This window comes from Corylus avellana, chromosome 2 (assembly GCF_965113065.1).
Source record: "Corylus avellana chromosome 2, dhCorAvel1.hap1.2, whole genome shotgun sequence".
Taxonomy (NCBI): domain Eukaryota; kingdom Viridiplantae; phylum Streptophyta; class Magnoliopsida; order Fagales; family Betulaceae; genus Corylus; species Corylus avellana.
The window spans coordinates 7,947,026-8,003,598 of record NC_142491.1 but is presented as its reverse complement, the minus strand read 5'-3'; the positions used below and the strand labels follow the sequence as shown (position 1 = coordinate 8,003,598).

The 56,573-nt window shown below is 35.5% G+C and overlaps 4 protein-coding genes across 4 annotated transcripts; 1 reads left to right on the top strand and 3 right to left on the bottom strand.

The window, feature by feature from the left end:
• The first annotated feature begins 2,530 nt into the window (after nucleotides 1–2,530).
• Nucleotides 2,531–17,833, top strand: LOC132178785 (putative ABC transporter C family member 15). Its single transcript, XM_088513251.1, has 11 exons — nucleotides 2,531–2,616; nucleotides 4,566–6,889; nucleotides 7,074–7,160; nucleotides 7,468–8,118; nucleotides 9,324–9,488; nucleotides 9,772–10,066; nucleotides 15,911–16,125; nucleotides 16,380–16,685; nucleotides 16,958–17,021; nucleotides 17,130–17,369; nucleotides 17,466–17,833. Exons 1-11 carry the CDS (start codon nucleotides 2,571–2,573, stop codon nucleotides 17,591–17,593), a joined length of 4,521 nt encoding a protein of 1,506 aa, XP_088369377.1. The 5' UTR covers nucleotides 2,531–2,570; the 3' UTR covers nucleotides 17,594–17,833.
• A 16,570-nt stretch (nucleotides 17,834–34,403) lies between these two features.
• On the bottom strand, nucleotides 34,404–38,637 carry MSI1 (Transducin/WD40 repeat-like superfamily protein). Its single transcript, XM_059574328.2, has 6 exons — nucleotides 38,150–38,637; nucleotides 37,009–37,335; nucleotides 36,424–36,576; nucleotides 35,604–35,728; nucleotides 35,385–35,480; nucleotides 34,404–34,903 (listed from the first exon to the last, which is right to left on the bottom strand). The coding sequence occupies exons 1-6, from the start codon at nucleotides 38,492–38,494 to the stop codon at nucleotides 34,678–34,680; spliced, it is 1,272 nt and encodes a 423-aa protein (XP_059430311.1). The 5' UTR covers nucleotides 38,495–38,637; the 3' UTR covers nucleotides 34,404–34,677.
• Nucleotides 38,638–39,646: 1,009 nt separating this feature from the next.
• On the bottom strand, nucleotides 39,647–42,428 carry ENA (DnaJ/Hsp40 cysteine-rich domain superfamily protein). The gene is made up of 4 exons (XM_059576269.2): nucleotides 42,273–42,428; nucleotides 41,549–41,645; nucleotides 40,176–40,230; nucleotides 39,647–40,091 (listed from the first exon to the last, which is right to left on the bottom strand). Exons 1-4 carry the CDS (start codon nucleotides 42,408–42,410, stop codon nucleotides 39,902–39,904), a joined length of 480 nt encoding a protein of 159 aa, XP_059432252.2. The 5' UTR covers nucleotides 42,411–42,428; the 3' UTR covers nucleotides 39,647–39,901.
• Nucleotides 42,429–42,960: 532 nt separating this feature from the next.
• LOC132174925 (putative ABC transporter C family member 15) lies at nucleotides 42,961–50,050 on the bottom strand. Its single transcript, XM_088513966.1, has 11 exons — nucleotides 49,977–50,050; nucleotides 47,110–49,433; nucleotides 46,904–46,990; nucleotides 45,900–46,550; nucleotides 45,539–45,703; nucleotides 44,959–45,253; nucleotides 44,471–44,685; nucleotides 43,965–44,270; nucleotides 43,795–43,858; nucleotides 43,448–43,691; nucleotides 42,961–43,375 (listed from the first exon to the last, which is right to left on the bottom strand). Exons 1-11 carry the CDS (start codon nucleotides 50,008–50,010, stop codon nucleotides 43,252–43,254), a joined length of 4,509 nt encoding a protein of 1,502 aa, XP_088370092.1. The 5' UTR covers nucleotides 50,011–50,050; the 3' UTR covers nucleotides 42,961–43,251.
• Nucleotides 50,051–56,573: the final 6,523 nt, after the last annotated feature.

Sequence of the window (56,573 nt, the reverse complement as noted above, 5' to 3'; positions counted from 1 at the left end):
ACTCTCTTCTTATAGCTAGTTAGGTGTACATTATCTGACGTAGAAGTAAAAATCACAATTAGATTCAAAATTCAATAATAATTTATTCATAAATATTAAATGGTGATTTTTATTGTCACGTTAGATAGTACACTTGAGAATGTAAGTGTGAGAGTGTGTTATATATAGATTCTATGCTTAGCATAGAAAATATAAAAATGGCATAATTGAAAGTTGCTCCAAATTAATAGTAAAGTAATAGAAACAAAAATTAATAATTTTGGTTAAACCATTATTTATCTTAAAAGCTTAAACTGTTAAAAAGTGATAAATTTAATAATTTAATAAATATTATAATATTCTTTCACGTGTGAACTTAAATTCACCGTCACTAAGTGAAGTAAAATGAAAGGTAAATTACAATAATAAAATTCAAATTTAAAACCTTTATTGATAGTATATTAAGTCACTGTGTATCTTAAAATTTTAAATTAATAAAAATTAAATATAATTATTTAATTAATATTTTAACAATCTTTTAAATGGTTTACGTAAATAGTAGGTAAACTCATGCATCGAAGCGACATGACTTCAAAGGTTTTCTTAAATATTTGGAACGGATTGTATACAAATCTGACCTGCAACAGTTGATAGTGTGGTCCACTAATCGAGCGGTCCATATCGATGATTAGATGGCTGTCGAGAAGAATGTGGTTGATGATCAACGATTGTGATATATCAATTCTAAAACAAAACACCACATCAAATCAAATGGATCTGACTAAGACCAACTAGTCCACACGGAATACCCACCAGTCCACACCAGTACACGTAAGAATTTCTATTTTTGATCCTGGCCGGCCATTTTCATCATATGTGTAATGCAGCTTCAAGTGCATTATAGAAATTCCAAAATTTTCAACTTTGATCACCTTAATGGACCTTTTCAATAATTTGTCCATATAATGTGTGTTCAATATTCATTATATAATTGGAAATATGAAATGTCAAGCAATTTCATAGGTTACAAGAATAGGAGAGGCCTCTCTGGTTCAAATAAACGGGAGAGAAGTCAGTTCTTTAAATGAGCTGAAGATGATTCGGTTCACTTTTATATGGGTCCAAATATATAGTTTTTTTTTTTTTTTGACATGTCTGCATAAAGGAAGAAAAATGGGAGTGGTAAATTCAAACTAGTGACCTCTGTTTGAAGAGTCGTGATTTCCAATCGATTGAACTATTCCTTAGGGATTGTCCAAATATATAGCTAGGAAAAAGAGAAATCACTGCTTATGACTAACTAAAACCAACTACTTAATATAAGATAATTAGTATCATGAGAAATTGTCTTTTTATTTTCGGAGAAGTCACGAGTTGAATACACTTTGGCTAAATCAAAAAATTTTTATTGATGTTCAAGAGATGTGTTTGGTGTCATTCTACACATCTCTTGTCCATCTTTTATTATTATTATTATTATTATTATTATTATTTTATTTAAAAAAGGAAATAATATGTAATACCAACATGATGGATTTCCAATCTCTTTGTATTAAGATGGACAAAAGATTGGTAAAAGACAAAAACGAATAATTTCTCCCAAGGCATATGCTATATAGGACATATATGGTCTCAACTCAACTAATGAATGGAGCATTCAACAAAGAAAAAAAGAAGAAGAAATGTATAAACAAAAAAGGAAAGTGATAAATAATTCAAAGTATTTGGGTTTTTCCCAAATCTAATTACACTTGCAAGAAACTTTTCTGAAATAAAATCTTAAAAAAGACCAATTACCATATCCCTACAACATGTGACTTCTTATCTCAGCACAACATATATATATATAATCAAATATATAAGATTTTTTTTTTCTTGTTTTATGTTCTCCAAACAAAAATTAAACAAATAATTCTATAAACACACAAAGCACTCTTCAAAGGGAGAAATTATATATTTTCCTTACAAATTCCATTCAAGTTTTGTGCAAAATACAAACCCTAGCTTAGAAAACTCTAGTGATTCTCAAAGGATATTCTCCACCACTCAAAAGACTGATAAGACTCACACATGAGCCACCACTTTCCACACACTAGTGGAGTTAGCTTGATTTTAAGCCATTTATTAGTTCTCCCTCCAACTTTAGAATTTTGTAAAAGACCCATCATTTTGGTGCCCGAGAGAAGAAAAAGTAAGATCCCATCATTTAGCTTTTGATTGCTGCTCACATGCCCAAACACCACACTAGAAAACTCCAACATGAGTTAAAATAAGCAGCCAAAAAGGCCTTAAAAATGAGCTCTCATCACGTGATATCTCTCACTCCCTCTCAGAAAAACACCATAAAAAAACAAACTCCTACAATCAATACATATATACACTTGTGATATGTCCGAATCTTTATGTTAATTCCTCTCTCCCTCTCCCTCTCCCTCTCCACCTCTCCTCCTACTTCTTTGTCAGGGTCCCCATCAATCACAAAGCCTGCTCTCCAAACTTTCTGTATTAGTCTTTACACAACCTAATATATATTCTTAGGTTGTCTGATACAGAAATCTATCAGCAGCTAGCTACAAGGAAGAAAAGGAAGCATGCTTTGGGAGGACATGATCATGTTCAATTTACGTCGTGCAACACGTAAGTAGTATATGTTATAGCTATTTCACATACAAAGAGACACATATAAGTCCCGCGCGCATGCATGGGCAGCTCGAATGGAAGCCTCAATGGTGTTATGCCTCGAGGTCTTGAGTTTGAGTTCGGACTTAAGTGATATTTGTGGTTTGCAAGCAATTGCAGATACTCGGAGCTTACTCTGTAGAGATGGGTCTGATGGGCCCTCCGTTAGAGAGATTCCGTGTTATGAGACATGTAAAAACTTATGGGGTTGTAAAGGAAACTTAAACAACCCCATAATTATATTTAGTTGGTGTTATGGCTAAAGCGTGTTAGTTCTACAATTTGAAAATGCAACACAAAGTATGGTTTAATTTTGTCATTTTAGTTTGTAGTGTTGATGGATTATGCAAAGATAATAACTCTTTAAGCCCACAAACACACTTTTTTGTGTGTTTTTTGGGTAAGTTTCATGTATTTTTAGCTTGCTCAAAATACGACATATATATATTCCAACTTCATTCTTGAATCAAGACTATTTTAGTTTTTTGAAACTTCAAAAACACCTCAATACCCTTAACTTGTCGAGTCGTGCTATTGGATTTGTAAGAGTACGTTGAACGGGGGGAGAATTAGTGGGGAGGAAAAGAATTATTTCTCTAACTTATCATGCCATTGGTTTTTTTTTTTTTTTTTTTTTGCATTGATTTATTCGCTGAAATTTACAGTTGTGTGCATATATATATATATGGCGTTCTAAATTCTTGAGCCACTCTCCACCAAATCAAACTCTACTTTCAGCAAAAATGTTGTCGATGCAAACTATGCAAGTGCAACAAACTCACCTAGGGTAGGGCTCAGAAAATAAAATAAAAAAATAAAAAATCAGCTAGATCCCGACATTTTTGCTTACATGGATAAATCATATGGGCTTGGGTGGATATTGAAAATACTTATAAATTAAATGTTCATGCTTATCTAGCGCTGATATCTATAAGCCGTTTCTAGAAGTACTCGCCTCTAGTATATACTTTATTGGACATTTTTATTTTGTGATTAATTTGAATAAAAATGTTTGGAGTACTGGATTTTTGCAATTTTTATAGTTAAATTTAATATTTAGTAGCTAATATAGATATGGTAAGTGCCACGTATATTGCCATAATTTGTAATATTCTTTACATCTGCATGGACAAATATGTATTTTCACATGGACCTAATCAGCATACAAGATATTCCTTCCAATATTCCTTGTTTTAAATGAGTGCATAGAAAAACCAGATCAAGATTGTCCCTGTAAAGTGGAGAAGGGATCTCAAATTGAAACCTATGTACAAATGAAAATTGCTGAGTCAGAGTGTACTAAGTTTTTTTCTCTTAGATTTCTAACAAAGTGTCCATATTATGGGAGATTCCAGCAATCTCAAGTAGTTTATGAACAAAAACCAAAAGGAGAGCAGCAAAACAGAGAGATCAGAAATTCATAATTACTCAAATACTAAGGAAATTGGACAATTAAGCTGCAGAATACATATGAACTATTTCATTGTAACAAATATGTTGTAGAGTGTACCCAATTTATCATTCCTAAGCTCCTAGCACCAAACAACCATGTTTATCTGCCTAAGAGTTACATTCCCTAGCAAAAACAAAGGCAAGCAAATACTAGTCAGCCACCCTTTGATAGTAAGCTCCAGTAATATGTTCTGCATAGAACAAGATAAAGTTACAGTTGGATTTTTCGTCGATGAAATTATTCATCACAGGTAAATTTCACACATAATCTTTATCACTGTAATCAAGTTTGATATTGGTAGTTATACATGAATCAAATAAAAGAAGTTATAGATCAACTAGCTTGTCTGTCATGGCCATGGACTATAGCACAGAAGTGAAACAAATTTGTGTATGGCTTTTGAAACCTGTTTCACGATGTTTGACAGAACTTAAGATTCTTCAATTTTGGACAGGATGGCCGCAGCTGGAATCACCCTGTCTTTGGGAGCATGTCAGCATGGTTGTGCCACTGGGGTTCCTTGTAATTATCTTACTACATCTTGCAGGAAAACTTTTGGGCCTAATTTTCAAACAGAGAGCAAGGGTTACAGATAGAGGCATAGACAAGTACCCCATCAGAATAAAAGTCAGCATTGCCTATAAGGCTAGCATAATTTGTACCAGTTTACTACTGGGGACTCATTTCTTAATGCTACTGGTGCTGCTAAATGGTATGAGAACTCAGTGCAACTCTAAGGCTTGGGCCTTTTCATCAGAAACCATGCAAGTGCTATCATGGGCAATTACACTGGTTGCAGTATACATGGTACCAAATAGAAAGTACATCAAGTTCCCCTGGATCCTAAGAGGATGGTGGCTTTGCAGCTTCTTGTTGTCCATTATCTGCATAGCTCTTGACACCCATTTTATAATGATAAACCATGGCAAGCTTGGCGCAAGAGATTTTGCAGACTTCCTTGGTCTGCTTGCATCCACATGCCTCATGGGCATTTCAATCAGAGGGAAGACAGACATTGTCTTCATTGCCCCAAGTGGCACTGTTGAGCCCCTTCTGAATGGAAAAACTGATAAAAATTTGGAATGCATTAGGGAATCTCTATACGGGAAAGCTACTCTTGTCCAACTAGTTACCTTCTCTTGGCTCAATCCCTTATTTGCTCTTGGGTTTAAGAAACCCCTTGAACCGGATGAAATTCCAGACGTTGATATTAAGGACTCTGCAGGATTTCTTTCCCACTCATTTGAAGAGAGCCTTCAACAAGTTAAGGAGAGAGATGGAACTACAAACCCATCCATCTACAAGGCAATCTACTTGTTTATCAGGAAGAAAGCAGCAATCAATGCATTTTTTGCAGTGGTTAGTGCTGTAGCATCATATGTTGGCCCATACCTCATAGACGACTTTGTAAATTTCCTGTCCCAGAAGAGCACCCGGAGTTTAGAGAGTGGCTACCTTCTTGCACTAGGCTTTCTAGGTGCCAAAATGGTTGAGACAGTAGCACAGAGGCAATGGATTTTCGGGGCACGCCAACTAGGCCTTCGCCTTAGAGCTGCTATGATATCTCGCATTTATAAAAAGGGTTTAGTCCTGTCATGCCGATCTCGCCAAAGCCACACTAGTGGAGAGATCATCAACTATATGAGTGTAGATATCCAAAGAATCACAGACTTCATCTGGTACTTAAATATAGTTTGGATGTTACCCATACAAATTTCCTTAGCCATCTACATTCTACATACAACTCTAGGTTTAGGTTCAATGGGTGCATTAGCCGCAACTTCAGTAGTTATGGCTTGCAATATACCCCTTACAAGGCTCCAAAAGAGATACCAATCTAAGATCATGGAAGCTAAGGACAATAGGATGAAAGCCACTTCAGAAGTTCTTCGAAACATGAAGACTCTTAAACTTCAAGCATGGGACAGTCAATTCCTTAACAGTTTAGAGAGCTTGAGGAAAATAGAGTATAGTTGGTTATGGAAATCACTAAGATTATCAGCATTGTCAGCTTTTATCTTCTGGGGATCACCTACATTAATTTCTGTGGTAACTTTTGGGACATGCATGCTAATGGGGATTGAACTCACAGCTGGGAGAGTCTTATCTGCTTTGGCCACCTTCCGAATGCTACAAGACCCTATATTCAGTCTGCCTGACTTACTCTCTGCAATTGCACAAGGAAAAGTCTCAGCAGATAGAATTGCTTCCTTCCTACAAGAAGAGGAAATTCAAAGCGACGCCATCAAGTATCTTCCAAGAGATCAAACAGAGTTTGACATCCAGATTGACAGTGGGAAATTCAGCTGGGATCCTGAGTCTAGAAATCCAACTCTTGAAGGAATACATTTAAAAGTCAAGAGGGGAATGAAGGTGGCAGTATGCGGGACTGTGGGATCAGGTAAGTCTAGCATGCTTTCATGCATTCTTGGAGAAATACAAAAGCTATCAGGGACAGTGGAGATCAGTGGTACAAAGGCTTATGTACCTCAATCTCCATGGATACTAACAGGAAATGTAAGGGAGAATATTCTCTTCGGGAATCAATATGATGGTTCTAAGTACGACAAAACAGTAAAAGCATGTGCTTTGGAAAAAGATTTTGAACTTTTCTCCTCTGGTGACCTAACAGAAATTGGAGAAAGAGGGATAAATATGAGTGGAGGCCAAAAGCAAAGGATACAGATTGCTCGTGCAGTTTACCAGGATGCTGATATATATCTACTTGATGACCCTTTCAGTGCTGTTGATGCTCATACTGGCACCCAAATTTTTGAGGTTAGTAGACCATGTCAGAAATTAAAGTATAGGGATGTCTCTCACATTTAGGTCCTATAACTAAACAGCTCAGCCACTCCTAGTATGAGGCAACATTTCAATAGAAATTGACTTTTTTTTTTTTTTTTTTTTTGTGGGTCAATAGAGATTGACATTTGTGTATTGTTTCATTTACCCTTTGCAGGAATGCCTGATGGGGATTCTTAAAGACAAGACTATACTTTTTGTTACCCACCAAGTTGAGTTTCTTCCAGCAGCAGACCTTATTCTGGTAAGCAAGACATAACAACTTCTCTCTCCATTCTTTAATCATTTAAGAAGAAAAAAGAATAGGATATTATATAGTAGTGACGTATTGAAAAAATTTCTAGGATAGTTTTGTGTGATTGAAAAAGGAAATGCTAAGAAAAAGAAGCATATGTCCTTACAGAGAGGAACCTAATGAAGAATTAATTTTATTTTGCTGAAGTACATATAAATCACAAGAATGTTAACTTGGGAGTTCGAAAATTTACAGAATTTGCTACAAAGCTTAGGATTGTGATTCATTGGACTGCATCTGACATAAATTTCAACAGGTGATGCAAAATGGAAGAATTTCACAAGCTGGACGATTCGAGGAACTTTTAAAGCAAAATATAGGATTTGAAGTTTTAGTTGGGGCTCATAGTGAAGCTCTAGAGTCCATCCTCACAGTAGGAAACTCAAGTAGAACATCTCCAAGTCCAACAGCTGATGATGAATCCAACATAGATTCAACTTTAAATGCAGAGCTTTTACACACGCAACATGACTCAGAGCATAATCTTTCTCTAGAAATAACAGAAAAAGCAGGCAAATTGGTCCAAGATGAAGAAAGAGAGAAAGGAAGCATTGGTAAAGAAGTTTACTGGTCTTATTTGACCACTGTGAAAGGTGGACTCCTAGTTCCATTCATCATTTTGGCACAGTCATCATTCCAAGTATTACAGATAGCAAGTAACTACTGGATGGCATGGGCTACTCCTCCCACAAGTGAGACTCAACCGAAAGTGGCGATGAACTTCGTATTGCTTGTTTATGTATTACTTGCCATTGGAAGTTCACTTTGCGTGCTGGTGCGAGCCACGCTAGTAGCACTAGCAGGACTTTGGACATCACAAAAGCTTTTCACCAAAATGCTGCGTAGTGTGGTCCGGGCACCAATGGCATTTTTTGATTCAACCCCATTTGGAAGAATCTTAAACCGGGTAACTTATACTTTGACACAGTTTATGTTGATTTTAGTTGAATGTATGTATTATGCTGAGTCTATGCCATTAGTAAGTGTACTATCATTTTCTTACTAAAAACTAATAATAATAACAGTAGGATGTTAGAAGAAGAAGAAACAGCTTAAAACGATAAGGGGAATTAAAAGAAAAAAGAAGAGAAAGTTAGATGAAAATTGCAGCTACATTACTGTCAGTAAGTAATTACTTGATCGTGTATGCATTCATGTATTTCTAGTTACCTGAATGTTTATAAAATCAAGACAAAAACAAATTACATTATCAACTAACTAATAACTTGCAAGGGTTATATACTGTTAGAGTAATGATTAAAAGATTAAATTTATCTTTTTCTATCAGCTAAAGCTTTTGGGATAACTGATAATTTAACATGGTATCAGAGCCAAAGGTTATGGGATCAAACCTTGACTCCGTCAATTCATCTCCATTTAAATTAAAGATTCCACGTGCTGGGCCTCACCCATTAAAAAGGAGTTTGAGCCTACACATGAAAGAGAGTGTTAGAGTAATGATTAAATGACTAAATTTACCTCTTCCTATCAGTTTAAGCATTTGGGATAATTGGTAATTTAACATATACAACATCCAAATAAGGAAATTCAAACAAGTTCAAATCAATTAAAATTCAATATGCTGTTATCAAAATAAAATAAAATAAATAATATGTAAAATTTTAGAGGATAAGGAATCATGGAAATGAATGTGAAGGGAAGAACCTATTGACAATAAAGCAAAGACAACTCTCAGAATATGGAACTCCTTTCATAGCTATTATCCGCTGAACAAGAAATTTCAAACAGGCTATCAAATCAAAGAGGGGAAACCGTTCTTGTTGCAAAATGGTATGCTGTTTCTCGCCAAAAGCGTCCGACCGGCACATCCCAACATAACATAAGAAGGAAATTTCCAGAGAATCCTCCAACTCCAGTGAGACTACCCCATGAAAAAAATAAAAAAATAAAAAGATGTGAATTACGAGAAGCTCAAATAGTGTGATACCAAAATGACTTTCCTTTAGACAAAACATACAATCATAAGTCAAAGTTTTGACTTGTGGCTTCAAAACCAGATGTAAGAAAATAATAGCTTCCGATTAGTGATATAACTTCAATCTAGTGATATTTTTCAAGAAAACTAACAGCCTAAGGTTACATCACTTGCAGGCATCTACAGATCAAAGTGTGCTAGACTTGGAACTGGCAGGAAGAGTAGGTTGGTGTGCCTTCTCAATAATTCAGATTCTAGGGACTATTGCAGTGATGTCACAAGTGGCATGGGAAGTATTTGTCATTTTCATTCCAGTAACTGCAATCTGCATATGGTACCAAGTAAGAGACTTCTTTCATCTTCTATATATACTGGATATGATTACTTAATGTGTGGGGAGCATGACAAGGGCAATAACAATTTTGACTTCTAAAGCAATTGAATACTATCATATTAACAAGAACTGTGTTGCCAACAGAAAAACTAAAAATAAAATCACAAAATGGATTCACTTCTAACATTATGAAAAGCATAATTAGGTGAGATTATTATTAAGTAGCTTCAGAATGGCCCCTCTCTCTCTCTATCCCGGAGCTGATCAATTATTAATTGTGGTTATTCCAGCAATATTACATACCAACAGCAAGAGAACTGGCCCGCTTATCAGGTATTGAACGAGCACCAATCCTCCATCACTTTGCAGAATCACTAGCAGGAGCAGCAACAATCCGTGCTTTTGATCAAGGAGACCGTTTCATTGATGGGAACCTCGGTCTTGTTGACAACCACTCAAGGCCATGGTTTCATAATGTGTCAGCAATGGAATGGCTTTCTTTTAGACTCAATTTGCTATCCAACTTTGTGTTTGCCTTCTCATTGGTTTTACTAGTCACCCTCCCTGAAGGAGTTATCAATCCAAGTGAGTATCACTAGTCATTTCAGAAACAATGCACTATTATTTCCATGAATGTAACATTTGTTAAAAAATTATTTGCTACCTTTGAATTGGGGGGTTGAAAATCTCCGAGGAAAAATTAGGATTTGGTACTGTTAGAAGAATGTAGAAGAATGTGTTAGAAGAATGTAGAAGAATGTATTAGGGTATGAGGGCAATTTGGTCATTTATGTATTCTCAAAGCTTATATATAATATGTGTGAGGTAGGCTATGCATCTTTGAATAGCCTCCTCTTTTCTCTATACTTTAAAACCTCTCAACATGGTATCAGAGCCTAGGGTTTATACCTTTTCCTGATATCTTATTCTTCTCTCCCAAATCTTTTTTTTCTTTCTTTTATTTTAATCGTTTTTTTTTTCCCGGTTCTCTTCCTTTTTTTTCTCTCCCATTTATATTGCTACTGATTGAACTTAGTTGACGTGCTGGGCTTCACGCCCGTGGTGGAAGATGGCGCTAGGTTCCCCATCGCCGATGGTATGAACCGCCGTCATCTCCATGGGCCTTAAGTCGTCGTCGATGATCGGTTGGTGCTGTCTGTGGTGATTACCGCTCTCTGCGGTGGCCGGAGGTGTGTTTGTCGTCGTTGGTTGTTTTTCCGGCACGATCTGGGTGTCGCCGGCACGGTTTGGGTGTTGCCGGCACGGTTTGGTGTCGTTGGTTGTTTTCCGGCACGATCTGGGTGTCGCCGGCACGGTTTGGGTGTCGCCGGCACGGTTTGGTTGTCGTCGGCGAGATCTGGTTGTCTCCGGCGCAGTTCCGGCAAGGTCTGGCTGTCTCCAGCGACTTTCCGGCGATGTCTGGCAGTTTCCGGCGTGGTTCCAGCAGTTTTCACAGACGACGAGTGGGTGTTTGGCTCCGGGTTCCTGCTGTCGCTTATTCGGGATAAGGATATCCCAAACTTCAACCGGGATAAGGCTATCCGGGTTTCTGGTTCTCCACTGTCCAGACCGGTTCAGCCAATTTCCGGCCGGTTCAGCCCATTTTCCGGCCGGTTCAGTCCATTTTCCGGCCGGTTCAAGCCGGTTCAGGTCAGTTTTTGCTAATTTCTCTCGGTTTCTTCCGATTCACTATGGTTTAGACCTGTTTTTGCTCAACTTCAGTCCGGTTCAGGTCAGTTTTTGACGTATTTTATCGATTCTACCATGGTTTGAGTTGTTTTTTGGTTGGCATTCATCATTGTCAGCAAGCTTTGCTTTGAGTTGGGGCTGTTTTGTGTGGATTTTTTTTTGGTAGTTCGCTGGTTGGTGGACTTGTGTAGTTGTTTGCATTTGGTTAGTGCATTATCATGGCTCCTCCTTCCGATTTAATTAATTCTGCCTCTATGGGTCCGGCTACTATGACACTTGTGAAACTTAATGGCAAAAATTATAGTTATTGGTCACGATCTGTGGAAGTATACTTGAGAGGAAAAGGTCTGTATTCTCACTTCGAATATGAGCAATCTCCGGAAGATGACTCCAAAGGCCTTTGGGACCAGGCCGATAATCAGATTATATCTCTTATGTTGAATAGTATTGAACCTCACATTGGATCCTCATGTCTCTATCTTCCTGCTGCTAAAGCAATTTGGGATCATCTCCGACATATGTACTCTGGCGCTGGGAATATCACTCGAGTTTATGAGGTGTGTCAACGATATTTTGGACTAGAACAAGGTACTCAATCTTTAGATGAGTACTACAATCAGGTTGTGACCGTCTGTCGGGAAAGAGACATGTATCAGCCACTCTCCACTGACTTGCAGAAAATGGAGAAGCAACGTCAAGATGTGGATGTGGTTCGATTTCTTCTCGGCTTGAAACCTGAGTATGAGTCTGTTCGTGCGCAGATTTTGGGAGGTTCTGATCTCCCATTGCTTTCTGAGGTTTTTTCTCGGGTTCAGCGTGCTACTATTTCTGATCATGGTTCTTTGTTGAGCATGGAACGTACTGGTGATCGTGCTGCATTTATTGCTGCCCGTGGTAGTTATGGTGGTTCCCGTGGGGGGCGTGGCAGTCGAGGTGGTCGTGGTTTTCGTGGTGGCCGTGATTTCCGGGGAGGTGGTCGCATTGGAGGTCGTGGGCCTCGCAAATGCACTCATTGTGGCCGTACCAATCATTCTGTGGAGTTTTGTTGGGACTTACATGGCACACCATCTGGGTTTGCCAATCAGGTTACTTCTCATGAGGGTTCTCTAGCCCCGGCTGGACCCCTTGGTACTCCAAGCTCACCCCTTGAGAATGATCTCATCTCCATCCCGAAAGATGAGTATGCTCAGTTCTTAGCCCATAAGCAGGCCTCTTCCTCTTCCACTGCTACTCTTGCTCAGTCAGGTACTGCATCTCACTGTCTTTTATCCTCCACTAGCAACCCGTGGGTTATCGATTCTGGCGCCAATGAACATATGACTGGTTCGTCTACTTTTCTCTCTAATTATCATCCTGTTGCATCACCTAGAAGTGTCACCCTAGCTAATGGTTCCCTATCCAAAGTGGTTGGTTTAGGCACTACCCATCTGAGTCCTGACATTGAGTTGTTATCTGTTTTACATGTCCCTGGCTTTCCTTTTAATTTGTTATCTATTAGTCAAATCACAAAATCCCTTAACTGTTCAGTTAGTTTTTATCCTTCTCTATGCATTTTTCAGGATCTCAAGACGAGGAGGATGATTGGTATGGGGCATGAAGTTGATGGCCTCTATTATCTCGATCTAGCACCCACAATTTCCTCTCATGCGTTGCAGTCGTCGGCCTCCGCTCTTCAGTGGCATTGTCGTCTTGGTCATCCTTCCCTTTCTACATTGAAGCATCAAGTCCCCAGTCTTCGTCATGAGACGTCTGTGCCTTGCGAAGCTTGTCAGCTTAGCAAGCATCATCGTGTCTCGTTTCCGTCTCGTGTTGTTAATAGGGTTTCTAGTGCTTTTGAGTTAGTTCATTCTGATGTATGGGGTCCAATTAATATCGCAGCCAATAAATTTCACTATTTTGTGACCTTTGTGGATGATTTTTCCCGTATGACATGGTTATTTTTAATGAAAAATCGTTCAGAGTTATTTTCTATTTTCCAACTTTTTCGCACTATGATTAAGACTCAATTTGCTCAGAAAATCCGTATTTTGCGTTCGGATAATGCTAAAGAATATACATCTCATTCATTTGCCTCTTATTTGTCTGATAAAGGCATTATCCATCAAACATCCTGTGCTCACACTCCACAACAAAATGGTGTGGCTGAACGCAAAAATCGTCATTTATTAGAAATCGCACGTTGTCTCTTAATTCATATGCATGTTCCCAAACAATTTTGGAGTGATGCTGTCCTCACCGCTTGTTATTTAATTAATAGGATGTCCTCCTCGGTCTTAGATGGTACCTCTCCTCATTCTCTTTTATATCCTTCTTCCTCCCCATTCTCCTTGCCATTGAAGGTTTTTGGGTGTGTTTGCTATGTTCATAATTTGGGTCCCGGATTTGATAAGCTTGATCCTCGTGCTACTAAATGTGTCTTCCTTGGGTATTCCACAACCCAAAAGGGATACCGTTGCTATAGTCCGGTTCTTCGACGCTACTTCACTAGTGCCGATATCACATTTGTTGAGTCTCTCCCCTATTTTTCCGCTACTACCTCTTTGGGTGACCCTTCCCTTGAGCCTGATGTCGAGTCTCTTCCGCTGCCTATTCCTCTTCTCTCTGTGCCAGTCTCTCCTTCTCCTCCGGTCTCGCTACCTCACCACCAACCTGCTCCACTCCAAGTCTATCAACGCCGACTTCGACCATCAGCTCCTGCACCGCCATCATCATCCTTATCGTCTCCAGATCCGCTGCCTCCACATCCATCCGACCACTTGCCTATTGCCCTACGGAAAGGTACACGTTCTTGCACTACCCAACATCCTATTAGTCAGTTTGTCTCCACTCGTTCTCTATCCCCTACATTTTCTTGCTTTATTTCCCATCTCTCTACTGTTTCTATTCCTAAGACAGTGCAGGCTGCAATATCTGACTCTGGTTGGAGGCAAGCTATGGAATTGGAAATGAAGGCCTTGCATCACAATGGGACATGGGAGCTTGTTCCCTTACCACCTAATAAGAAAACTGTGGGTTGCAAATGGGTCTACACAGTTAAGTTTCATCCTGATGGTTCGGTTGAAAGATTGAAAGCTCGGTTGGTTGCTAAGGGCTATACGCAAACGTATGGTATTGATTATGATGACACTTTTTCTCCTGTTGCCAAAATTTCATCTATTCGTGTTCTTATTTCCATGGCTACTAATCTTGATTGGCCCTTGTTCCAATTGGATGTCAAAAATGCCTTTCTCCATGGGGATTTAAGTGAAGAAGTTTATATGGAGCAACCACCTGGGTTTGTCGCTCAGGGGGAGTCTCAGGGCTATGTCTGTAAATTAAGAAAGGCATTGTATGGTCTCAAGCAATCACCGCGGGCATGGTTTGGAAAGTTCTCTGAAGCGGTATTGAAGTTTGGTCTACAGAGATGTCAGACAGATCATTCAGTATTCCACTTACATACTAGTGCTGGCTATATTCTCCTTGTGGTATATGTAGATGACATTGTCATTACTGGGGATGATTCAGGAGGCATTGCCCGATTAAAACAATTCCTACAGGATCAATTTCATACAAAGGATTTGGGCAAACTTCGATATTTTCTAGGCATTGAAGTTGCTAGATCTCAAACAGGTATCAACTTGTCCCAGAGAAAGTATGCACTTGACTTATTAGAAGAGACAGGTCTTTTGGGTTCTCGGCCAGTTGATGTTCCAATGGATCCAAATAAGAAATTACTAAAGGATGAAGGTGAATTATTTGAAGATCCCGGCAGATACCGTCGTCTAGTTGGGAAGTTGAACTATCTTACTATCACCAGGCCAGATATTTCATATGCTGTTAGTGTTGTCAGTCAATTCTTGGAGGCTCCTCGGGTTTCACATTGGGAAGCTGTTACTCGGATTATTCGTTATGTAAAGAGACAACCTGGTCTAGGAATATTGTATAGACCAAATGGACATCTCAGGGTAGAAGGTTTTACTGATGCAGATTGGGCAGGTTCTCCTTCAGATAGACGGTCTACTACAGGGTATTGCACATTCTTTGGTGGTAATCTTGTAACTTGGAAGAGTAAGAAACAGACTGTGGTGGCACGATCTAGTGCTGAAGCAGAGTACAGGGCAATGGCTCATACGACTACTGAGTTGACATGGTTACAACATTTCCTTCAGGAGATCGGCTTCTCGACTACTACTCCTATCCCATTATCTTGTGATAACCAGGCTGCCATACATATTGCATCTAACCCGGTTTTTCATGAAAGGACTAAATACATTGAGGTTGATTGTCATTTCATCCGAGACAAGATACTCAATGGAAACATATCTACAGTATTTGTGAAGTCTGGAGACCAATTAGCTGATATGTTTACAAAGTCTTTATGTCGTAACCGGTTAGAGTTTATTTGTTCCAAGCTGGGCTTATATGATATATATGCTCCAGCTTGAGGGGGAGTGTTAGAAGAATGTAGAAGAATGTGTTAGAAGAATGTAGAAGAATGTATTAGGGTATGAGGGCAATTTGGTCATTTATGTATTCTCAAAGCTTATATATAATATGTGTGAGGTAGGCTATGCATCTTTGAATAGCCTCCTCTTTTCTCTATACTTTAAAACCTCTCAACAGGTACCAACATAACAAAAATGCATTGCAACAAATACTCAGTCAGTGACCTATTTTCTTGCAAGTAAATAGAGTTTCTTTAAAAAATATAAAAATAAAAATATAATGAGAAAACTTATCTGGAATTGTGCTTTGTAACAGGCATTGCAGGGTTGGCAGTAACATATGGAATCAATTTGAACGTTTTGCAAGCTTCAGTTATATGGAACATATGCAATGCAGAAAATAAGATGATATCAGTTGAAAGAATTCTTCAGTACTCAAATATAAAAAGTGAAGCACCACTTGTGATTGAAGAGAGCAGACCACCAAACAACTGGCCAGAAGTTGGAACAATTTGCTTTAAAAATTTGCAGGTAAGCCTCTAAAGTAGAGTTAAAACCACAACAAAATATGTTCAAAATCTTCAACATTGATTTAAATATCAATTTATTTTTGTGATCCATCTATAGTAAGCACAATTCCAAGAAGTAACAGCATGGTTGTGTGTCAAATCCAGTTTAACAAAAATCCACAATTTATCCTACTAAGTTGTTGCCTTACATTTTTTTTCCTGAGCAGTTGTTACCTTAATTTACTTATACATACAAGTGGCTTGACTGTCTTGCAGATCCGCTACGCTGAACATCTTCCATCTGTCCTAAAAAACATTAGCTGTACATTTCCAGGAAGGAAGAAAGTTGGTGTTGTAGGAAGGACAGGAAGTGGGAAATCAACCCTCATACAAGCTATTTTCAGGATTGTTGAACCCAGAGAGGGAAGCATCATCATCGATGATGTGGACATTTGCAAAATAGGCCTTCACGACTTAAGATCAAGGCTTAGCATCATACCACAGGACCCAGCAATGTTTGAGGGAACAATTAGAGCAAACCTTGACCCTCTACAACAATATTCTGACAGTGAAATATGGGAGGTAATATTCTTGTGAAATGACAAACTGCAAACTGAAATGTAGAAGGTAATAGGTTCTATCCTATCAATACCAAGAATCTAACCTCATTCAAGAGGTGGTAGATTATGCGTTGCACATTTAAAAAAAAAAAAATGCAAATTTTCAATAACAAGTTACAAATGATCTTATATAATTTGTAAAATAAGTGTAAATATACTTAACAGAAGGGAGTCATCATTATCAATGTTTCTATCTGACATCATGCTAATTGGAAAAAATTATAAACTTCACAGGCTCTAGATAAATGTCAACTAGTTCATCTAGTGCGTGCTAAGGAAGAGAAGTTGGATTCCACAGGTCAGGTTCATCAACTTGGACTATTGGATATTGTTGATTGTATGCCCTTCTTTTTTTTTCTTTTTTTTTTTTTTTGAGACTCTCTGTAATATGCATGTCTATTAACAGTGGTTGAAAATGGAGAAAATTGGAGTGTGGGCCAAAGACAGTTATTTTGTCTTGGAAGAGCCTTGCTGAAGAAGAGTAGCATTCTTGTGCTGGATGAAGCGACGGCATCTGTTGATTCTGCAACTGATGGAGTGATACAAAAGATCATTAGTCAAGAGTTCAAAAATCAGACAGTTGTCACTATAGCTCACAGAATCCACACAGTTATAGATAGCGATCTCGTTTTGGTCCTCAGCGAAGGCAAGTATAATTCATGAACATATATATTGACATACACACTAAAGTATATATCATGAAAATATTGAACAAGAGTTTAAAGGGCTTTTGATTGAACAGGAAGAATTGCAGAATATGACACTCCAGGAAAGCTACTGAAACGACCGGATTCTTTCTTCTCTAAACTCATTCAGGAGTACTCCTCAAGATCACAAAGTTTCAACAGCTTAGCTAATAGACATGATTAGCTCTCACTTCAAAGAATGAAAGAATCTCCGGATATTAAATTTGGTGGAGCAAGAGAGATCAAAAAGGGGTAAAAGCAACAAGCATAAGACTAAGATCACCTTGAGAAATCCTTGAATGTTTCTCTCGTCCACGAGTCAGGAGAGAAGAATGACTTCCTTAGGTGTAGCAATTCCTTTTCTAGTGTAGCATTTAAGATTGTTTCAGTTAATAAAAGGGTACCAATAATTTTTTTATGCCAATTTATGTTCAAATGGATGCTTCAAAAAATGTGGAAACTATGTGCATGCTGATTCCAAGAAAAACTTATTTCATGCAGATAACATGTTTGTCAACTTTGTATTGAGCCTTCAAGAATAATTTTCTCATGACTTGACAAAACAAAACATATCCATTTTCTTTCTTTTTCATCAATTTTTCCTGCCAACCAATCAAATTGCAGAAGAAACATCCTCACAACACAAGTGATCACTACACTGTCAATAAGGGAAAGGAATCCCCCACTGCATGCCCTTATTTAAGACAAACCAAAATTCCCAAATATTTGTTTATGATAAAATGCAAAGATTGGTATATCAAATTACTGACAATTACTTACAAAAAACTAAAAAATAAAAAATTTATTGACAATTGAAGTAAGAACCTGAAGAGTGACGTCACCTGCTCTTCTCCTCCTTTCCTTGAAGTGCACTGCACAAATAATATGAAGAAATCAAGAGATGGAAATAGAAATAGCAGTATATGCTCATTAACACTACAATCCTATCTGGCTTTTGTCTCAACAACGCTACGACAGCCCGTCTAAGACATTGCTTAAATGACTTTGTCGTTTAATGACCTGCATATAACCAAAACACAGAGTCCATAGCTGCTGTGCTTCGGAGTTGGCATTGATAGAATGGCAGTGAGAGCGACGAGCGATGTCCGCGACTGGGGTAGAGTACATGGCAGCGGCTGAAGCTGCAAAGGAAGCTTTGTAGCTCGCAGGGTTAGTCAAAGAGTTAGGTATTCAGAAAGGTGGAGTTTTATTGCATTGTGGTAGCCAGAGTGCCATTTATTTGGCAAAGAACCAGGTGTATCATACGAGAACTAAGCACATTGATGTAAGGTTTCACAAGATCAGAGAATTAGTTGCTACAAGTGAATTGTTACTTGAGAAGATCCACACTTCTGAGAATGCAACGGGCATGTTAACGAAGCCTATTATTGCATATAAGTTCAAACATTGCTTGGACTTGACAAATGTCTCTAGGTGCGTGTTAGAGAGGAGAAGAGAGTGTTGTAATATTTGTTACAAATATTCATTTTTCAGTCATTTGAAAATATTTTATCATTTGATATTATCTTCATAAGTTTTTATGAGAAATAAAAATCAGCTTTAACCATTTTGGTTTATAACCGTTTATATTTATTACTTGGTTATGAGATATAACTTTTATGACCGTTTGTATTTATTACTTGGTTATGAGTTATTAAATAAAAATTAGTTTTAATTGATTTTTACCGTTTTGACCATTAGTCTTTAACAAGTTTTATTGTAGTTTGACCATTTGATTATTAACAAATGTTTTACCGTTTTTGGTGTTATGACCATTTGGTCATTAATTATATAAAGAAATAAAACATCTCCAATCCTTTGGTAGAGTGAGTTTGCAACAAAAAAAGAAAGAAAGGCAAACTCATTTTCTTTATAAAAGAGTTTTATCCTATTCTACAAGACCAATTGCATAGAATTCTATTCTATTCAATTTCAATTTTCTTTTTGCGGTTTTTTATCAAGAAATCAAAGGGTTGTTCTATTAGTCTTTGTTATTGGAAGTGCGTTCTTAACGAAGGTAGACGCTATAGTCTAATCTTGAGAGGTTGCGTGTCAAACGATCCAATCGCACCGAGTTATACACTCCGGGAGACACGAATCAACTTTTAAGGACAACGTTCTTGCGTGATTCTATAACATTGTGAGATATTTCCATACTTTACTTTTCATCTCTTGTATTTTATTTATTTTATTGTTAATTTTCATATTGTAATTATTTTATATCAATGAGAATTTGTGCACCATCTAAATTTATTTCTAGCAAAGAGAGGTGGCAGTATCCCAAAACCTATCAGTTCTAGGTGAATCCAAATTATTATCTTCGAAGAGGTGAATACTTGCCAAGGTGGAGATTGTTGGAACTGATGGCTTATATTAATACCAGCGGAAGGCCAAGTAGACGGGAGCGGAGTGAACGTCGCGTGGAGCGGGGTATTTTGGGGATTTCCTTAATACGTCCATACAAGTAGAATTTATGGTTTTCCTTCATATATGTTATGATGCAATCTTGAATCATTAAAAGTAAAATATAGACGCCTCTCTATGAATGTAGGCAAATTGCCGAACCACGTTAAATCTATGTTTTCAACTCTCTCTTAATCTCTCTATTTTCGATTCTATATTGTTTATCAATTATTGTACACGGTAACAACACCCTTTATGATAACAACGCGTTTTAAAACCGTAAATGTCATGATCCTATCAGAACTCCGCAGTTAAACGAGATTATATGAGAGTAATATCAAGTTGGGGGAGCAAAAAAGGGACAATATTATGTTTCAATGGGGGTGGGGGGTGAGGTGTTACAGATTCCTTGTGATTAAGGAAACAGATTTAAGGAGTTGTTTGGGAAGCAAGACATGGTAGGCTGATTTAAATGAGGAGGGACAGTAATTATCTACCAAACCATCCAATTAGTTTTTCGACGTAGGTTTGAAACTGCATACAATCATACATATATTTTAACCGGTTTTTTAAGAATGAACCGGTTTTTCAATAGTGAACTGATCATTAAATTTGCTTAATTATAAAGACATTTAATTATATTTCAATAATTTTCCTTATATGTGATTTCGTTAAATTCAAACATTTAATGCATAATATTAAGTATTATTAATGTCCAAATAGGAAGCAAATAATACAAATCAAATTATTATGTATTAATACTTTTAGTCACTTTAATATTTTTAATTCAAATTTAGAAAAGTATACTTTCTACATATACCTTTTTCTTTTTTTTCCTTTTCTTTTTTCTACATATACTTATTTTTAATTCAAAATAAGAATTGTTGTTTTTTTTTCTAAATAATAAGCCATTGAAAAACAATTTGATTAATAATAGAGTATCTACAAAATAATAAGGCCTACAAAATAAAGATCTCCCAATTATTTCGGCTTTTTTTTCTTTTCTCTCTCTTCCCACGTCTCTCTCTCAACTCTTCAAATATAATCAGCAAGTCAAAAAAATAAAAAATAAAAAATAAAAAAAATAAAAAACTCTTCAAATAAAACACCCTAAAAAATCAACCTGAAGTAATTTTTCTTCTTAATCTTCCTTGTGTATGCTTTTTATTTGAGAAAAACTACAACTTCAATAATCAACTTTGTTTTTTGTTTTCTCTCTCCACTCTTCAACAATAATAACCTAAAAATTCAATCCCAAAATAATTCTCATTCTTAACCTTTCAAAAACGCAATTTTTAAAAAAATTAAGTTTTAAAATCGTAATTATTAAAACTGCAATGTCAAATAAACCATTAATAGGAATAATGCAACCCTCTCCAAACAATTGTAATTGAGTATTAACTGTATTTGTAGGTTGTTTATTTTTTTTTTTTCAGTTTGTTCTTTGATGAAAATTGCAACTTTTGAATTAAGATAATAAATCATTTGGATTTTTAGTGGGCTAATGGAAGATTATAGTGTGTTTATTTGATTTTTGTGCCAAAAAAAAATCAAAACTCTTTCAAAACACTAAAGAGATAATTAAACATTGAACCTGAGAAGATTTATCTGATCCCGTTAAATGTTGAGTGCAAGATTTTGTTTTATTAGGTATTTATAAAATAAAAAGATTTTTTTTTTTTTTTTTTTTTTTTTTGCACTGTATTTGATTTCGTCTAGGGTTTCTATTTAATTGAAAATTTTGTTGCTTGGATTTATTTGTGTATCTATGTATAAATTTTTCACGACAGTAAATTGATTATTTTTATGTTTGTTTCTCTATAAAGTTTTTTTTGTATTGAAATGTAATAGGTATCACACCAATAAGATTTTATGTTTTAATTCATTTGAATATTTTATTGGATTTTTTTTTTTCTTTTTGTGATTTACTCGGATTTTCTGGCATTTTTTGAAAGTGTTGAAAAGATTTATTTGATTGTATTAAATATTGAGTGAAATATGTGTTTTATTTTGTATTAAAAATAAGAGAGAAGATTTTGCTTATTTTAATATGTATTTTTTAGAAATGATTAGAACTTGAAGGGTTTTATTTGTATTGAAATACAATAAGTATCACATAAACAATATCAGAATTTCCTATTAATTTTCTATTAATATTTTGATAACCAGAATTCAAGTTTTCTTCTTACTATTTTTTTTTTCTTTTATATTTTTCTTTAAGTACACGTTTGGTACACTTCAAAAAAGAAAAAGTACATGTTTAGTAATGTACTCGTGTATAACATTTAATATGTATTTTCATTAAAAGAGGCGTAGTAAATTTTTGCACACACCTATTCTAACTTATAATGAAAAGTAAGATGTAATGCGTTTAAGTTTTTGAAATTAAATTATAATGAAGAATCTCGCGCATAGCGCGGGTTATGTGCTAGTATATATAAGAGAATAACTTCAATTAGGAAAAATGAGTATTTTACCGCCTCTAATAAAAAATGGACACATCAGCAAAAAAAACACATACATGATCTTTGGACCCCAACCATCTTTAGACCCCAAACATGATCTTTTTGTTGAATCGTTGATGTACTGAGTTCTTCTAGGCTGGGATGGTGAAATTGCTTGCGGTTGAATTTTTTTTTTTTTTTTTTTTTCTTCAGGTGGTCGGTTTTGTTCGATCTTGTGCTTGTCTTCCTGGTCGCCGGTTTTGTTTGGACATACCTTCTTAAAAAAAAAAAATGTTAAAACTCTCCCGCTTGAATCGGTCACAAACAAAGGTCTCAAACTAAGTTCAGATTCAATTTTCTCACACAGTAAAAAGAGCAATGAACCAGGGCCAGGGGAATAAGAGTAAAGGGAAAAAGGGGTCAAATTAATATTGGATGCTGTAAAATGAGAGGTTTGCAACCCATCCTGATAGTAAGGGCTCTCTATAATCGCTCTGACCCAAGGAAGGGAAAAAGACTAAAGATGGGTGGCTAGGTGTGAAACTGCATGGCAACGCTAAAACACAAGTGGCTATATATATATTCATTGTGATATTGTACTCTTCCACAAGGCAATGCAAGAGATGGGGTTTGAGGCGAAGAGAAACTTCCTCATTGGTTTTCTTTTGCTTCTTACCCTCTTCCTTGCATCCAACTTCTTCCTCACCGGTACGTAAGAGATCCATCGAAGCACTTTTTTTTCTCTCTAAAATATACATAGAAAAATGCATCGCTTCACATGCATTTTGTGTTGTTTACATGTTTGTGTGAGAACTGTGAATAGTAGAGAGAGAGAGGAAGGGAGAGCCTTTTCTTTAACCTCCATACTAGCTAGACGCAAATGGTAAGAATTAACAAAAAACAAAAAACAAAAAAAAAAACTATCACATGTTTTCTTTTGCGAATACTAAATGATTTGGCTTCAAAGCAACTTTGAAGTCTCATGCCTCAATATAGATAGATAGATATATTTTGTCTTTACAATCCAATGAATGAATAGGTAGCGTATGTACAACCACTCCATCAAGAATTTCTCTTCTTGATATTATTAGTCTAACCTCCATAACTTTATTGAATGTATAGTAAAATTTGTGGCACCCAAGGTGGAATAGCTTTAATTATAACCAAAAAATATAGTGGAAAATTATTAGTAGAATTGTTTTACTTCGCAATCAACAGTGATAAACTTGACACTTGCGGCTAATTATGTCATGTCTGCTTCGAATTGTAACTGTGTTTATGATCTTTTGACTCCAATTAGCGCCATCTTTTCTTTATTTTATTTTTGTTTGAAATTGTTGGTGGTGATGGCCCTAATCAGATGCGAAAACCGAGAAAATTTATGCAAGGAATGTTGAAGAATTGTCTAGAGCTATTACTGCAGAACAAAGGAAAGGCCGACCTTTGCGCTTGCCAGAATTAATCACAAGAGTATCCCAACCACCGCCGCCAGCTCCTAAATCGCCTTCGGGGCCAATCCCTGAATTGTCTGAAGCTGTTACAGCAGAACAAAGGAAAAACCAACCATTGCGCTTGCCAGAATTAATCACAAGAGTATCTCAACCACCACCGCCTGCTCCTAAGTCGCCTTCGGGGCCAATCCCTGAATTGTCTGAAGCTGTTACTGCAGAACAAAGGAAAAATCAACTGTTGTGCTTGCCAGAATTAATCACAAGAGTATCTCAACCACCACCGCCAGCTCCTAAATCACCTTCGGGGCCAATCCCTGAATTGTCTGAAGCTGTTACTGCAGAACAAAGGAAAGGCCGACCTTTGCGCTTGCCAGAATTAATCACAAGAGTATCCCAACCACCGCCGCCAGCTCCTAAATCACCTTCGGGGCCAATCCCTGAATTGTCTGAAGCTGTTACTGCAAAAAAAAGGAAAGGCCGACCGTTGCGCTTGCCAGAATTAATCACAAGAGTATCTCAACCACCACCGCCAGCTCCTAAATCGCCTTCGGGGCCAATCCCTGAATTGTCTGAAGCTGTTACTGCAGAACAAAGGAAAAACCAACCATTGCGCTTGCCAGAATTAATCACAAAAGTATCTCAACCACCACCGCCAGCTCCTAAGTCGCCTTCGGGGCCAATCCCTGAATTGTCTGAAGCTGTTACTGCAGAACAAAGGAAAAATCAACCGTTGCGCTTGCCAGAATTAATCACAAGAGTATTTCAACCACCACCGCCAGCTCCTAAATCACCTTCGGGGCCAATCCCTGAATTGTCTGAAGCTGTTACTGCAGAACAAAGGAAAGGCCGACCTTTGCGCTTGCCAGAATTAATCACAAGAGTATCCCAACCACCGCCGCCAGCTCCTAAATCACCTTCGGGGCCAATCCCTGAATTGTCTGAAGCTGTTACTGCAGAACAAAGGAAAGGCCGACCGTTGCGCTTGCCAGAATTAATCACAAGAGTATCTCAACCACCACCGCCAGCTCCTAAATCGCCTTCGGGGCCAATCCCTGAATTGTCTGAAGCTGTTACTGCAGAACAAAGGAAAAACCAACCATTGCGCTTGCCAGAATTAATCACAAAAGTATCTCAACCACCACCGCCAGCTCCTAAGTCGCCTTCGGGGCCAATCCCTGAATTGTCTGAAGCTGTTACTGCAGAACAAAGGAAAAATCGACCATTGCACTCGCCAGAATTAATCACAAGAGTATCTCAACCACCACCGCCAGCTCCTAAATCACCTTCGGGGCCAATCCCTGAATTGTCTGAAGCTGTTAATGCAGAACAAAGGAAAGGCCGACCTTTGCGCTTGCCAGAATTAATCACAAGAGTATCTCAACCACCACCGCCAGCTCCTAAATCGCCTTCGGGGCCAATCCCTGAATTGTCTGAAGCTGTTACTGCAGAACAAAGGAAAAACCGACCGTTGCGCTTGCCAGAATTAATCACAAGAGTATCTCAACCACCACCGCCAGCTCCTAAATCGCCTTCGGGGCCAATCCCTGAATTGTCTGAAGCTGTTACAGCAGAACAAAGGAAAAACCAACCATTGCGCTTGCCAGAATTAATCACAAGAGTATCTCAACCACCACCGCCTGCTCCTAAGTCGCCTTCGGGGCCAATCCCTGAATTGTCTGAAGCTGTTACTGCAGAACAAAGGAAAAACCGACCGTTGCGCTTGCCAGAATTAATCACAAGAGTATCTCAGCCACCACCGCCAGCTCCTAAATCGCCTTCGGGGCCAATCCCTGAATTGTCTGAAGCTGTTACTGCAGAACAAAGGAAAAACCGACCATTGCGCTTGCCAGAATTAATCACAAGAGTATCTCAACCACCACCGCCAGCTCCTAAATCACCTTCGGGGCCAATCCCTGAATTGTCTGAAGCTGTTACTGCAGAACAAAGGAAAAACCAACCCTTGCACTTGCCAAAATTAATCACGAGCATAGTACCTCAACCAATTTCGCCACCTCCTAACACGCCTCCAAGGTCGAGCCCCAAATTGGCACTCCGTCTATTACATTTATTAGACATCTCTTGATGTAGAAAAAATGCTATCAATAACATAATATCCAAATAAAAAATAGTACATACTCTACTCTAACTGTCAGTTCTACTTCGACTTTTGAATAAATGTGTTAGTGGAAGACCCCTTTTTCTTCTTTACATTGTTAAAGTATATATATGTGAAATAAATGACTGTGAAGTGTTTTTTGTTAACTTTCCAAAACAATACTTGTATTAAAATATTTATACAACATCTGTATCTCATATGTTTGTGTTCAAATACAACTAAACTTTCTACAACAATTGAAAGGAATTTTACCCTTTTCTTCTTCTTCTTCTTCTATTCAATGCGGGGAAAGGGAAGGGGGAAAATGGGAGAATTTCAGATACATAAAAGACAAAGAGGATAGCGCCATCGTTAGAATAATTGGAAATAATTAGTTAAATAAATGATTCGGTTCATCAAAAAATTGATATCGTCAAAGAAAGAGGTATCGGATCAGCAAGTCACAGAAAATGTTGGAATTATAAAAACATAAAGACAAAGGGGATAACGTCATCGTTAGAATGATTGGGAATTAGTCAAATAAATAATTCGGCTCATCAAAAGAATTGACACCGTCAAAGAAAGCGATTTTGGACCTACAAGTGATGGAAAAGAGCATAACGGTCTCGAGACCAAAGGAATTTTACTTGGTCAACTAAGTTCTAGACAATTACGTATGGTTGCCTACCTAAGGATTGGCTTATAAATAAGTAAGGTGACAACTAGGAAGCTCTTACTCACAAGCTAGTGGGCACTAAAAGGAGTAGGAAGAAGCAATGGCCCAATGGGCTTGACATTATTGACAACACGGACTAAATAGTCAGAAGCAGCACTGCCATCAAGGCCTATATATATCATTCAGAGTGATGGTATTTTGATTTCGTAAACAAAAAGTTTAATTTAAAAAAATGATTTTCAGCAATGACGTGCTTTTTTTTTTTTTTTAAACAGATAATTTTAAAGGTCAAGTGAGCCCGCTCGATGCCCGCCTGGCTAAGCTCGGCTCGAAATCGAGCTCAACACTGTTCAGCCAGGCTCATAACTTTACAAGCTCGCTCGATTAGTAAATGACACATACCCAGCTCGCCCGACTAAACTCGATGGGGGCTCATGAGCTCGACCCGCATAACGATCGAATAGCCCAACTTGAGTAGGCTCGTGAACCCGACCCGACCCGACTTACACGATTTCATTCATAAATTAGTAGATTAAAAGATTATTAATTAAGTAATTAATGTATTCTTATCATTTATAAATTATAATCACAATTTGTAGAAAGTCAAAACTTAACAATTTAGATTTAGATCATATATAATGATTTAATAGTGACCCATATAATGATACAATCATATAAGTATATAAATGTTTACATATAAGATACAATATATATTAATATAGACATTATATACTTGACCCGTGTTAAGCATTAACATTTCAACATGTTAACTAAATAATACTATATTGATAATAGTAATTAGTGTGTGTAACATAATGACATTAACTATCTATGTTACTAGATTTAAAAAATAAATAAATAAATAAATAACTATGTTACTTGTACGTATACAATATTAAGTTATTAACTATTAGATACTACTATTACAAAATAATAGTAACTTTGTATACAAAATACTATTGAATTACTTGTTAGTAATTTAGTAAGTTTTTTTTTTTTTTTTTTTTTGAATATCAGTAACTTTGTAAGTTAGTATATTATATATGGTGTAGTATTGAATTTATTGGGTTAAATACACTTTACCCCTATGAAGTATCCACAAATTTGCAATTTTGTGCTCAGTGTTTAAAAATTGACACTTTACCCCACAAACACAAAGTATATGACATTGGGAAAAAAAAACCAATGTTTATACTTTACCCTCGAATTAATTTATGTTTACACTTTACCCCTAAGTTATCATGTTCTCGTTTGATCGCCTTTCGATTGCAAATGAGCTCTCCTAATCTTAATTTGAACCAACCTTTGAACCTCATCTTAAGGCCAAGTTAAACCCAAAACCTAGTCTTGACATTGAAATTGCCAACACTAGAAAACCCAACATGCTTTAAGAGCTAAGTAACCAAGGGCACACTCCTATTTCCATGAATTTGGCAAGCAAGAACAGGAAACTTATCTCAGTAGGGATTTGGATTTGGGCAAAAATGTTAAAAGTAGGATGCGGCTGTGGCTTTAGCATAGTTCAAAGAGATGGGGAGTAGTAGATAATGTGTATAGAAATGTTAATTGGTATCTACTTGACACTAGAACATCAAAGGAATATGCACAGCAATGTGGCACATGACAAGCTATGAATGTATAATCATCAAACTGTTCTCTATTAGCTTTGGGTACAGTAACTAGCTACTAGAGAACTGTTTGGCTCCTGAAAATATATATATATATATATATATTGAAACTTGAATGTCAGGTAAATCTACCCAACAAAAACCTCCCTTTCACTAAACCCAATACTTCAAAGCATAGAAACAAATTTTCTTTCTTTTCCTTATCTTTCCCACCATTTTTCTAGGCAACCAAACAGGGGGGACAAGAGAGAGGAACTGAACTTGCCTCGGTTCTGACGACCCAAGATGGCTTAGTGAAGGAGCGGTGGGGCAAGGGGCTTGGATTCCGCGGAGCAGGTGCACCGTTGGATTTTGCTGTTCGGCACTTCAAGAACAAGTTCTAGAATACCTTGATGGTAGACACAAGTCACACAATCGCATGCCGTTCAAACCAAGATTTCGAGGCATTAATTTTCATGTTTTAGAAAGGCTCGATCGCAAGGATGATCAAATCCAATTTGAATAAGGCTGAATTAAAAGACTCACAGATGTCCTGGTTGCAATAGTGATCACAGACAGTCAATCATCGCACAACGTTTGATCGAGATTGCCATTAAGTTAGATCTAAGACATTCGATCGCACACCGTTTGAATGTTTGATGCGATAAGTTGTGAAACCCTAGCTGTCATTCAAGAAGCACAGCCCCAAATTGTGTTGTTTTTTAATCTACTTGCTCATTAAACTTAAGTTTTCTGCACTTTTATATAAGCCTCATAAGCCACAACGTTCACACACCTTGAGAGGCAATGTATCATTGATATTGGAGAAGTGTTCTTGAGCTTAAACAGTTTCAAACCTTCTCCTAATTTCATTATTATTATTATTATTCAAACCATAGAAATGTCTACAGTCACTAGAGTTCGGTGTTAAAGCAAACAAGGTTCGTTAGTGAAGATGATTCGTGTAGAAGAAGCCGCTGGGAGGTATATGGATAGTTTTTCAGAGTTACAAATTAAGTCTTGGGAGTTACAAATGTTTGTAATTAAGATTAACGAGCTTGTACCCTGTGCAATGCATGGGTTGTACGTTTTTAAAAAATGAAAGGACAGAAATAATAATAATAATAATAATAATAATAATTAGTGGATATATAAATGACATAAGCAAAAAAAAAAAAGTTTTATTTTTTATTTTTTTTATTTTTTATTTTTTTTAAAAAAACCTTCTATAAAGCTTTAAAAGAAAAAGAAAATCATTGAGAGACCATTTACATTTTACAACAACACAAATGCTCAAGTCATTTTTCCATGCCCTTAGGCCTTATCCTTGCATAATTGCATTCTCAAAAATAACTTTATTTAAAATACTTTCAAAGAGAGAAGTTTAAGAAATTACACTAACTAATTTCCTTCTCCTCATTGAATTAACTAATTGGCTATCCAAAATAAAAAAAAACGTTCATTAAATCATGGTTATCATTAAATTAGAATTTTATAAAGTGTAATCCTTATAAATTGAAACAAATTAAATAGTTGTACTTATAGATGTAGTATAAAACGAAAGGAACTATAAATATTTTTTTGACTATATAATCATTCAAAAAAACCTTTTATTTTTATATATTTTTAGTTTTTCTGTATCACATCAGTTTGTAAAAGTATTTTTTGTAAAATGTGTTTGTAAGCTTAGCATTCCTCATACCCACCATAAAAACCTAATTGTAACAATCTTATAAGTACCTAAATGAGTCTTGTAAATATTCCTGACTATCAAAATAACACATTATCACACACATCATATTTCTTATATTAACTATTAGGCTACCCAAAAATTAATTTGATATAACCTCATAAAAATTTTGAAGGTAAAAATCAAAATCTATTATAAAAACTCTAAAAGCCAATGTTGTTGATCAATTCTTTATTCTATGCTTTATTTTTTCCTACGCAATGTCCTTGATCAAACAATATTTATATATATAATGAACAACAGCGTAAACTAAAAAATTGTCATACCTGTATCAAAAACAATGATAGAAAACTTTCTCACCATTATTTCCCTTAATTCATTATAAAATTTACAAAAAGGGAAAATTAAGCAATTAGAATTAAACAAAATATATAAATTAAAATAGAAGATAAAGACGAAAATTGAAAAGATAAGAACAAGAACACAAAATATAAAGTCAAACAGAAAATGAAAAATACTAATATAATAGAAAAGAGTTGTCTTCGCTATATACTTTTTTTTTTGCTCCAATAAAACCTTTAAAGCCAATGATAACAATCAATTAAGCACCTAACAATGTGCATTAAACATAGGAAAAAAACTATCAATGTACAATATCGTAAACTAAAAAATCGTCATATCTCTTATAAAAAACACAAATAGAAAACTCTATAACCTGCGACATGCAGGGGTGTTATTATATGATAATGCTGTGTTTTTGTACTTAAAAGTGAAAAATTGGCATCAATCTTAATTTCAATTTAACCAAAAATGAAAAATAGGAATGCATTTTAAAACAACCTTAAAAGCATATCAATTATAGATCTGCCATGTTAATTATTTTAACTAAAGAGTGCAATACAAACAAAATGTATTGTTAGAAATTAATGCTAGAAAAAAAAAAAAAAAGAAAGTAAAGAACCTAAATAAAAATTAAGAAGAATAATGAAAAAAAAAAAAAAGAAGAAGAAATCACTTGCATTTAATTACAAACATGATATATATATATTTCGTAAAAAAGTTAAGATAAATATAACAATAGTTTCAGTGACATTGTTTTGAATCATATTTCAACTAAATAATATAATTATATAACAATTCATTTTATTAATTGTAATATTTATATAGCAAGGAAATCTATAGAGAAAAACGTACACTAACAACATTAAGCAATTAATGCTACAAAACAAAATAAAGGTATTAAATAAAAATTCAAGAAAAATAATGGCTATACCTCTAGGCGTATTGTAAATTATTTCCAAAATAAATAAAAAGCAATCAGCTGTATTCTATATTTACAAACATGATAAATTAGGATAATTTGAAGAAGAAAAAAATCAAGACAAATATTACTATAGTTTTAGTGACATTGTTTTTGAACAGTTTGTGTAAATATTTGTAGTTAAATGAATTGCAATTGCAAATATGATTTCTTGTTAGTATGTGTTTATACATTTTTTTTTTAATTTGAAAAAGTATTGAAATCAAAACAAACTTAAAAACATTTGAAGTGTAAAAAATTGTACAAACAGAATCAAATCTAAATTTTGAAATAGTTTGAACAGGAGGACGATCTAGAAACAAAATATTGAAATCAAAACAAACTGAAAAACATTTGGAGAGAACAAAAATTTTACAAACGTAATTAAATCTAATTTTAGAAATATTTTGAGCAGGAGAAGAAAAACATTTGAAGAGAACAAAAATTGTACAAACCTAATTAAATTTGATTTCTGAAATATTTTGAACAGGAAGACGATCTAGAAACAAACTGAAAAAAGTTTGGAGAGAAAAAAATTGTACAAATTAAATGGAACCTTTTTTTTTTCTCAAGAAGCACAAAAAGAAAAAGAAAGATAAGAAAACCTTGTTGACGAAAATAATTTTCTGTTCATTTGTTGTAGTCTGTGATGTTTTAAACTGTAAAGACGGTTAGTTTATCACTTTCAATGCAAGGGGAAGCCATGTTTGAGTGAAAGTGAAGCAAAATATTGAAATCAAAACAAACTGAAAAACACTTGGAGAGAACAAAAAATGTACTAACGTAATTAAATCTGATTTTTGAATTTTGAAGAGGAGGAGAAAACCATTTGGAGATAACAAAAATTGTACAAACGTAATAAAATCTGATTTTTTTCTTTTCTCAAGAAGCACAAAAAGAAAAAGAAAGAGAAGAGAACCTTGTTGACGAAGATGATTTTCTTTTTTTCGTTGTCGTATGTAATGTTTTAAAATGTAAAGGCGGTTAGTTTATCAAGTTTAATGGAAGGGGAAACAGTGTTTGAGTGAAAGTGTGAAACATAACAACTTTTTATTGTTTTTAACTTAAAATGACACTTGGTAGCATTTTAAAACGCTACATGTCGCAATTTTATGCCATTCTACTAAAAACTCCCTTATTATATATAGAAGTCTTAGAAGATTAGATGATTTGATATTAGATTATATTAGATATTAGATAACGTGGGGATAAATAATGTTTGATGGCAGTTGAGATTGAGAAAAATGGTAGTTTGAAAAAAACACGTGTGTTTTGATTTTAAATGGAATGACACATGTCATAATTAGTCTATTCTACTTAAAACTTTAAAAAATTCAAACGCACAGTTTCATTTAATATAATGATTTGTCAGATAAATAGAATGCCACGTGTCAAACTCTTAGACTCTCCTGTCTAAAACTCTCCTATTATATATATATTATATTAGATTCTACTAAAAACTCCCCTATTATGTATAGAAGATTAGATGATTTGATATTAGATTATATTAGATATTAGATAATGTGGGGATAAATAATGTTTGATGGCAGTTGAGATTGAGAAAAATGGTAGTTTGAAAAAAACACGTGTGTTTTGATTTTAAATGGAATGACACATGTCATAATTAGTCTATTCTACTTAAAACTTTAAAAAATTCAAACGCACAGTTTCATTTAATATAATGATTTGTCAGATAAATAGAATGCCACGTGTCAAACTCTTAGACTCTCCTGTCTAAAACTCTCCTATTATATATATATTATATTAGATTCTACTAAAAACTCCCCTATTATATATAGAAGATTAGATGATTTGATATTAGATTATATTAGATATTAGATAACGTGGGGATAAATAATGTTTGATGGCAGTTGAGATTGAGAAAAATGGTAGTTTGAAAAAAACACGTGTGTTTTGATTTTAAATGGAATGACACATGTCATAATTAGTCTATTCTACTTAAAACTTTAAAAAATTCAAACGCACAGTTTCATTTAATATAATGATTTGTCAGATAAATAGAATGCCACGTGTCAAACTCTTAGACTCTCCTGTCTAAAACTCTCCTATTATATATATATTATATTAGATTCTACTAAAAACTCCCCTATTATATATAGAAGATTAGATGATTTGATATTAGATTATATTAGATATTAGATAACGTGGGGATAAATAATGTTTGATGGCAGTTGAGATTGAGAAAAATGGTAGTTTGAAAAAAACACGTGTGTTTTGATTTTAAATGGAATGACACATGTCATAATATTAGCCTATTTTACTTAAAACTTAAAAAAATTCAAACGCACAGTTTCATTTAATATAATGATTTGTCAGATAAATAGAATGCCACGTGTCAAACTCTTAGACTCTCCTGTCTAAAACTTTCCTATTATATATTAGATTAGATTAGATTAGATTAGATCTTAGATTAGATTAGATCTGTAACACAAGTCTTTTATAGTAGATACCTTTGGGATTGACCAACCTCCAAATTAGTTTTGCTCTCGAAGAATTCTTAAACATTTTCCTATAAGATTACTACAATTATATATATTTAAAAGTTATTAGAACCACATTGCTCTCTCTCTCTCTCTCTCTCAAATGTGAATGCAACGTATCTCTTAAGTGATCATTGTGGATGTCTTGTGAAGTTGAATCATTGTTTATTGTTGTAATGGCATTTATTTGAGAAAAATCCTTGTTTATGAGTGGTGACAAGGTCTTCAGCCTAATTTTTCAGTTTGACAAAGCTAAAAAGATAAAAGAATTGAATCTTAGCCGGTGGAACTTTATCTTTCCATAGGAGCCCACTCAATCATTTTCCTTTGACCCCAAGCCTAATCATTTCCATATAGAAAAGTCCATGGCCCATTTTTTTTAAAAGATTTTTTCTTGTTATTCCAATTTTTCAACTTTTTAGTATAGAACTTATTTAGAGTCCGATTGAGGTTGCGCTTGAAAGGCCTAAAAATACTTTTAAAGGTTCAAAAAATTTAAAAATTGCCAAAACACGTTCTGACAAAAACTTAAAAATGAAATTTTTGCCCAAAAACGCTTTTTGACTTAAAAGTTCTATTTCTCAAATATAATCTCAAACATACTCTTACTCCAATAACTCATTGAACAAATAACGCCAACATCATTTTCATTTTCCCTCCGTCTTTGTCACATTGATAGCAATTAAACCATGAAACTGAAGAATTATTACACTCGTTCTTGAATTTGAAAAACAAAATCTGAAAATCAAATTCGAAATACATGTTTTCATTGCTAATTTGTGATTGGAGAATTGAAAAGAAAGGATGTAAATAGTTGCATTCCGATGAATCATAAACATTTTCATTATAATCATAAACCATAAAAATAGTCCCTATAAGAAACTAGGTCTGGGAAATAACTATTGAGTACTATGAAGGGTTGAATACTTGAATACATCATGGGAAGCTCAGTTTTACACAACTAAAACACAAAATCTCAGAGAGAGACTTAAGGAGGACATGGAAAACCAAAAAACAAAGCAAGGAAAACATCTACCAATTGGCCCTTCTCTATTTCTTTTTCTGGCTACTTTTGTCTATGTCAAATACTGGAAAATTACACTAAGCAGCCTTGGTAGATTCTTCAGGTAAATCATCTTCATCATGGTAGATGTTCTCTGCCATCTGCCAGATTTGAAGTATGTTGTCTTCTGCTACGCTAGCAACAACCCAATCTTCACATGGGTTCCAGGAAAAATCAGATATTTTACTCGTGTGCCCACCATGAATGAAAAGCAACTCTGGCGGTCCATCTTCAGCATCCTCTGGTGTCTGCTCTTCATCAATCCTAAAAAAATAAAGCCAAAACAATTGTTTTATAAGCAATCTCATCATCATTTGCGAATTTACAGGGTAGGTTAATCAGGATTGATTTCATGGACCCAGATGCAGAAACACAGCTAATCAAATTACTGTAAATATTTTGGGTGTTAGTAGTTTATGCCCTTTTCTTCAATTTGTGGCTCATGCACATCTTCCATGCTCACTTTAGCCAAAGCAAGAACTAACAGCTAAATCTAAATTCACTTTTCATAGCATAACTTGTCCGGGAAAACCTTCACAGGCAAACCGCTAAGTTGTCCCAAAACCGACATGATTCCGATGCAAAGAACCAATTTATTAGATTACAAAAAGTAGTACCAAGGATTTCAAACACAATTTAAACCTCATAAAATTGAAGATATATAGGATTTAATACTCCCGCGTGGCCAAATACCATTCATCGACAAACCTCAAGAAAGACAAGAAATAGTTGGTCTAGCAAATACCTGCTAAGATCCCACACCATGAGTCTCCTACCAAGACAACAAGAAGCTAAGATAGTCTCATTCTTTGGATTCCAGCCAACTTGGAAAACCTCCTCCCTGTTGTACATCATATAGCAAAAAATCAATTGAAGAGTAGTTGCACACAAAAAAATATACCACCAAAGTTCAAAAGATATATCTATATAGCTGAACATTTCAAATCCAGAAGAGAATTCTTACTTGTGACAATCAAAGGTGTGGAGTGCAACATTGATCTTGCGTAAATCAAACAACTTAACAGTTTTATCAGTAGACCCCGTAGCGACAACCCATTCGTTAAAGGGATTGAAAGCTAAGCAGTTAACCTGACACAATATCATGAAAAAATATTACATTTTCATCAACTGAACAAAAAAGAAAGAAAACATCATATTCTCTGGACAACAGCCAAGGATATGTTGTACATAAGAAAATATCAGACTTTCAGCACTAAAAGCATCAAGAGCACATAGGAAGGATTTTGCTGCGTTAGAATAGACAAATTAAGTATCCCAACCATTAATTTGCAAATGAATTTATTTACATTCATAACTCACAAGCATGTGGAGGTATTATAACCCAACAGTGGTTTGGCAAGATATTGATCCTATGAGATGTTATTAAGAGGTAAAAGAGTTACACCGTGTGTAACTTAAACATAACCCTATATACACACATACTTGTAGTCTCTGCAAAACATGATTGCGTAACAAGTAGGGTCCCATCCTAAATAAATGGGATGGGTTAGGTTGGGTATGCGTTATTACTCATTTAGCTATATTGGTAGTAAATGGATAAACGGGATTTATATATCCTACTCATTTATGACCTGACCTAACCTGACCTAACCTGCCTTACCCATTTGAAATCCCAACCTTTTCGGACAGTTTGATAAAGCTATCATCTAATGCATAGTTGTGCCTTTGAAGCACCCAAATTGATAAAGTAAACTAGAATGTAGCGACTTAAACCATCTGTAGCAATTTGACTGAATGTACATATTCATATTCTTAACACCTACCTCACTTTGATGAGCAATAACAGATTGGACAGGCTTGCTAACTGATGGAGTCCGGAGATCCCATATAAGCAGGTGTTGATCATCACCAACTGAACCAAATAAATATTCATGCCTCAGATGCCATGCGACATCTTCTACAACACCTTCATGCACCTATTATAGTAACAATTCCAAATCACGTAAAAATGCATATCATACAGAAGTAAGTGACAAATTTTATAGGCATGTTTTGTAAAAATTTGAAATAAAGTAAAAGATACAGATTTCTTCTGTCTAAGGAGCTATCTGACTCCAAGAGTACCAAAAACAGGTCTTTGCAGCCATCAAATACTTTCAGTCCAATAGTAAAATACTCCTAAATTATAAAATGTACTTCATGTAAAGACTAAGCAGGTTCAATGACAGCATCAGCTTCACATAATAAGCTTCTTTTTTTAGCACGCAAAGCATGCTAAACCCTCAAATGTTTTAGCCTTTACATAAAGATGATTTATCTCAACAATGAAATGGGTGAGATGGGTACACGTAGAGTTACTTAGCTAGATTGTTTAAAGAACAATTAACATCAAAGTAAAATAGAAGCACCTTAAAAATTTGCATGGCGTCAAGCGTTTTGTTCTTAGGAGTAGCATTAATATCCCAAAGGCATATCTGAGCATCGTCAGAGCCACTCAATAAATGGCCCTGCTTAAACTTACTCCACGATAAACCATATCCTTCAGTGCTATGGCCCCTCAACCTTAAGTCAGGACTGCAAGCACCATCTAGAGGAGGCTTAGATGGGTGTTTGCTATAATCAAAAACATAAACTTCCGCACTGACTGTCTTAGTGGCGATAATAAACGGGTTCTGAGGCATATAACGAGCACGATTAACCTCTCCATCATGATTTATTTGCTGGATTATTTGCACCTGCAAGCAAATGGATTCAATATTAACAAGCACAAAAAAGAACAAAAAGAATAAAAACAAATAAAAACCAACTCCGAGGCCAATATAAACATAATGAACAAAACACACCAATATATTGTTTTAATCACAATGACTTAATTACCAAATATTGTTATATCACCAAACATTTACCATAGTAACTTTCACCTTTATTCAAAAAGAAAGGGGCACAGCTATTGTATTTTATATCAAATTTTTATTTGAACATATTACATTTTGGATCGTAGTGTTAGAATACTGATTAAATGCATAAATTCACCATTTCCTATCAACTTAAATTTCAGAAATTAAGTATTAGTTTATTATGGTATTATAGCATATGATACTAACATCAAACCTCCCATTTAAAGAAAATTAAAATCCCACATGTTGCGTTCCACTTATGGGAGGAAGCGTTAGGATATTGTCTAAATCATTAAAATTCACCATTTCTCATAAGCTCAAAATTTTTTTTTAAATATGAGATCATTCATCACGCACAACAACAACATAGAACCATAAAAACTTTCTCAGCCACCTCACCAAACAAAACAGAACACACATCTAAACAAACAAAAAGCCACTTCAATTAAAAAGCCAAAATCCACAAGTTCGCTCCAATTCTTCACAAGACTCTGGGTCCACACGTAATGAGATTAAATTCACCATTTCTCATAAGCCTAAACTTTTATAATAACTGACAATTTATCAAACAGAACAAGAACTTTGAACCAACAAACAGAGGAAAAGGCTAGAAGAAAATAAATGCCCTGACAATTGGAACGTAATTACAGACCTTGCCATTGGCGCAGCCGAAGCCGCCGACGTCTGCGCGGTCGTCGTCGTAGTGTCGAGCGTCGTTCTCGGCGTCGTCGAGGGGCAGCTGGACCTGCGCGAGCATGAGGTAGTTGGGCTCGTTCTCGGAGGTGTGCGTCCCGAGAATCATCTTCTGCACGGAGTAGTCTTTTCCGGCAGGCTCCTCTCGGTCCGGCAGCCACTCGACGGTGAGGGAAGGCCACTCGAGGGCGTGCGTGATGACCAGATCGTAGAGGAAGGGCGTGTTCTTCTTCCAGATCTTGTACTCCTCGTTTATCAGCCTCTCCTCTATCTCCCCCCTCATCTCCTCCTCGTCTTTTCCCATCTTCTTCCTCACTTATGCAGCTGTTTGGATATGATTTTCTCGGGCTTTCTCGGGGGTTTTTCTCTCTGCACTTTCTCGGATTTTGTTTCTGTATTTACTCTTTCGTTATGTTCCCGCCAATAATTGGGGGATTGAGTGAGTGGAACCCTAGAGCTGACACGAGTGAGAGATATATATAGTCAAAGAGTCTCGATACACCTGGAAATTTTTGGTGGGAGAGAAACGGTTCGGGTCGGGCCTGAGATAACCGACCCAAAGGATCAACTTCTTTTTGCCCTTTTGGCTAAGTAACATTTTCCCTTCAGCTCTCAAGTTAAACACAAAAATATGATAATCCAACCAAATATTGAATTTAATTATTTTTATACTGTAATAAGAAAAAAATAAATAAAAATTTGCTATGGTGTTTGACCTTAATAGATAAAATAGAATAAAAGGGAAACTTTTGGGGTCAAGGAGTCGTTTTTTTTTTTAAAAAAAAAAAAAAAATTGTAAAATTGATCTATATGGTTTGACTTGTAACAAATAAATTATGTCATTTCAAAATGAATTTAGGATTACATATTTTTTTGGTATGTGTTGCTATATGAATTTTCAAAAGCGGTCTTCATGCTTTTATCGTTTATCGTTTTACTTATTCTGTCCATATTCTGTTAAAAAAATTAAAAGATTCTTTGCCATATAAAATCAATAAAATACTGCCACGTGCCCGTTATTGTCATAACAACATATCACTTAAATAAATAGCGGTCGCCACAAGTGGAAAAAACCCCACCATGTGAGGGAATGTGATTGAAATGGAGAGACTTGGTTGAAATTTGTGGGGCAAAATTGTAATTTCACTTTTTGTGGACAATTTTGCCCCCTCAAAAGTAACCAGCCATTCCTCTCCATTTTATTTAAAATTGAAAAGATCCATTTGCCCATGTGGGTGGGTTGGGTCCGCCAATTAGTGTCCCTAGACACTGAGATTCCGAAAACCCTTTCACATTGTTATACACAGGCTGAAGACCTTGTTACCACTCATAAACATGGATTTTTCTCAAATAATTACCATTATAACAATAAACAATGATTCAACTTCGCAAGACATCCACAATGGTCACTTGAGAGATACATTGCATTCACATTTGAGAGATAGAGAGAGCAATGTGGTTCTAAAAACTTATAATTATCTATAATGGTACTAATCTTACAAGGCTTCTTGAATCATGGAAAAGTTTATGATAATGCATATCTACAGAAAAAATTAGCTACACTGTTTGTTTCATAAATTGCTAAGCACAAAGATTTCCTACCAATGTTACAGACACTAGTTTTTTACAAGCTTGGAATTGAACTGCATTTTGGAAAGGAGTTGGAACTAAACCTTTCATTGAGTCCTCACTTTTTTGTGGTTTGAATCGATTATTCGTCATGTAGAAGCAAATCTGCTGGACTAAGATGTTCTTGGTCAGCTTGGATCTCATACTTTTTCTGCTTTTGGGTGTGATTGGCATCCATGTTCATGAAATGGAAGCCCATTATATACCTATACTCCCCGGTCCCAAGGCAGCGGGAGCAGTAGCTGAGACCACTTCCACCACAGGTCCTGCACCTGCAAGAGTGATTCAAGGCAGTTCATGAAAGGCCAACAGAGGATGAAAATGAAATTATTCATCAACTGCACTCATAATGTCACCATTTTGGCCATTCCCCTTTAGGAAGCATTGCTAAATGAACACAGTTCGTCCTTCCTGCGAGATTCAAAGAGAACGATAAAATTAGCGGCAGAGGACAAAAGAAAGAAGGAGCAGAAAATAGCTCATGATCTTCTTGAACTCATTATCAGGTCCACTGAAAACAGGAAAAGGAAGCAGATAATAGTTTATTTAGCAGATGGCGAGAAGGACAACATTGACAGCAATCTGAAACTTTTAAGGATGAAATTGCTCAAATTAAAGCTACAGGGACCAAATTGACAACAAGTCCAAAATTGGAAGGACCAAAATATACTTTTCTTGTTCAAATGGTCGGTTACAAATGCATCTAGTAAGGGCCTGTTTGAAATTGCGTTTGAGGGGCCTAAAACTGCTTTTAACACTCAAAAAATCCGTTTGAAGAAAAAAAATACTCGTTTAGTAAAAAAATTAAAAGCCCTTTTAATGGTCAAAAAATCATAAAAATGGCTAAAAAGCACTTTTGGCAAAAGCTTAAAAACGAAAATTTTGCCCAAAAACTCTTTTTGACTTAAAAACTCTATTTTTCAAATGCAATCCTAAACAGGCTCTAAGTCGAAACCCATAACCTCACTTCCCATCTTTTTGTTTATAAGAGAATGGAATGTCATTTGAGCTAGAGCTCATTGGCACAATCGAACTCGTATGTCCATATTTATTTTTTCCTTTTCATGCTAAGTTAGCAAATTTGAATATTTCGATGAGAAAAGAAGTTGAGTTCAATCATTGTGTTAGATATCTAAAAGGTTAGCACAAAAATAAATATAAAAGAGGCGTGTTCCACATGAATTCGGACAAAAGAGCTCAATGGCACACTATTGACATGATCTGGCATAACTTCAAATTTGAAAAACTCAAGGTGCTTCTTGTGCTATTTGAATTCAGGTTCCTATTTAAATGAATTTTACTTCCTAGACTTACCACAAAAAAGGATTCCTATCTACAACTTTAGATGCAAAGAACTAATAAATCATAATAGCATCACTATACAGACCTGCGTTCTAGTCCCTAATTGAGATCAAATATGAACTCCAGGGACTAATTCTCACAAACATTTATCTACAGAGAAATTGAAAATTAAGCATACAGTTTAAAGGCACTGAACCAATGCTTGATAAGTCAAGAGTCAGCACTTCTTATTTCAAATTAAAATCACAGAAAAGCAATAACTGATATCTTTAAAACAAATATTATTGGAAAATTATCATCATTGAAAGGAAAGTAGATTAATTGATGTTTGACATAGACAGCCCTATAATGGAACCAATGTACATGTCTATGCCTCTGCCGGTATTGTGTGTGTGTGTGTGTCTGAGAGAGAGAGAGAGAGAGAGACCTCTTCCACGACAACGGTGGCAATCAACCCTTCCACTCCCTTTGCAGACTACACAAGGTGGATCTGGCTTCTTTCTTTCTTCTCTATGAGTATTTGACTGCAACAACCAAGAGGCATCTAAATTTTGTACCAGAAACTAATAGCAATAACCAAGAGACATTCAATACCTAAGGATGAATCATGGAAAAAAAATTTAGAAACTTTCCGAGTAATATATATTGAAATGCCTTGAAAGTTAAGACATTGAATTTATCATAAAAATTTATAACAGACAATGAGCTATGATGATGAGTAATTGTATTTTGTATCGGAATTTAGCAAAAAAAAAAAAAAGAAAAACGCACTTCCATTGATTCAAGTGTTACAACTATACCCACAATGGCAATCACAACAAAACTACTTGCGGGACAAACTCAAGCTATCTAACTTTTGACGCTAATCTTAAAAAATACTAGCTTTGCGTACAGTAACTAGATAATAGAGAAAATTAAACTACTGTTTGGCTCCTGAAAAAGTAGGGAAAGGAAAAAAAAAAACTGAAACTTGAATTTCAAGTAAATTTACCCAACAAAAACCTCCCTTTCACTGAACCCAATACTTCAAAAGCAAAAAAAAAATGAAACCTTATAAGCATAGAAACAAATTTTCTTCCTTTTCCTTCTCTTTCCCACCATTTTACTAGGCAACTAAACAAGGGGGGATAACAGAGAGGAACTGAACTTGCCTCGGTTCTGACTACCCAAGATGGCTTAGTGAAGGAGAGGTGGGGCAAGGGGCTTGGATTCCGCGGAGCAGGTGCACCGTTGGATTTTGCGGCCTCTAATCGGACGGCTGTTGATAAGCTCATCGTTCTCACTGCCATTCTATCAAATGCCGACTCCGAAGCACAGCAGCTATGGACTGTGTGTTGGTTACTTGGTTATATGAAGGTCCTTAAACGACGAAGTCGTTTAAGCGATGTCTTAGACGGGCTGTCGTAGCGCTGTTGAGACAAAAGCCAAATAGGATTCTAGTGTTAATGAGCATATTCTGCTATTTCTTTTTCCATCTCTTGATTTCTTCATATTTTTTGTGCAGTGCACTTGAAGGAAAGGAGGAGAAGAGCAGGTGACGTCATTCTTCAGGTTCTCACTTCAATTGTCAATATATATATATATATATATATATATATATACGTTTTATCATAAACAAATATCTGAGAATTTTGGTTTGTCTTAAATACGGGCAGTAGGGGATTCCTTTCCCTTAATGACAGTGTAGTGATCACTTGTGAGGATGTTTCTTCTGCAATTTGATTGGTTGCCAGGAAAAGTTGATGAAAAAGAAAGAAAATGGATATGTTTTGTTTTGTGAAGTCATGAGAAAATTATTCTTCAAGGCTCAATACAAAGTTGACAAACATGTTTTCTGCATGAAATAAGTTGGAATCTCTGAATCAGCATGCACATAGTTTACACATTTTTTGAAGCATCCATTTGAACATAAATTGGCATAAACCAATTATTGAAGGTCTTTTATTAGCTGAGACAATCTTAAATGCTACACTAGAAAAGGAATTATAATGTCTTCTTCCTGGTGTTTTCTTTTGTGCATTTTATTTCTCAAGATGATCTTAGTCTTCTGCTTGTTGCAATTACCCTTTTGACCTCTCGTGCTCTGCCAAATTTAATATCCGGAAATTTTTTCAGTCTTTGAAGTGAGAGCTAATCATGCCTATTTGCTAAGCTGTTGAAACTTTGTGATCTTGAGGAGTACTCCCGTATGAGTTTAGAGAAGAAAGAATCCGGCCGTTTCAGTAGCTCTCCTGGAGTGTCATATTCTGCAATTCTTCCTGTTCAAGCACAAGTCCTTTAGACTATTGTTCAATATTTTCATGATATATACTTAAATGAATTATACTTGCCTTCACTGAGGACCAAAATGAGATCGCTATCTATAACTGTGTGGATTCTGTGAGCTATAGTGACAACTGTTTGATTTTTAAACTCTTCACTAATGATCTTCTGTATCACTCCATCAGTTGCAGAATCAACTGATGCTGTCGCTTCATCCAGCACAAGAATGCTACTCTTCTTCAGCAAGGCTCTTCCAAGACAAAATAACTGTCTTTGGCCCACACTCCAATTTTCTCCATTTTCAACCACTGTTAATAGACATGCATATTACAGAGAGTCTCAAAAAAAGAAAAAAAAAAAAAAAAGGCATACAATCAACCATATCCAATAGTCCAAGTTGATGAACCTGACCTGTGGAATCCAACTTCTCTTCCTTAGCACGCACAAGATGACCTAGCTGACATTTATCTAGAGCCTGTAAAGTTGAAAAAATTTTCCAGTTAGCAAAATGCCAGATAGAAACAATGATAAGATAATTTGTAAATTGTTATTGAAAATTTGACAAGAATAATAAATATTACCTCCCATATTTCACTGTCAGAATATTTCTGTAGAGGGTCTAGGTTTGTTCTAACAGTTCCCTCAAACATTATTGGCTCCTGTGGTATGATGCTAAGCCTTGATCTCAAGTCATGAAGGCCTATTTTGCAAATGTCCACATCATCAATGATGATGCTTGCCTCTCTGAGTTCAACAATCCTGAAAATAGCTTGTATGAGGGTTGATTTCCCACTCCCCGTCCTTCCTACAACACCAACTTTCTTCCCTCCTGGAAATGTACAGTTAATGTTTTTCAGGACAAATGGAAGATGCTCAGCATATCGGATCTGCAAGACAATAAAACCACTTGTACTTATAAGTAAATTGGGAATTTTTCGTTAAAACTGGATTTGACATACAACCGTGTTGTTACTTCTTGGAATTGTGCTTACTATAGATGGATCACAAAAATAAATTGATATTTAAATCAATGTTGAAGGTTTTGAACATATTTTGTTGTGGTTTTAACTCTGCTTTAGAGGCTTACCTGCAAATGTTTAAAGCAAATTGTTCCAACTTCTGGCCAGTTGTTTGGTGGTCTGCTGTCTTCAATCACAAGTGGTGCTTCACTTTTTATATTTGAGTACTGAAGAATTCTTTCAACTGATATCATCTTATTTTCTGCATTGCATATGTTCCATATAACTGCAGCTTGTGCGACATTCAAATTGATTCCATATGTTACTGCCAACCCTGCAATGCCTGTTAAAAAGCCCAATTCCAGATAAGTTTTCTCACTATATTTTTTATTTCTATAGCTTTTGAAGAAACTCTATTTACTTGCATGAAAATAGGTAACTGATTGAGTATCTGTTGCAATGCATTATTGGGACCTAATCCTAATTTGTCCTCTGCTTGGCGATATCCAAGCCCCAAATATAAGGAAGCAAATAATTTTTTAACAATATAAAAATGCAGTTGCTACATTCATGGAAATTACAGTGCACTGTTTCTGAAAAGACTAGTGATACTCACTTGGATTGATAACTCCTTCAGGGAGGGTGACCAGTACAACCAATGAGAAGGCAAACACAAAGTTGGATAGCAAATTGAGTCTAAAAGAAAGCCATTCCATTGCTGACACATTATGAAACCATGGCCTTGAGTGGTTGTCAACAAGACCGAGGTTCCTGTCAATGAAACGGTCTTCTTGATCAAAAGCACGGATTGTTGCTGCTCCTGCTAGTGATTCTGCAAAGTGGTGGAGGATTGGTGCTCGTTGAATACCTGCTACGCGGGCCAGTTCTCTTGCCGTTGCTATGTAGTATCGCTGGAAAAACCACAATTAATAATTGATCAGCTCCGTGAGAGGGAGAGAGAGAGAGAGAGGCTGTTCTGAACTTAATAATAATCTCACATAATTATACTTTAGTGTTAGAAGTGAATCCATTATTGGATTTCAAGACATAATTTTACACTGTTGGCAGCACAGTTCTTGTTAATATGAGAGTATTCACATTGCTTTTGAAGTCAAAATTGTTATTGCCCTTGTCATGCTCCCCACATATTAAGTAATCATCTCCAGTATATATAGAAGATGAAAGTAGTGTCTTACTTGGCACCATATGCAGATTGCAGTTACTGGAATGAAGATGACAAATACTTCCCATGCCACTTGCGACATCACAGCAATGGTTCCTAGAATCTGAATTATTGAAAAGGCACACCAACCTACTTTTCCTGCCAGTTCCAAGTCTACCACACTTTGATCTGTAGATGCCTGCAGTGATGTAACCTTGCGCTGTCAGTCTTCTTGAAAAATAACTCTAATTGATTGAAGTTCTATCACTAATTGGTTTTTGATTTTTTCATCTTTAGCCTGCTGCCTTTTGGAAGCTATTATTTTCTGACATAGACTCAGCATAATACATACATTCAACTAAAATCAACATAAACTTTGTGAAAGTATAAGTTACCCGGTTTAAGATTCTTCCAAATGGGGTTGAATCAAAAAATGCCATTGGTGCCCGGAGTACACTATGCAGCATTTTGGTGAAAAGCTTTTGTGATGTCCAAAGTCCTGCTAGTGCTACTAGCGTGTTTCGTGCCAGCACGCAAATTGAACTTGCAACGGCAAGTAATATATAAACAAGCAATATGAAGTTCATTGCCACTTTCGGTTGAGTCTCACTTGTGGGAGGAGTAGCCCATGCCATCCAGTAGTTACTTGCTATCTGTAATACTTGGAATGATGAATGTGCCAAAAGGATAAATGGAACAAGGGCTCCACCTTTCACAGTGGTCAAATAAGACCAGTAAACTTCTTTTCCAACGCTTCCTTTCTCTCTTTCTTCATCTGGGAACAATTTGCATGCTTTTTCTGTTATTTCTAGAGAAAGATTGTGCTCTGAGTCATGTTGTGTGTGTAGAAGCTCTGCATTTAAAGTTGAATCTATGTTGGATTCATCATCAGCTGTAGGACTTGGAGCTGTTTTACTTGAGTTTTCAGCTGTGAGGATTGACTCTAGAGCTTCACTATGAGCACCAACTAAAACTTCAAATCCTATATTTTGCTTTAAAAGCTCCTCGAATCGTCCAGCTTGTGCAATTCTTCCATTTTGCATCACCTGTTGAAATTTATGTCAGATGCAGCCCAATGTACCACGTACAATCCTAAGCTTTGTAGAAAATTCTGTAAATTTTTACTCCCAAGTTAACATTCTTGTGATTTATATGTACTTCAGCAAAATAAAGTTAATTCTTCATTAGGTTCCCGTTCTTCCCTGTAAGGATGGTTCTCAAATTATCAAGTAATCCTGGAATAACAACATATGCATCTTCTTTTTTAGCATCTCCTTTTTCAATCACTCAAAACTATCCTGAATTTTTTTTTCAATTGTTCACTACTATATAATGTCCTTTACTTTTATCTTCTCAAATTATTAAAGAACAGATAGAGAAGTTGTTATGTCTTGCTTACCATAATAAGGTCTGCTGCTGGAAGAAACTCAACTTGGTGGGTAACAAAAAGTATAGTCTTGTCTTTAAGAATCCCCATCAGGCATTCCTGAAAAAGGTAAATGAAACAGTAAATGAAACAATAAACAAATGTCAATTTCTATTGAAATGTTGCCTCAAAAATTGAGAGACATCCTTATACTTTAGCTTTGGACATGGTCTACTAACCTCAAAAATTTGGGTGCCAGTATGAGCATCAACAGCACTGAAAGGGTCATCCAGTAGATATATATCAGCATCTTGGTAAACTGCACGAGCAATCTGTATCCTTTGCTTCTGACCTCCACTCAAATTTATCCCTCTTTCTCCAATCTCTGTTAGGTCACCAAAGGAGAATAGTTCAAAATCTTTTTCCAAAGCACAGGCTTTAACTGTTCTGTCGTACTTAGTAGTGTCATATTGATTCCCAAAGAGAATATTCTCCCTTACATTTCCTGTTAGTATCCATGGAGACTGAGGTACATAAGCCTTTGTACCACTGATCTTCACTGTCCCTGACAGCATTTGTATTTCTCCAAGAATGCATGAAAGTAGGCTAGACTTCCCTGATCCCACAGTCCCGCATATCGCCACCTTCATTCCCCTCTTCACTTTTAATTGTATTCCTTCAAGAGTTGGATTTCTAGACTCAGGATCCCAGCTGAATTCCCCACTTTCAATCTGGATGTCAAACTTTGTTTGATCTCTTGGAAGATACTTGATGAGGTCACTTTGAATTTCCTCTTTCTGTAGGTAGGAAGCAATTCTATCTGCTGAGACTTTTCCTTGTGCAATTGCAGAGAGTAAGTCGGGCAGACCAAATATAGGGTCTTGTAGCATTCTGAAGGTTGCCAAAGCAGATAAGACTCTCCCAACTGTGAGTTCAATCCCCATTAGAATACATGTCCCAAAAGTTATCACAGAAATAAACATAGGTGATATCCAAAAGATAAAACCTGACAATGCTGACAATCTTAGTGATTTCCATAACCAACTATACTCTATTTTCCTCAAGCTCTCTAAATTGTTAAGGAACTGACTATCCCATGCTTGAAGTTTAAGAGTCTTCATGTTTCGAAGAACTTCTGAAGTGGCTTTCATCCTATTGTCCTTAGCTTCCATGATCTTAGATTGGTATCTCTTTTGGAGCCTTGTAAGGGGTATATTGCAAGCCATAACTATTGACGTTGCTGCTAATGCACCCATTGAACCTAAACCTAGAGTTGTATGTAGAATGTATATGGCTAAGGAAATTTGTATGGGTAACATCCATACTACGTTTAAGTACCAAATGAAATCTGTGATTCTTTCGATATCTACACTCATATAGTTGATGATCTCTCCACTAGTGTGGCTTTGGCGGGATCGGCTTGACAGAACTAACCCTTTTTTATAAATCCGAGATATCATAGCAGCTCTAAGGCGAAGGCCTAGTTGGCGTGCCCCAAAAATCCATTGCCTCTGTGCTATTGTCTCAACCATTTTGGCACCTAGAAAGGCTAGTGCAAGAAGGTAGCCACTCTCTAAACTCCGGGTGCTCTTCTGGGACAGGAAATTTACAAAGTCTTCAATGAGGTATGGGCCAACATATGATGTTGCAGCACTAACCATTGCAAAAAATGCATTGATTGCTGCTCTCTTCCTGATAAACAAGTAGATTGCCTTGTAGATGGATGGGTTTGTAGTTCCATCTCTCTCCTTAACTTGTTGAAGGCTCTCGTTGAATGAGTGGGAAACAAATCCTGCAGAGTTCTTGATATCAACATTTGGAATTTCATCCAGTTCGATGGGCTTCGTAAACCCAAGAGCAAATAAGGGATTGAGCCAAGAGAAGGTAACTAGTTGGACAAGAGTAGCTTTCCCGTATAGAGATTCTCTAATGCATTCCGAATTTTTATCAGTTTTTCCATCCAGAAGGGGCTCAGCAGTGCCACTTGGGACAACGAAGACAATGTCTGTCTTCCCTCTGATTGAAATGCCCAAGAGGCATGTGGATGCAAGCAGACCAAGGAAGTCAGCAAAATCTCTTGCGCCAAGCTTGCCATGGTTTATCATTATAAAATGGGCATCAAGAGCTATGCAGATGATGGACAACAAGAAGTTGCAAAGCCACCATCCTCTTAGGATCCAGGGGAACTTGATGTACTTTCTATTTGGTACTATGTATACTGCAATCAGAGTAATTGCACATGATAGCATTTGCATGATTTCTGATGAGAAGGCCCAAGCCTTAGATTTGCACCGAGTTCCCATACCATTTAGCAGCATCAGTAGCATTAAGAAATGAGTCCCCAGTAGAACACTGGTACAAATTATGCTAGCCTTATAGGTAATGCTGAGTTTTATTCTAATGGGGTACTTGTCTATGCCTCTATCTGTATCATTTGTTCTGTGTTTGAAAATTAGGCCCACAAGTTTTCCTGCAAGATGTAGTAAGATAATTGCAAGGAACCCCAGTGGCACAACTATGCTGACTTGCTCCCAAAGACACGGTGATTCCAACTGCCGCCATCCTATCCAAAATTGAAGAATCTTAAGTTCTCTCAAACATCATAAAACAGGCTCCAAAAGTCATACACACACACACACACCCAAAAAAAAAAAAAAAAACTACTTGATACTGCTGGAATCTCCCATAATATGGACACTTTGTAAGAAACCCAATAGAAAAAAAAAATCATAATAAAATAAAAAAATAGTACAATGAGCAATTTTGAGTTTTACTAAATTGAAGTTAAGAACTAAATTGAAACCATCATGATTCAAGAATTAATGAGGGTAGAAGATGATACATACTTGGAGGGCTAAAATTGTTTTTTGAGTAAACTAAAACTAATGGAAAACTTACTCAAAAAAAACACAGAATAAAAGTGTGTTTATGGGCTTAAAAGAGTATTTTTGCATAATCCATCAACACTACAAACTAAAATGACAAAAACCATAACACCGACAAAGGAGTAAATTATACTCTCTTCCTCTCATGCTCATGTTTATGTCTCTGTCTTTCATGTGTGCTTTTTGCGTGGAAGTATCCCTCAAAAATGGCTATAACTTACGTAAATTGAACATGATGATGTCCTCCAAAAGCATGCTTCCTTCCCCAGCTTCGAGCTTCTGCAGTCTTCCTTCTAGCTGCTGATGGTTTCTCTGTATCGAACAACCTCTCAGACCAGCTAATGATTATGGGAACTGATGGGGACCATAACAAGTGTTGATGACAGACAACATGTGACGTGAATATTTTCTTTATTCCATACACAAACTTTGGAATTGTGTTAATTAATGCACATGCCTTGTATTTACACATTCCTTAGATCCATATTCATATACTACATAATAATGACTCGGCATTACAACAGTGGAGTGCCACGCGTTTTTGTTGAGCATAGGAGTGCCGGGTAGAGTTGCGGTCGCCGCCATATGTTTCAGCAAAAAAAAAAAAAAAAAATTTGTATTTCTGCTTTTTGTATTTTTTTTTAAGAATAATAATCTCTTTTGTGTGATACGTGTTGATTAGGCATGTGAGCAGCAATCAAAAGCTAGATGATGGGTCTTAAAAGTTTTTAAAACAATTGGTTTCTGAAAAGGTTACAACCCCACTAGTGTGTGATAAAGTGGTGTTGTTTAGGCATGTGTGCAGGCTTGCAGCAATCAAAAGCTAGATGATGGGTCTTACAAAATTTTAAAACAAATGGTTTAAAATTAAGCTTCTGCAAAGGTCACAACCCCACCGTGTAATAAAGTGGTGTCTGACTCTTATCAGTCTTTAAATGGTGGAGAATCCCTTGAGAATCACAAAAGTTTTCTTAGGGTTTACATTTTGCACAAAAGTAAAAATTATCAGTCTTTAAATGGTGGAGAATCCCTTGAGAATCACAAAAGTTTTCTTAGGGTTTACATTTTGCACAAAAGTAAAAATTATCAGTCTTTAAATGGTGGAGAATCCCTTGAGAATCACAAAAGTTTTCTTAGGGTTTACATTTTGCACAAAAGTAAAAATTGTTTTTGTATGTTGAGTATTGTTTTGTTGTTTGTCAATATTTTTGAAAAAAAAAAAAAAAACAAAAAACAAAGAGTTTAACAAACGGAACATCTTTCTTATATTTGATTAATTATATTCTACTGAGATAAGAAGTATAATTACACTGTTGTAGCAAATTAGCAATATGGTAATTGATCTTCTTTAAGATTTTATTTCAGAAAAATTTCTTGCAGGCGTAATTAAATTTGGGATAAAACTACAATACTTTTGAATGAGAAGTTGTAGAGAGCCAAACAAACAAACTCAGAAAAATTTTCAAACTAACGTGATAAGGGTTTTTAAAAAAGAGGAACAGTAGGCTTACAAATAAATTTTATAGAAAAAATTTTACTACATGATGTGGTACAACATGATTGAATATAAGATAAATTCAAATTTTAAAAAACCTAATCATGTTCTGCCACATTAGTTTGTAAAAGTTTTTCTGTAAAATTTGTTTGTAAGCCTAGCACTCCTCTTAAAAAAATGTATTTCTCTCTTTTGTCTGCCACGTCTGTTTGAAAAAAAAATTGGATTCATTTATTTGGTTGGTAGTACTTCCCCCTTTTAAATAACTCTGAACCATAGCTTCTGCCAAGAACATATAGCACTTGATTTGGACAAAATCCAAACACTTTGTGGGACCTATTACTTTACCCTACTACTTTTCTTTTTGAAAATTTTTCTAAACCAGGGGCTGGGGGTCATTGCCCCCTGTTTTGGAAATTTTTCTTAAAAATTATTTATATAGTAGAAATAGTATGTGTATTTGGTCCTAAAAATTAGGTTTGACCCCTATCAAAATAAATTGCCATTGGCTGCCCTTAGAGTTTATATAAATTAGGATAAAGTCCACTTAATCCCCTTAAACTACCACTTCAATAATAATCTATCCCCAAACTATTAATTGTGACAATTTACCTCCCAAACTATCAAAACAATGACAATGTACTCCTCAATGCAAGCAAAATGACAAAATACAAAATAACGATTGTATTTTCACACACCCAGTTATAACCAGTAACTAGGGGTGCAAAGGCGGGCGGTTTTTAACCGCCCGCTAACCGCTAACCGCTATAACCGCCAACCGCCTAACCGCCTAACCGTCTAACCGCATTAACCGCTAACCGCCTAACCGCCATAACCGCCTAGCGGTTAGCGGTTATTGGGTCTACTAACCGTAACCGCTAACCGCTAACCGCCTTTTTATATAATATATTTTTATAATTATAATTATAAAAATATTTATACATATAACATAATCACTTGATCATTAAATCACAATTTTTTTTAAAAATAATTAAATCACAATTTGAGTATTAATATATTATCACTATAATTTATATGATTATATCATATAATCACTTGATCATTAAATCACAATTTTTTTTTAAAAATAATCAAATCACAATTTGAGTATTAATATATTATCACTATAATTTATATGATTATATCACATGAGATTGATTATTAAATCATTTGATTATATAATAACAAATTCTACATATATAATATGACATAACTCATAAATATACTAATTCATACTAATACAACAATTAAATATCTAGAGACTTATTTCCAATGTATGTTATAAACCTATAAGTTTATATAAGTCTACATATGTATATGAATAATATAAATGTATAATATCAATAGTTAATCATATGATTCAATGACAATTCAAATACTTTATTCAAGACTTCAAGTGAATCATATTATTAATGTACAATGATGATATGATTCGTATAATATCAAATTAAGTAATTGACATTGGATTAAACAATGACCAATGTGTTACTTATAAACATAATTTAAGTATTAATGTATTATCATTATAATTTTAGTAATTTATATATTATCACTATAATTGATATGATTATATCACATGATGACTTGATCATTAAATCATATGATTATATAATAATAAATAATACATATATAATATGACATAACTCATAAGTCATAAGTCTACAAGTTAATCATATGATTCATGTACAATGATAATCACAATTGATTCAATTGAATTAAACAATATGTTACTTATAACTACAAGTCTACAATTTAATTAAAGCATTATTAGATACTGTAGGAATTTAGGATTTAGGAGTTTGAGCATTACCATTTACCATTAGATATTAAGTTCAATTCAAAGAAAAAAGATTATAAGTAAATATGATAAGAATTTAAATAATTAATCATATGAATCATATGATATAATTTAATGAGACTATATAATATCAAATTAAGTAATTGACATTAGATTCAACAATGTGTTACTTATAATCACAATTGAAGTATTAATGTATTTTTTGAACATTTTTTAGAAAAAGAAATTTAACCATTTTTTGAAAGAAAAAAAAAAAGAAAATTAACAATTTTGAACAATTTTGAATTATATATATATATATATATATATATATATATATATATATATATATATATATATATAATTGCTTATAGTTATATTATATGCATATTGAATAATATAAATGTATAAGATAAATATTTAACTATATGATCCAATTACAATTCCAATACTTAATCAATTATTCATGTACAATGATAATGACAATGTGATTCATATAATATCAAATTAAATAATTGACATTGGATTAAACAATGTGTTACTTATAACTACAATTGAAGTATTTTTGTTTGTTTGTAAGTTTATAAGATTAACACTTAATCATATGATCCAATGACAATTCAAATATTTATAGCAATTGGGCCCAAGAAGATATTAAAAATACAAGAAAAAAAAATGAGGGTAAAAAAAAGCTCAATTTTAAAAAAGCGGTTAGCGGGCGGTTATCTATTTCACTAACCGCTAACCGGCCACTAACCGCTAGGGCGGTTACGGTTAGCGGTTATTGCCACTAACCGCTAACCGTAACCGCCTTTGCACCCCTACCAGTAACCGGGTGTCTATAGATAAATATAATAAATATATATTATATATGTATATTAATATATATAATATATAGTGTTAAGGGGTTATTTTTATTGTAATGGGTTATTTCTTTTGGTTGTTGGTTTGTATATGTACTTGTTTTTATTTTATTTTTTCTTTGGGTTTTTAGGGCACTAAATGCATTATGAAAGCAAAGAACAACCATAAATAAGCCTAGCTTATTGGGCTAAAAAACCATAATTATTTTTTAAAATGGCCAAAAATGCCTCAATTAAGCCCACTATCCAAAATAGGCCCAAAATGCACAATTTTTTGAAAACCCGGTTACCGGTTGGGATAACCGGGTACCAACCAGTAATTGGCCAGTTATTACATAACCGGGTAACCGGTAGCCGGTTACCGGTTCCAGTTTTCTAAATTTAATAACTGAGTACCCCGGTTACGGTTACTAATTTTAGCTAATAACCAGTAATCGGGACCAGATTGACACCCCTATCGTAGATTGAAAATGTGAAATCAAGTGTAATGTTGATAAATCTAATGAAAATACATGGTAACTAAAGGAGAATGATTAAAATAATAATTATGAAAGCAATTATGGTGCGAAAGTAAAGGTAAGTTTCCTAAAGGGCGTGAGAAGCTGAAAACACTGCCTTAAAAGGAAAAATATTGTATTTTGAACCGTAAAAATGATACTCACCAAGCATGGAATAGCGACCACGATGTGCATTTCAAAAAGAGCTTTTTGAAATAGGGTCACATGCGCAATTCTAAGTCTCATGGTGATAGTTATGCCTGTTTTATCGGGCACTACACAATGCTGTCTAGAGCAATGATCAATTGTTCTAGTGCAACAATTGAACGGTGACAGCCTAGAATGTGCAAAAGGATACGTTTTGAGCTATAAAATTGGGGTTTTTGGGTTAGGGTTTCATTTTGTGCGCCCCCAAACTTCAAACCACAAACCGATAACCCTAGGAGTCGTAGCGAAAGCTAGGCCTATTTTACCAAGCTTATGCAATGTTGTCTAGAGCAATGATCAAACGATGATGAACTAGAATGCAACAAGGACGTGTTTTGAGCTATAAAAAGGGGGATTTTGGGTTAGGGTTTCATTTTGCACACCGCAAACTTCAAACCACGATCAATAGCCCCAGGAGAGAGAAAATAGATAGAGAAAGAGAGAAAGTGAAGTTGAGAAATTTGAAAGGAGAAAAAGAGAAGGTAGTGTCCTCGGAGCAAAAAGGCATGAATCAAGTTTCAAGTGGAAGATCTTAACACTTTTCTTTAAGTTTATCGAAGCCTCAAAATGATTTATGGTATATGGATTTACTATTTTGAAATTTATGTGGTGTGGGTATGTATTTGGTTAATGGGTTTGTGTGTTGGGTGTTAATGGTAGAGGAGAAGGTCTCTTCCATAAAAAAGACCCAAGACACTCATGAGTATTAAATCACACATTTATTCTTTACTAAGTGAGACTAGCTTTTATAAGAAATTATAGTAAGCTCCAAATTGACTAATCATTTTACAATGATAGCTCCAATGTGGATAGCTCCTTACCTGGGTCGTTACAACTTATGTTGTGCGTATGCTGCATATGTTTGAATGATCTCATTAGTTCATCTCAGACAGCTTTCATACTCAGCAGAAAGATTGCAGAAAAACCCTTGCTTGCTTAAGATTTAGATAATTGCAAATGCTTGCACATGTAAAATAATGATATTATCTCAGCTTAAAAGAATCATTTGCTGTAGCCTAATAGTATTTCCATCCGTATGCTATGTAGCCATGAAATACAGCATGGAAGGGTTTTTCTTGATTCAACTTCTATCAAAACAAATGGGACCTAAGATCAGGTATGGGAAATACTACAACTCTTATTTCATGAGCACCAAGGCACATGAGGATGAAGGCAAACTCCAAAAAAAAAAAAAGTATATCTATCTTAGTCAAGTGACAAGAATATGCTGTCTTATTTTTGCTTCCACTTTCTTTCCCTTCTTATGTAGATGGAGAGTGACACTTTTTGACTCTTGTCAAGCAATTGTCAGTTTGTATGCGGTAAGTACCTCACTGGGCATCCAGGGTTGAGTCGCTCCAGCCTGATCAAACGGTGATGAACTAGAATGCAACAAGGACGTGTTTTGAGCTATAAAAAGGGGGATTTTGGGTTAGGGTTTCATTTTGCACACCCCAAACTTCAAACCACGATCAATAGCCCCAAGAGAGAGAAAATAGATAGAGAAAGAGAGAAAGTGAAGTTGAGAAATTTGAAAGGAGAAAAAGAGAAGGTAGTGTCCTCGGAGCAAAAAGGCATGAATCAAGTTTCAAGTGGAAGATCTTAACACTTTTCTTTAAGTTTATCGAAGCCTCAAAATGATTTATGGTATATGGATTTACTATTTTGAAATTTATGTGGTGTGGGTATGTATTTGGTTAATGGGTTTGTGTGTTGGGTGTTAATGGTAGAGGAGAAGGTCTCTTCCATAAAAAAGACCCAAGACACTCACGAGTATTAAATCACACATTTATTCTTTACTAAGTGAGACTAGCTTTTATAAGAAATTATAGTAAGCTCAAAATTGACTAATCATTTTACAATGATAGCTCCAATGTGGATAGCTCCTTACCTGGGTCGTTACAACTTATGTTGTGTGTATACTGCATATGTTTGAATGATCTCATTAGTTCATCTCAGACAGCTTTCATACTCAGCAG

Excerpts from the sequence above, each read along its gene's own strand:
- LOC132178785 (XM_088513251.1), top strand. The coding sequence starts at position 2,571 with ATGCTTTGGGAGGACATGATCATGTTCAATTTACGTCGTGCAACAC. Across the intron at positions 2,617-4,565 it reads CAATTTACGTCGTGCAACAC|GATGGCCGCAGCTGGAATCA; the intron begins GTAAGTAGTATA and ends AATTTTGGACAG. Across the intron at positions 16,126-16,379 it reads TTTGCTTTAAAAATTTGCAG|ATCCGCTACGCTGAACATCT; the intron begins GTAAGCCTCTAA and ends ACTGTCTTGCAG.
- MSI1 (XM_059574328.2), bottom strand. The coding sequence starts at position 38,494 with ATGGGAAAAGACGAGGAGGAGATGAGGGGGGAGATAGAGGAGAGGCTG. Across the intron at positions 37,336-38,149 it reads TCGGCTGCGCCAATGGCAAG|GTGCAAATAATCCAGCAAAT; the intron begins GTCTGTAATTAC and ends ATTTGCTTGCAG. Across the intron at positions 35,729-36,423 it reads TTATTGCTCATCAAAGTGAG|GTTAACTGCTTAGCTTTCAA; the intron begins GTAGGTGTTAAG and ends ATATTGTGTCAG.
- ENA (XM_059576269.2), bottom strand. The coding sequence starts at position 42,410 with ATGGCAGTGAGAACGATGAGCTTATCAACAGCCGTCCGATTAGAGGCC. Across the intron at positions 41,646-42,272 it reads CTTGGGTAGTCAGAACCGAG|TCAAATACTCATAGAGAAGA; the intron begins GCAAGTTCAGTT and ends TGGTTGTTGCAG. Across the intron at positions 40,231-41,548 it reads CCACCGTTGTCGTGGAAGAG|GAAGGACGAACTGTGTTCAT; the intron begins GTCTCTCTCTCT and ends TGAATCTCGCAG.
- LOC132174925 (XM_088513966.1), bottom strand. The coding sequence starts at position 50,010 with ATGCTTTTGGAGGACATCATCATGTTCAATTTAC. Across the intron at positions 46,991-47,109 it reads CTGGCACCCAAATTTTTGAG|GAATGCCTGATGGGGATTCT; the intron begins GTTAGTAGACCA and ends TACCTTTTTCAG. Across the intron at positions 43,692-43,794 it reads AGAGAAGTTGGATTCCACAG|TGGTTGAAAATGGAGAAAAT; the intron begins GTCAGGTTCATC and ends GTCTATTAACAG.